The sequence below is a fragment of the Helianthus annuus genome, chromosome 8 (genome assembly GCF_002127325.2).
Source record: "Helianthus annuus cultivar XRQ/B chromosome 8, HanXRQr2.0-SUNRISE, whole genome shotgun sequence".
Lineage (NCBI taxonomy): Eukaryota > Viridiplantae > Streptophyta > Magnoliopsida > Asterales > Asteraceae > Helianthus > Helianthus annuus.
Window position 1 is genome coordinate 73,018,880 of NC_035440.2, and position 72,089 is coordinate 73,090,968.

Sequence of the window (72,089 nt, forward strand, 5' to 3'; positions counted from 1 at the left end):
TTTATGCATAATCTGTAATATATATGATATGGAACCTGTTTTGATAATCATAAAACATGATAATAAGTATATAAACATGTTTGCGCTCGTTTGAATCGATCATTTACTATATAGAACCGGTTCGGAGCCGAAAGTCGCAAAAGTTTGACTTTTGCTTTGACTTCAGTTCTGACCCGTTTTAGTGAGGTATAAATATACCTTAGGACTCTCTTAGGACCAGGTCACATGTTGGTATAAGCCTCTGTGGTCGGTTCATGAGTTATCCGAGTCTTTTACGCAATTCCGTCATTCGCCTAAAAGTTGACCGTAACGGCCTTTTAAAATGAAAACAAGTATTTCAGACACGTGAACGGACCAAAACCTTGCTAGTTAAATTATAAGCATGTCCCTAAAGTTTCACGTCAATCCGAGGTCTAGAATGAGAGTTATGCTAAAAGGCGCACTTTTAAGAAAGTTTTGTAATTAACGGCGCAATTAGCATAACGCCCATCTAACCCAAGTTTTCGTCACCAAAACTTTTACCCACTGTGGTAAAATAATATTTTGGGAATTTTAAAGATTTTTAATAATTTTTACCTTGCTCATAACCTGCGGTTATGGCTACGGTTCGGTAAATACCGAATATGCCCTTTTTGGCCAAAACGGGAGTTCTACAAGGTCTTTTGACCCGATTCTAGTTGCCACTGGTTTTAAATAATAAATAAAGTATTTTAAGCTTTATAAGCTGTTCGGGAAACTCAGATTCCCTGTAGAACTCGAAAATCCCTTTTAAAGTCTTTAAAATGACCGAAAAGCCCCTACGGGGCATAATACTAACTTAAACTCGTTACGGGCGTCACGGAAGGTATCCTACTGATACCACAACCCATTTAAGGCATATTGACTTAGGAAATAAGCGTACGACTCTCATGGTTAACCATTTCGCCTATTGCGCGCACGGTTCGGCCTATGAAACTAGTTTTCATACATTAGCCGATACGGGTCAAATTATGTTATTTGAACCCCAAAATCCAGAGTATGAACTACAAACCCATATAAAACAAGTCACTGAACTTGTTGGGTCCAAATCATGCTCCATTCTCGGTTTTCGCCTTTTCGTGCGAATTAACCATATCTATATATCGGAATCAACCGGTTTAAGCTACGGCTAATATAAGGACCGTTAGGATTCTAAGAGGTTAATTAAAACCTTCGTTCCAGATTAGGAGCCCCAGTAAAAGCTATCGGTGACTTGATCTAAATTAAGGATTAATACTTGCAAAGGTAAATACTTTAACTTATTTCCCCTATATGGGCTTGGGTTACGGTATATTAATACCGCTTGATTGAGCATTATATAATTCCATCGCTGAGGTGGTTAATTGATTAAATATGATCGGCTCATTTAAACAGTTTTGTTGCTTATAAGCCTTTGGGGGGTTTAATGACCGTTGTCCCGGATATCCTTGGCATCATTTTACGAAATGGCCACGACCATCGACATCCCGGTGTAGGCGTACACCCGGTATAAGGTGTCGACATTAAAACTAAAAGACGTAGCCGTTGGTTTTTATACTACGGTTTTACGCAAACGTGGTGTGTCTATAAATCTTTAACCCGGCACGACCCGGGCTACTGAACGCATAAAAGAACATGTAAAACGTTCACAAGATCATTATGAATTTTCCCAAGTTATAAAAGAGTTTGTGCCTTGTGCATTCAAATCAATTTTAATAAACATTTTTAAATGTGTCAGTTGAATGTATTTACCAGTGTAAACTGACGTATTTTCCCCAAAAAGATTAAGTGCAGGTACCTAAACGTAATTGGCTGGTATTAGCTCCCTAGCGTCGGGATAAGTCTCGCAAGCTTGATTGCAGTATCTAATGGAACAATACTTTATCTTTATTTACGATCCACTGTGGATATTCAACTTCTGTAATACATTGATATTATCATCAGAGGTTGAAGTTTATATATTTATCTTATGCTTCCGCTGTGCATTATATAATTGTGTGGTTTGACTATATTGTTGCCAACATCGTCACGGTAATCCCCCACCGGGCCCACCGGTGAGACACGTGGAAATCGGGGTGTGACACTAGGGCTGGGCTCGCTACACCCAGATAGATCTACCGCTCCTGTCCCTCGGTCCTACCATGAGGATTAATGGCCTCAAGTTTCCGCCTACCCATTCACATGATCTAAAAAGTAACCCTCCTTACGCTAACCATACCATGTATAAAGTAATCATAAACATTGTAACATGTATTTCACCCCCGCAGTTTAGAAAACTGAAAACAGTTAAGAGAAAAGGGGGACATGAACTCACAGTCAGTGCGTCGCTATACCAAGTACTCCGAATGTCAGGCAGCTGTGCAACGACCTGCATGTGCTAATTCTATTAGACGGATGGCCGTGCCTTAGCTTTATAGTTTAAGTTTTTGGGAAATAGTTACGCAACTATTTCGTGTTTATATTTTGCATGTACTTGGTAGTTAATCTCCTTCCCAAGGATGGGGGATTTAATACATGTGTATTTGTATTATATCATTAAGTCCCGCTTAATATATTTTTACTTCTACTTCCAAAATATAAATATTTTTCTCAAAAATATTATATTTTCACTTCACATAATACTTCCAAAATAATGCGTTAACAAAATACGCGTTCATGAATATTTCCGTATAATGCGTAAGTTACGTTTTAACGATTAAGTGGTAATAATAATTACCGGTGTAACTTATATGTTTGTCGTGTAAGCGTTTGTATTATTTTGGAGTTGTTATCGTTCGAAATATTATTTTTACTCTAAAAATAATATTTATGTATTTTCACAAAATAATCATAAACAGTGTGGTGAAAAATATATTTACTAAGTATATATTTATCACGTTTAGTTTTGTGAAAATCCCACCTCCGAATGTTTGTAAATAAAGTCGTGGCGAAATATATTTTGAAAACATATCAAAAATAATTCTAACACTTGTAAATAATTCTAAGTGTTATATTTTAGAAAAATTTCGCCAGAGTTTCCTCTGTAACTGGAGGTGGCCACGCTTTCAAGCGTATCATTTTCTTTTACAAAATCATTTCAACACTTCTTGATTCAATCAAACAATTTCCGACACATCAAACTAGTCGACAAGTATGTAAATCGCATAATCGCATGAACTTGTAGTTTTTCCGAAAACTATAGTGTAGATCCGTTATATTTGGTGGATCTTTTTATAAAATAGTTTAATCCCGTAAAAACCTCGTTTTTAGAATAAATCATCCTTTACAACTTCCCGTCATCTTTCTCAAAGATTGTTATTTTGTCGAAACTTTTCATTTCACAAGTGTTTATACACTTGAGGGTTGTAAAATCATATTTGTTAGTGTGTCATCCGACTTTTATAAAACATGATTTTCTCGACACTTGGTTCTATGAAAATACCACTTGTACATACGTAGATCCGCTAGTTTTAAATACTATTTTACAAGTAAAAATACTTTTACACATGTTCATGTTTCTCGTGTGGTAGAGTTTCACCTTTTAACCCTTGTACCGTCCGAAACAAGCTTATGTCAAGATCCATAATCTTAACAAAGTCGGGTTAAACGATGATCCGAGCTACCACAACGTAGATCGGGCCTAAATAATCACCACTCTCAAATACTACAACTTTTACACAAGTATTAAGCTTTTAACCATCAATCTTCATGTTTTAGTAGACTTTAAAGATTCAAAATGCAAGTTTCCGAGTTTTAACCGTTACAAATCTTATTAACTGATCCGAGTATGAGTTTTAAGTGTTATACCTCTAGCTCGAGGCTAGGGAAGAATCTAGGCGAAAATGTGGTGGATAAAAGCAAGATAACGAGGTCCTTCCACTTCCGTTAGCTCCAAGACTCCTTATGCGTGACCCGAAAGGCTTGTGTATGCTTGGAATGGATGGATCAAAACTCGAAAATGGGTGTGTAGGGGGTGGGGTGTTCGGCCGAGAGCTATGTAGAGGGAGAGAGAGTTGTGTTTTGGTGAAATGTGAAGTGTATAATCTAATGTGTTTAGGCTAGGTATTTATAGACAAATCAAGTTCCTTAATCCATTGGTTAATGTGCCTACTAGATTTTAAGCACAAGCCATTAAAATAATCAAAATGGTACTACACTTGGTCACAATGTGACCGATCGGCCCAGGGGGGGGTCTTAGTTCGATTTCAAGCATATGGTTAGTGCTTAGTTACTTTAAACCAAGTTAGTTTTAGGGTTAACTCGGTTAGTCACATGTTGTGCTTTAACGCGGGTGTTAGGGTATTCAGGGACCCTAACTGGCTCAGCAAAAGACCAATAATATTATTGTCAATATTTTCATGTTCCGGGTATAGTCCGGTTGTTCGTTTGGATAGAAATCCGTTAAAGAGCTTAAGTAAGCTTTTAAGCGTCGTAAATAATATTTTTAGTGACACCACTTATTCTATAAAGTGTCAGGAATATTTTCCTCATGTTTTGGCACTTTATTAGTTAGCCAGAAGCTAGTATGTAAATAAAAGTGTTGTGTTTCGTGCTTAGAGTACGTTTTAGGCACATCCTGTCATTATATCTTATTCCTAGAGATGCAGTTCTACAACCCTTGTATCTCTACACTCACTATGGGTGTAGTAAAATATTTCTGGCTCATACAGGCCCTTAGAGGCAGTGTCTGCCTGATGCTGGCTTTATCAGCATGTTCAATAGGTTATCCGTTCTAATGCTACTGTGCTTTAGTGCATCATGTTTGTCACTAAGGTTCAACTTGTAAATAATGTAGTGACGGAAATCAAAGTATGATGCAGGAATGTACAAGTACTAGAAATCAAGTAGCAGTTCGTCAGCAATTTCTGTTAAGCACAGTAATTAAGCAGCAATTAATTATTAATTAAATCGTACGGATACCTGGTTTAGTGAGGGTTGTCACATTCTCCCCCCGTTAGAAAAATTTCGTCCCGAAATTTTAAGCTCTGCTTGTAGAAGCAGGGTTCTCAGGAAATAGGTGGGGGTATTTCTCTTTCATTCGGTCCTCACGCTCCCAGGTGAATTCAGGACCATGTCTAGCATTCCAACGAACTTTGACGAGCTTGACACTGCTCCAGCGGGTCTTGTTAACTTTCCAATCTGTGACCTCGACAGGTTCTTCAACGAAGTGGAGCGTGTCGTCAACATGAATTTCGTCGGTAGGAATGGCAACTGTATCTTGCGTTGGACTTCTCTTCAGATTGGATACATGAAATGTATCGTGAACACCATTCAGTTTGGCAGGTAGGTCCAACTTGTATGCTACTAACCTGATTCTCTCCAAGATCTTGAACGGTCCAATATACCTCGGATTCAACTTTCCATGCTTCCCAAAGCGTGCCACACCCTTCCAGGGTGATACCTTCAACAAAACCATCTCACCAACCTCGAACTCTAGAGGTTTCCTGCTTCGATCCGCGTAGGCTTTCTGCCGGTCATGAGCCGCACTGATGCGGTCCCGTATCTGTGCGATCTTATCTGTGGTTTCCTGTACCACTTCAGGACCAACCAACTGTCTATCACCTGCGTCAGCCCAACAAAGCGGTGATCTGCACTTGCGCCCATACAAAGCTTCGAATGGCGCGGCACCAATACTGGTGTGGTAGCTGTTGTTGTATGAAAACTCAACCAGAGGCAAATGCTTATCCCAGCTACCGCCCAAATCCATCACACATGCTCTCAGCATATCTTCTAGTGTCTGTATCGTCCGCTCGCTTTGGCCGTCGGTCTGCGGGTGAAAAGCAGTGCTCAGATTCAACTTTGAGCCAAAAGCTTCCTGGAAGGATTGCCATATCCTCGATACGAACCTTCCGTCTCTATCAGAGATAATCGAGAGAGGTACTCCATGGCGTGTAACAATCTCTTTCATGTAAATTTCGGCCAGTTTGCTCGTATTATCCTTCTCTCGGATAGGTAGGAAGTGTGCTGACTTCGTTAAGCGATCCATTATTACCCAAATAGTGTCATGCCCTCTTGGCGTTCTTGGCAACTTCGTAATAAAATCCATAGAGATTTGTTCCCACTTCCACTTGGGAATCTCTGGTTGCTGCAGAAGTCCCGAAGGCTTCTGGTATTCCGCCTTAACTTTGGCTGGCGCAAGTTAAACATTTGCTCACATAAACAGCCACATCGCCTTTCATCCTAGGCCACCAATAATAATCTTTAAGATCCTGGTACATCTTATCCGCTCCAGGGTGGATAGAGTACCGCGACTTGTGAGCTTCATCGAAAATAACCTTCCTTAAACCACCAAACAGAGGAACCCAAATCCTTTTCTCAAAACACAACGTTTCTTCCCTGTTTGGTACCAATAACTTCTCCATCCCACGGAGATACTCTTCCTCAAGGTTTCTTTCTTTGAGAGCTTCCTTCTGCGCGGCACGAATGCGCAGAGGAAAGTCGGTTCGAATAACCATTTCCAAAGCCCTAACCCTTATGGGCTTGATCCTCTCTTTTCGACTTAGGGCATCGGCGACCACATTCGCCTTCCCTGGATGATACTTAATCTCGCAGTCGTAATCATTCAACAGTTCTACCCATCGTCTTTGCCTCATGTTCAACTCCTTCTGGTTGAATATATGTTGGAGGCTCTTGTGATCTGTGAATATTGTGCACTTCGTACCATAAAGGTAGTGTCTCCAGATCTTTAAAGCAAAAACTACTGCGCCTAGCTCCAAATCGTGTGTGGTATAGTTCTTTTCGTGTACCTTCAGTTGGCGTGACGCGTAGGCAATAACCTTTTGACGTTGCATCAACACACAACCCAATCCTTGACGCGATGCGTCGCAGTATACCACAAAATCATCTGTACCTTCCGGTAGAGCTAAGATTGGCGCGTTGCAAAGCTTATCCTTCAATATCTGAAATGCTTCCTCCTGTTTGATTCCCCAATCAAACTTCTTGTCCTTCTACGTGAGGAGCGTCAATGGTTGAGCGATCTTTGAAAAGTTCTCAATGAACCTTCGATAATAGCCAGCCAAACCCAGGAATTGCCGAATCTCGGTTGGCGTTTTTGGCGTTTCCCAATCCTTGATCGCCTCGATCTTGGTTGGATCCACGTGGATTCCATCTCCGTTTACCACGTGCCCAAGGAATTGCACCTCTCGTAGCCAAAACTCACACTTAGAGAATTTGGCGTATAGCTGTTCCTTCTTTAGTAGCTCCAGAATGGCTCTTAAATGCTGCTCGTGCTCAGCCTTCGTCTTTGAATAAATCAAAATATCATCGATGAATACAATCACGAACTTGTCCAAGTACGGCTTACAAACTCGATTCATCAAATCCATGAATACTGCAGGTGCGTTTGTTAGACCAAACGGCATAACAAGAAACTCGTAATGTCCATATCGGGTTATGAAGGCTGTCTTTGGGATACTCTCTTCCTGTATCCGTAGCTGATGGTATCCAGATCGAAGATCGATCTTTGAATAAAAGCTTGAACCTTGTAGTTGGTCAAACAGATCATCGATTCTTGGCAGGGGATTCCTATTCTTGATCGTCAGCTTGTTCAACTCTCTATAGTCAATACACATACGGAAACTACCGTCCTTCTTCTTGACAAACAAAACTGGAGCTCCAAGGCGAGAAGCTCGGTCGGATAAATCCCTTGTCTAACAACTCTTGAAGTTGTGTTGACAGTTCCTGCATCTCGGACGGGGCAAGTCTGTAAGGTGCCTTAGCCACAGGCGCGGCGCCTGGAACTAAGTCTATGCGGAACTCCACTTGTCTTGGAGGCGGCAATCCAGGCAAGTCTTCTGGAAAGACTTCTGGATATTCCCTCACGACAGGGATGTCTTCGATCTTTGGCTCAGCAGCCTTCTTATCTACAATGTGTGCCAGAAAGGCAGCACATCCCTTCTGCAAACACTTTCTTGCCTTCAGGCAGCTAATAATCCTCAACGGCGTCTCACGCTTCTCTCCATGAACAACAATGGTCTCACCATCATTGGTTGGGATACGAACGACCTTCTCATGACAAACTATCTCGGCCTTGTTACTCGATAACCAATCCATCCCTACTACCACGTCGAAGCTTCCCAACTGGACTGGTAGTAGATCTAGAGCGAACTCGCGCTCTCCCAACTCGATTACGCAACCTCGAATCACCTCATTAGCTTCTACTAACTTCCCATTCGCTAATTCGATCGAGTACGGAATATCTATCCTACTAGCGGCTAAACCAAGCATATTCTTAAATTCTAACGACACGAAGCTATAATCGGCGCCAGTATCAAATAAAACGGATGCATAGCGTTGGTTTACAAGGAACGTACCAGTGACAACATTGGGATCCTGGCGCTCTTCCCTTGCTTCTATGTTGAAAACCCTTCCGCGGGCTTGGTTTAATTCCGGGCAATTCCTTTTGTAGTGCCCAATGTCGCCGCAGTTAAAGCATCCGGGTCTCTGCCCATTTCCACCAACGTTTCCGGCTTGATTGTTTCCCTGATTTCGATTCATGGCGCCCGCTTGGTTTGCATGATTGACCCGATTTCCATCACCTCCATGGTTTCCTTAGGGGCGGTTCCCATTACCACCACGATTATTCCTATTCCCAGATCCTCCTTGGCCTCCCCGGCCAGCACTAGCCCAGCAAAAATCCTTCGTATGACCAGTCTTCCCACATGATTCACAAACTCTTAGCCTGCAACGACTAGAGTGATGTCGTTGGCATGAGTTGCACTTGGGTTGTGCACCCATATATCCCTTTCCTTTCTTGCTACCACCAGCTGTATCCTGAGCTGGCGCGTTCTGCTCTCCTTTCTTAACCACCACCCCGGTGCCCTGCTTGAAGTTCGAAAACTATTGTTTGTTACCACCTGACGACTCCACATGAGTCTCTTTCTTCTTGGGCTCAGCTTCATCAAACTTGTTCAAACGAATTGCCTCCTCGGTGAGAGCCACACTCAAATCAATGGCTTCAGTGATAGTTGCAGGTTTGGAGGAGGTCACCATGCTGATGATTTGAGGAGCTAATCCCCAAATGAAGCGTTCAATTCTCTTGAACTCAGGTGTGACCATGTAGGGTACCACATGCGACAAGTCGTGGAATCTTTGGACGTACTCAGCTATCTTTGAACCTTCCATTTTTAGATGCCAGAACTCGGTCTCCAATCTCTGAATTTCAGCGCGGGAACAGTACTTCTTGCGCATGAGTTCCTTCAATTCGGTCCATGTCAGTGCGTAAGCAGCAGCTTCGCCAAGTGTTTGGACTTGTAGATTCCACCAGGATAGGGCTCCATCCAAAAATAGCCCTGAGATATAAGTGACTTGTTGATCCAGCGCGCATTTGCTCATGCGAAGAACGGATTCTGTTTTCTCAGCCCGGCGGACAAAAGCGACAGCACCTCCTGTGCCATCAAAGTTCACGGGCTTGCAATCCAAGAACTGTTTGTAAGTGCACCCTGCACGTACATTATAACATATGATTGGCATTAGCACTCTTGCTAAGGGAATCCATTTAGGTCATGGTATGTCTTCATGACTTAGGGTTACCATGAGGTGGATTGTTGTTGTTGCCAGTGTTGCCAGAGTTGCTTCCACTCATTCCTCCTTGAGAGGCAGCATATTGAGCAATAGCAGCAGCAATGACTTGCTGTAGTTCCTCCTGAGTCGTAGGCATTTGCTGTGGTTGACGTCTTGGCGGCATCTTCTAAACATGTGTTTACGTCGGTCAGGCCATAGTAACGCGTACGTATATAGTAATAGTAATAGCACATAACATCTCATGTTATCAATACTTCACAAATACTAATCACACAACATCCCATGTCACAAATATTATACACACAACATCCCATGTCATAATAATGTAAATAAGCAATCAAGCGAATCAAATATGATGAGAATACTGCGATTCCCATATATATCGAGACCACAACGTAAGTGTATCAGTACATCACTGTGTCATACAATCATCAATCAACTAGGGGCTACATCACCCCTGTCCAAAAGCTATATAAAATCAGTGTCAAATACATCAAATACATCAAGTATGTGTCAAAAGTCAGTATCATCATGTAGTCTCCAAAATTCTATGCAACTAAAAGCAATCGCGGTCCTCTCACCAACGTCTACACAAGCAGTACTGATGAGCTCTATACAGATGGCGGTGGAGGAGGGGGAAAGTAAGTGTAAAGCAAGCGACGTAGCTGAAGCCAGTCCTCCTCCATAGCCTGCTGAGTGCGAATGACGGAAGCAATCTGCTGCTCCAGTGTAAAGAGACGAGCAGCATAATCTGGGGGTAATGATCGATATGGCTGAAGAGGAGAGTGTATCTGACCATGGCATGAACATGGTGGCAACTGAGCTCTCTCGAGCTCCTGAAGACGCTGCGTGTGTGACTCGTGCTGATGAACGAAGGACATCAAAACATCCTCTATAGTGTGTCCCACATTAAACGGATGGTAAGGATCAGTGGGTGGCATGACTGGTGGTGTCGACCAAAGCAAAGGCTCACTGGTGGGGTCAAATGGTGCCACATGAGACGGTGAAGTAGAGTGTGGAACAGATGACATCTGGGGCATGAAGGGAATAGACATCGGTACGTGCCCAAAAGGATGGGCTGAAGAGCCCTCTCCAGGCCTCGCTGAAGGTACAAACTGAGGAACCTGAAAAGTGAAATCAACAGGTCGTGTAACAGGGATCTGAGGGGGCAAAGGTGGAACGTCCTCATCAGCAGGTATCTAACCGTGCTGTGCCTGCTCATCCGGTGGATCCATGTGGTCTGCAAATAATGCGTGCTCAGGCTCAAGTGGAATGGGATCAAATGGGGGAGCAACAATAGGATCAACTGGTGCAATGTGCTCAACAGGGATATCAACAATAGGTGGGGGAACAACAGGATCGACAGCAACAACGACATGATCGCCCTCCAAATGATCATCAACGGGCGGGTTAGCTAGAACAGGCTCAACTGGGATGCCAGCATGTACGGGGTCATGCTCGGGCATAGGATCTAGAGCAGCTTCCTGCTCAGGAGCCAAGGCAGGCTCAGGGTCATCAAAAGCCATCTCGAAATCAAAATCGGGATCAATAGGATCAACTGGATCAGCGGGATCCTCCATGGGCTGGTCCATCGGGATAAACTCAATATCATGATCCGGGTCGAATCCCAGAGGAAAAATGGGATCAGAATCCTCTATGTCGTCATGCTCAAATGCAAAGCTCGGAATAGGTGCAGCAGAGGATGCCTGGTCAGGATCCGAATCGTGTGCAAAGTGCTGTGCGCTCACCTCGTGAGAAGGTGCGGAAGCCACAGACTCAAAGGAGTCTGGGACCGGTGAATGTGCGGGTGAGTCCTCGGCAGGGGCATCAGCGATCATCAGAAGATCGCCAGCAGGAAGTAGGGCTGCGTCCGGGATCTCATCCTCTATAGGCTCATCCTCAAACAGATCGATATCGCCGTCAGCCTCGGCGTCAAGTAGTAAGTCATATGCGGGATAAACAGCTAAAGGTATAGGAGCCGGAATCACAACTAGAGGTAAGTACTCAGTAGGGGGGCCATCCGCAGGCTCATCAGCACCCTCGGGTAGTGCGAAGGGTTGGAAATCGTCGTCGTCCGTGCTGGTGGAATCAGATGTATGCACCTCATGCTCCGAAGATGGGAGGCCATCAGATACGATAGGTAGGGGTCCGGTGGTGTCCGAGTCACCTGTGCCTGGTGAGTCCATGTGTCTGTAACACAAACACAAATATGCACAAATAATCAGCCATACAATCAGGTAATCACATAAGTCACCAAGTAAAAATCACATAATTCTCCTAGTCCCACTAGCCTCCCAGCCTCCCAGACTGCTTTTCCTAGTCCCACTAGCCAATTTTCCCAGCCTCCCAGACTGCTCTTCCTAGTCCCACTAGCCTCCCAGTCTCTCAGACTGACTCCCTAGTCCCACTAGTCAATTCTCCCAGCCTCCCAGACTGACTCCCTAGTCCCACTAGTCAATTCTCCCAGCCTCCAAGACTGACTCCCTAGTCCCACGAGACAACTACCTCGATCCATTAGATCGAGCCTCGGCCTCCTAGACCGAGCCTCAGTCTCCCAGACCGAGCCTCAGCCTCCCAGACTGAGCCTAAAAATAATAAATAAAATGCGCTCAACATTTGTTTATAAAAACGTTTTGGATCTGGACTTAAGTGGTATGCAGTAAAAATGTTTTCGTGAGAGCCCTAGTGATCATAGTCTAGACTCGAGAAGGAATCCTAGTTCGCTATGATCAGAGCTCTGATACCAAGTTGTCACACCCTGGCTTTGCGGAAGCGTGGTTAATTTGGTGTGACTTCTTAATACCATAGCTTAATCATAACCATGCTATATGAATTTAAAATATGCAAGATCATCCATTAAAATAAAAATACCATAACATTGTCTTAACGGGTTAACACCCTATCAACCATAAACTTGACCAAACATTACAAACACCAAACATAACATAAACATGGTTTAAGGACTGTGACTTGTCCAGGAAAGAGTCACATTCCCCAAACCCTGGATGACCTCGGTGACTAATGCAGCGGAAAACATGCCATACCGTGCCAGATCTTTAATTCCCTGAAATACATGTAAGTTGAAAAATCAACAATAATGTTGAGCGAGTTCATGTGTAAGTGAGTAAATAAACCTTTGTAGTTATCAAAATCCTGGTATGTAGCAAATAAGGAAAAAAGAGATCACCAATGGTTTGCAAGGCCATTGATATGTGTGAAATGCAAGTAGGAAGACTCAAACCTAGCGGATTTATGCGTCGGGCACTAAGTCACCCCGAGGTCCGTTATGCTGGACCTGGGGCTGGGCTCGCTACACCCAGATAGATCTACCGCTCCTGTCCCTCGGTCCTACCATGAGGATTAATGGCCTCAAGTTTCCGCCTACCCATTCACATGATCTAAAAAGTAACCCTCCTTACGCTAACCATACCATGTATAAAGTAATCATAAACATTGTAACATGTATTTCACCCCCGCAGTTTAGAAAACTGAAAACAGTTAAGAGAAAAGGGGGACATGAACTCACAGTCAGTGCGTCGCTAGACCAAGTACTCCGAATGTCAGGCAGCTGTGCAACGACCTACATGTGCTAATTCTATTAGACGGATGGCCGTGCCTTAGCTTTATAGTTTAAGTTTTTGGGAAATAGTTGGGCAACTATTTCGTGTTTATATTTTGCATGTACTTGGTAGTTAATCTCCTTCCCAAGGATGGGGGATTTAATACATGTGTATTTGTATTATATCATTAAGTCCCACTTAATATATTTTTACTTCTACTTCCAAAATATAAATATTTTTCTCAAAAATATTATATTTTCACTTCACATAATACTTCCAAAATAATGCGTTGACAAAATACGCGTTCATGAATATTTCCGTATAATGCGTAAGTTACGTTTTAACGATTAAGTGGTAATAATAATTACCGGTGTAACTTATATGTTTGTCGTGTAAGCGTTTGTATTATTTTGGAGCTGTTATCGTTCGAAATATTATTTTTACTCTAAAAATAATATTTATGTATTTTCACAAAATAATCATAAACAGTGTGGTGAAAAATATATTTACTAAGTATATATTTATCACGTTTAGTTTTGTGAAAATCCCACCTCCGAATGTTTGTAAATAAAGTCGTGGCGAAATATATTTTGAAAACATATCAAAAATAATTCTAACACTTGTAAATAATTCTAAGTGTTATATTTTAGAAAAATTTCGCCAGAGTTTCCTCTGTAACTGGAGGTGGCCACGCTTTCAAGCGTATCATTTTCTTTTACAAAATCATTTCAACACTTCTTGATTCAATCAAACAATTTCCGACACATCAAACTAGTCGACAAGTATGTAAATCGCATAATCGCATGAACTTGTAGTTTTTCCGAAAACTATAGTGTAGATCCGTTATATTTGGTGGATCTTTTTATAAAATAGTTTAATCCTGTAAAAACCTCGTTTTTAGAATAAATCATCCTTTACAACTTCCCGTCATCTTTCTCAAAGATTGTTATTTTGTCGAAACTTTTCATTTCACAAGTGTTTATACACTTGAGGTTTGTAAAATCATATTTGTTAGTGTGTCATCCGACTTTTATAAAACATGATTTTCTCGACACTTGGTTCTACGAAAATACCACTTGTACATACGTAGATCCGCTAGTTTTAAATACTATTTTACAAGTAAAAATACTTTTACACATGTTCATGTTTCTCGTGTGGTAGAGTTTCACCTTTTAACCCTTGTACCGTCCGAAACAAGCTTATGTCAAGATCCATGATCTTAACAAAGTCGGGTTAAACGATGATCCGAGCTACCACAACGTAGATCGGGCCTAAATAATCACCACTCTCAAATACTACAACTTTTACACAAGTATTAAGCTTTTAACCATCAATCTTCATGTTTTAGTATACTTTAAAGATTCAAAATGCAAGTTTCCGAGTTTTAACCGTTACAAATCTTATTAACCACTTTAGAATGATCTGAGTATGAGTTTTAAGTGTTATACCTCTAGCTCGAGGCTAGGGAAGAATCTAGGCGAAAATGTGGTGGATAAAAGCAAGATAACGAGGTCCTTCCACTTCCGTTAGCTCCAAGACTCCTTATGCGTGACCCGAAAGGCTTGTGTATGCTTGGAATGGATGGATCAAAACTCGAAAATGGGTGTGTAGGGGGTGGGGTGTTCGGCCGAGAGCTATGTAGAGGGAGAGAGAGTTGTGTTTTGGTGAAATGTGAAGTTTATAATCTAATGTGTTTAGGCTAGGTATTTATAGACAAATCAAGTTCCTTAATCCATTGGTTAATGTGTCTACTAGATTTTAAGCACAAGCCATTAAAATAATCAAAATGGTACTACACTTGGTCACAATGTGACCGATCGGCCCAAGGGGGGGGGGGTCTTAGTTCGATTTCAAGCATATGGTTAGTGCTTAGTTACTTTAAACCAAGTTAGTTTTAGGGTTAACTCGGTTAGTCACATGTTGTGCTTTAACGCGGGTGTTAGGGTATTCAGGGACCCTAACTGGCTCAGCAAAAGACCAATAATATTATTGTCAATATTTTCATGTTCCGGGTATAGTCCGGTTGTTCGTTTGGATAGAAATCCGTTAAAGAGCTTAAGTAAGCTTTTAAGCGTCGTAAATAATATTTTTAGTGACACCACTTATTCTATAAAGTGTCAGGAATATTTTCCTCATGTTTTGGCACTTTATTAGTTAGCCAGAAGCTAGTATGTAAATAAAAGTGCTGTGTTTCGTGCTTAGAGTACGTTTTAGGCACATCCAGTCATTATATCTTATTCCTAGAGATGCAGTTCTACAACCCTTGTATCCCTACACTCACTATGGGTGTAGTAAAATATTTCTGGCTCATTAGAGGCAGTGTCTGCCTGATGCTGGCTTTATCAGCATGTTCAATAGGTTATCCGTTCTAATGCTACTGTGCTTTAGTGCATCATGTTTGTCACTAAGGTTCAACTTGTAAATAATGTAGTGACGGAAATCAAAGTATGATGCAGGAATGTACAAGTACTAGAAATCAAGTAGCAGTTCGTCAGCAATTTCAGTTAAGCACAGTAATTAAGCAGCAATTAATTATTAATTAAATCGTACGGATACCTGGTTTAGTGAGGGTTATCACATTATTGCCATATACCTGTGCATCGTATGTTGCTTAATGTCATATCATTATTGCATGAGGACTTTATTTGATGCATTAAATACAGTTAGTACAGTTATCAGACAAATCAGGAAAGTGCTGACGGAGTTCAGTAAATAGAAAGACGTCGTATTGAGACCTAAAATAGGCCAGAAATTAAGTATTACACTATTATAGTGTGTAGGAAAGTAAGGATCATAAAACTGCCTTCCTAGAGATAGTTTAAGTGCCGGAAAGTGCCTAAAACTCACCTAAATCAGCATTTAAACAATCTAATGTCATGTAGAAATATGATTAAATGATCCTAAATGCTTTCCTAAGTGTCAGGAATCAAAACTCTCATAAAAGGTAACATAAAACACACAAAATTGCGTAATTTAGCACCTTAACGAAACAGTAACCAAACGAACAACCGGACACTACCCGAAACACCAAATTTTTACTAGAAGCACTGTTTTAACATTACCAAGCTAGTTATGGTCCCCGGACATCATAACACCTCATAAAATATCTAGTAACTAAATCCTAACTACATACTTGATTTTTAACCTAAGTAACTAACTTAGTTACAAACCTAGTCTACATACCCCCCCCCCCAACCTATGAAATCGGCCAACATGGCCCCCACCAATAGATTTTCTTTGAATTAAAAATTGGATTATTTTGGCTCTTTAATGACATATTATCCATGAGTTAAAATGTTAAAATGGACTATAAGTGAACATGCAAAACCATAACTCTCATTCTACACACACTAAAACACACACAACTCTCTCCTTCTCCCTCTTGTGTTCTTGTCTGAACCCAACAACACCACCATCACCATCATTCATCCATCCTACATCCATTCCAAGCATATACAAGTGTGATATAAGGTGCATAAGGAAGCTAGGAGCTTTCGAAAGATCAAAGACCTCTTTCATTTGCTTTTGTCCATCTCTTATCTTCTCTTGATCATCCCTAGCCTTGAGCTAGTGGTAAGAACTTTGATCTTGCTATTTTACATCTATTTCAAGTGGTTAAAAGATATTACATAATGATATCATGAAGAACACTAAGAATCACAAGAATAAAACTTGAACATAAGCTTGAATAATGAAGAAACTAAGTTGTTTATGTGTTGATTTGCTTGTTGATTGTTGTTTATTCATGTAGTTGATGTAGATCATCATATGATCTTGCTAGATCATGATTAAAAACATAATCTAGCAAGATGAGAGGATGAAAGTGTTGTAGGATCATAGATCATCCTCATAAGAAACATGAACTTGAAAGAACATGTGGTTTTCTTGAAAAATAATGATCAAAGTAAGTTGTAATACTTGTAGACCTAAAACTTCATGGATGGTTTTTCAAAGGAACCAAGTTAAAAACACAAGATTTACTTGATCTTGGTTCTTACATAAACAAACCTTATTTTGGTGGTTAATAAAGTGTAGAAACACTTATGTAACAAGAAAGATCCATGAAGAAACATTTTTTAGAAAACATGAATATAAGTTGTAAACATCTACTTTCTTTAAAAATGAAGATTTTAAAGAATCAATCACACTTTAAAGGGTAACAAGTCTTACTAGATACACTAGTAAGTTACTACAAATTTTTGTGAAATTTCAAGTTCATGAAGTAGTAGATTATACTTGTTTTTGGCAAAATTGGTAAGTAAAGATTGTTTATTGTTGATTGTGAATTGATTGTGTTGATTTTACAAAAGAAAGTGATATACCTTCAAGGTATGGAAACCTCCATTTTTAGGGGAAACTATGGCAAATTTTTTCTAAAAATTAAACACTTAGAAAAATATTTCTAAACAAATATTTACAAGTGTATTTTAAACCATAAATTTTTACATAAACTTTGCCATAATTTTTTGTTACAAAAATATAAATAATGGAGGTTGGTTTTTATAAATAAAAGTGACTAAATATGTATTTAGGGAATATATATTTAGAAGTCACCATGTGTGTGATTATTTGTATAGTTTGTGTATTAGTTATATTATTTTAGGACATGAAATAATATAACTCATCAAAATACCAAAAATTACAATCCAAAATGTTACCAAAATTCCAAGAATATGAATATACAAGTTATACACAAAATATTGATGAAACCGAACCAAGGAATATAACTTACAAAATACTCCGGAAATAATATTCATATGTATATTTTGGCAAATAATATTTTGGACACCAAGTGAATAAAAATATGATTTTTACAATTACTACAATAATATATCATATTTTTGACAAAAGAAAAATATATTATTTTTGGCAAGTATAAATATATATTTTTCTGGAAATTTTTAGAAGATATATTATTTTTTAAAGAAATATATATTTTCTCAACAAACATGAAATACAATATTTTTGGGGTTAAAGATATATTTTCTCAAATAAATATAAAATATATCATTTTTGGAGAAAAATAAGTTTAAATATATTTTCCAAGTTAGACTTGAAAATGTATTATTTTGGAACTTATATGAAAATACAAATATTTTTGCCAAAGGAAAAATATAAATAATTTTTCTATGTATTATTTATTGAAATATATATTTGGAAATATATATTGGTGAACTTTTATTAAAGATAATATTCCGGAATAATTTATATGAAATTAAGTATAAGAATACTTATTAAATACAATAAAGACACGTATTCTCGTACGTATAAATACACATCGGAATACGACCCCAAATACATGGCAAAAATATACAAGTATAAGATACCCCCATCCTTGAGAAGGAAATAGAAGTATAAATACTTGAAAAGTATTAAGTTAAAATATATTGTCTTAACAATTATTCCAAAATTTAGTAAATATAATTTAAGTTAAAATATTTATTATTTTAACAAATAATTATATAACTTGAAATAATATTGAAGACAAAAAGAACGTAATTCAAAGACACTAATTAATACTAAGTCAAGGCACGACCCGCTCGTCTAATAGATCATAGTACGTTGTAGGTAGTCGTGTACGCTAGGCGAAGCTTGAGTTACTGTGATTTGAAGACGCAAGACTGTGAGTTCATGTTCCCCCTTTTCTTTAACTATTTTCGGTTTTATAACTTCGGGGGTGAAGTACATGTTACAATCTGTTTACAAACGTTTATACGTGGTATGGTTAGCTAAGGAAGGGTACTGCTAGATCATGTGAGTGGTGGGTACGACGCTTAAGACTATCAATCCTCTTTGTAGGACCGAGGGACATGAGTGATAGACCTATTTGGGTGTAGCGAGCCCACACCCGTGTGGACTAGGGTGGCCCACGAGGTGACTATGTCTTATTGCCGGAGACAAATTTGCTAGGTTTGAGTCTTCCTGCATCACGTCACACATATTAATGGCCTTGCAAACCATTAATGATCTGTTTTTCCTTGTTACTTTCATACCGGGGTTTTACAAATATACATACATTTTTATAACGATTTCAAAGGTTTATTCAAACACTCATGTCACACCCCGGCCGCGGTAAAACAACGAAAGCCGCGGCGGAAACGCCGGGGAGGTGAGTCGCGACAGAATTATTGTTTCAACAACCATGGCAAACAAAGTTTTGTATTATTAAAATTAAAGTTAAATTGTCTTTGATTTCAACTAAAACTACATAATAACTGTCTTTTAAGTCACTAAGGCCCGAGTCCGCCTAAGTGAAGCACAAGCAACATCATGCATTAGCACCTGAAACACATGTAAAAATAGGTACGCCAGCATAAAAATGCCTGTAAGATACATAGGTTTTGTTTATGCAGATTCATGACTTGTATTTGAAAGAAGTGTTTAATAAAGTGTAGTCATGAACCTTATAAAATGTTTTCCTTTGTAAAACCATGTGAAAATCAATGAAAATCAAATGATGATGAAATGATAATGCATGGTTAAATAAATAACCAAGTAGAAGTGAATTTGTATAAAATATGTAATTTGTAAAACAATGTCATGTTTATGTATGAAATGTTTCATGTCTTGCCCAAGTGGTTTATATAACGCAACGATGTATAATACGATAAAAGCACTTATATATAGGAAGTACCAGCGGCGTATCCACCATGCTTTTATCATATAACACATAGCCCCGTTATATAAGTCACTTATCAATAACTAACCGAAATGTCATGTTCAAAGTCAAAATGTTCATGTATAAACCATGTATAATGTCATGTGTAATATGTATCATGTATAACCAATGAAATGCATAGCAAGTAGGAAATCGTCTACTTAACTATGTAATGATGTCAAATGTGAAAACAAATGTCATGTATGGTGAATAACTAGAAGTTACTCAACCCCATAGAAAATGTACAAAACAATGTTTTTTAATAAACCTAAGTTTAAATCAAATGTTATGCTTTGCAAAAAAAACAATGCTTTATGATTACAAACATTTATGCAGTAATGTAAATCGCATACATTCAAGCCTTGCGACTGTGGCGACAAACCCTTAAATGAATTAAAGGTTCATCTAAAGTTATGTAGTCGGATTCTGTCATTCCCAACTTCCAAACAAACCTAGGAAGTCGGAAACGGGAGTTGTCAATACCTATGGTACCATTACATAAGTCCGAGCGGCGTGATCAATGTTAATGAATGTATTATTGTCCCGATTTAACATACCAAATGTCATAACCAATATAGCATGTGAAAACCATGTACTAGGAATGCTAAGTAAACATGCCTAGTAGAAATGTTCATGTAAAACAATGTGCTAGCATGCTTAGTAAACATACATAGCAGAAATGTCATGTAAAACAATGTGTTCCATATGCTATGTAAACATATGCAACAAATGTGTAACAAATCAATGTGCTAGCATGCTTAACATACAAAGCAAAACATAGTGAAAGCGTGTACTAAATACGTACTAGGTGAAACTAGCATGTTTATGTCATAAAAGCATGAAATGCACAAAAGTAACACATATGTACATGTGTATCACCCCAAAATATTTGAAAACAGTAAAAGAGGGGAACTATGTACTCACTTGGGATTGCTAATTAGTCTTGAGAATATGACCAATTTAAGCTCCAAGTATCACGGAATCAACCGGCACCTAGTATAGGTAACTATGTTAATAAACGGTTCCTAAATCGGGAGATAGGATAGAATGAGGTTCTATAAATCAAATGAGTAATTAAACTCATATGGTATGATTTAATAGGCCCTACATTCTGATTGGAAAGTCTACCTAAGTGCTTTTGACCCGTTTCGACACATTATGGTAACATAAGCTACTATAAGGCGTCGTTAGCGTAAAACTATGTTCGGATGGTAATCTATGTGCTATGTCAAGTCTTACATGCCCAATTATCCCTAAACATGTTACTAAATCAGATTACAAGTCAAAAATATGTTCACATAGTCAATATACGGATTTATGCTTCAAAAGGGCATTTTGGTCATTTCCTATGGGCATACAAGCTAACAAGCATATGACTAACCAAATCCTATGTGATCATAATGTATAACCTCAGTGGTTATTCCCTATGCAACTATGATCACTAACTAAACTTGGTCGGATCCTAAAGATCGACCAAACGGGTCAGGTTCGGAAGTGTAAGCGGTTGTTTAGACCGCTTAACTTACGACCCTAAACAAGCACTAAACTAGTGTCGAGTTAAACATGTCAAAACATGTTTAACCTACTGATTTGGTATCAAAACAAAGTGTTTTGATACCCTAAAGTAGTTCCATTGCAAAATGCGTGCTAAAACGCATTTTGACCGAAACTTTGACTCGACACTACAACTAGTTAACGTGGTAATCAGCGGCTATAATCACGAAGGATTATAACTATCGTGATTACAATCACGTTTCAAAGTTCAATTGAACTTTGACTTGACCAATTGATGGTCAAAACCGAAAGTCAAACTATTGGCCAAACGTTTGACTTTCTACACTAGATAAGGAAAAAGCAATAAAAAGAATGAAAGAAGCTCACTTAGGGTCCTTGCTATCTTTTCAACAAAGAAGACAAAGTCCCAATTCAGCTTAGAGAGCTTCCAAGTAGATGTAGAGGAGAAGAAATGAGAATGAGCAAAGAATGAAGTGAATTGGATGGCTATTTATACTTGTGGTGATGCACTAGGATCATCACAAGTGTTTTGTTTAGCCATTAAGCAATGAAATCTGGCCATACAAGTGTTAGGGACAGCTGGTATTACTTGGAGAGCACATAAACTTGTCCATCACACAAGGAATTTACACTAACAGCCCCTGAAGTTGCAACAAAATGCTAAAATTGAGTTTCTGGACGTTGGGCTGCTCAGGCGCCCCGCGTAAGAGTTGGGGGTGGGCTTACGCGCCCCGCCTGAGCTCCCCAGATCAGCAACTTTGAAAATTTACAGTTTAGGTCCCTGCATGCAATCGAGTCCATTTCAGGCCCTTTTGACCCAAAATATGCTTGGAACACTCTCGGATGTCGGCTCTCGGATGTCGGCTCGTTTGGGCGTACGGTCAATGAAGTTTAGAGGTCAATGAAGTTTAGCCATTTTCAAGGCTCTACAAGGTCATTTTCAAGGCTCTACAAGGTCAATGAAGTTTAGAGGACTCAAAATATGCTTGGAACACTCTCGGATGTCGGCTCGTTTGGGCGTACGGTCGCGTTGTTCGTTAAATTACGACGAAACTCAAACGGACGTAAAAACGAACCAAATTAAGCAACGAATGGAATTTTTTTGCATGCCGATCACTAAAATAAAAATATTTTAGTGTGTACAAAAATTTTGGATGTCCAGATGTGTCCAGAACGTAAGATATGCGGGAAAATGCAAACTTACGCCGTTTTTGACACTTTTAGTCCCTGTAAGATCATGTAAGCATGTTTTCGCACACCGAACCTATCAAAGCTTATTTCTAAGACATGTTTAGGTTATATATGGTATGTTTAACTTATGATCAAATTCCGGACTGTACGTTGCCTTACGAAACGGCAGACTTTTGCTAGTTGACGCAATTAGTCCCTGAGAGCGAATAAACTTGTTTTTGCCATACCAAAGCCTTTAAAACTTATTTCTAAGTTATGTAAAGGTTATTTAAGGTATGTTAAGTTTATGATGATGTCCTTTTGTCGCGTTAAACTGACTGCATTTACGCATCAGTTCGCGTATAACTTTCCAGAAAGCGATATAGAGTTCAAAATCGATCAAAAATCAACATGGGCACAAAACCAAACATAAATGACAAACATTGGGATCAAAACACATTGTTTTATTAATATTGTATTGTTCAGAGTTTGTAAAATGATATCACAAGCACAGATGTCACAGTCTCCCCTACTTCAGGAAATTTCGTCCCGAAATTTATTTAGAGGATACTTGTGAGAATAGATGCGGATATTTCGCTTTCATCTGATCTTCACGTTCCCAAGTAAACTCTGGGCCACGTTAGATTCCCAGCGAACTTTGACCAACTTAATCCGCTTGCCCTTCAACTGCTTAAATGTACGGTCCACTATTTCCACAAGTTTCTCAAAAACGTGTTATCAACACGAATTTCATCAAGTGGTATGTGGAGGTTCTCATCAGCTAAACACTTCCTGAGATTGGACACGTGGAATGTTGGATGAACATTTCCAAGTTCAGGAGGTAGTTCAAGTCTGTAGGCTACTTTTCCGACTCTTTCAACGATCTTAAATGGTCCAACATAACGAGGTGCAAGTTTTCCTTTCTTCCCAAATCTAATCACACCTTTCCAAGGGGATACCTTGAGTAGGACGTGATCACCAACTTGGAATTCCAAGGGCTTGCGTCTTCGATCCGCGTAACACTTCTGACAGCTTCTAGCTGTCTGAAGGTTTTCACGAATCTTCTTGACCTTATCTGTAGTCTCTAGAATGAGTTCAGGTCTAGTAAGCTGAGCTTCACCTATCTCATTCCAGCAGACCGGTGAACGACATTTTCGACCGTATAAAGCTTCGAAAGGAGCCATATTGATGCTAGAGTGATAACTGTTGTTGTAGGAGAATTCGATCAATGGAAGATGCGAATCCCAACTACCACCAAAATCAATCACACAAGCTCTAAGCATATCCTCCAGTGTCTGGATTGTTCTCTCAGATTGACCATCTGTCTGCGGATGGTACGCTGAGCTCAAATGAAGTTGAGTACCCATGGCAGATTGCATGGTTCTCCAAAAGCGAGACGAGAATCGAGCATCTCTGTCAGATATAATGTTCAAAGGAACACCATGTCGAGATACAATCTCATCAACATAGATTTTGGCAAGCTTGTCAGCAGATAGATCCTCACGGATCGGCAAGAAATGTGCTAACTTTGTTAGATGATCAACAACAACCCAAATGGCGTCATGACCTTTCTTAGTGCGCGGTAACTTGGTAATGAGATCCATAGAAATGTTTTCCCATTACCAAACCGGAATCTCTGGTTGCTCCAATAATCCAGAGGGATGTTGGTGTTCTGCCTTAACCTTAAGACAAGTAAGGCATTTGGAAACATATAAGGCAATGTCTTTCTTCATACCCGGCCACCAATACTGGGTTCGAAGATCCGTATACATTTTGTCTGCATCAGGATGAATAGAATAACGAGACTTGTGAGCTTCATCCATTAGCAAGGTGCGAAGATTGTCTATACTTGGGACCCACAAACGGCCCATGTAATAGAAAATCCCAAAATCTCTCGGTTCAAGCTCAAGATTAATATGACACGGTAACTCTTTACCCATCAAGTCTTGTGTAACACAAGTATGTTGAGCCTGAATTATGCGAGTTTGAATGTCAGATCGAACCTGAACAGAGTGAAGCTTGACACGTTCCTTACGACTCAATGCGTCAGCCACGACATTCGCCTTACCAGGATGGTAGCGAATTTCACATTCGTAGTCGTTTAGGAGTTCAACCCAACGTCGTTGCCTCATGTTTAGTTCTTTCTGATTGAAGATGTGCTGGAGACTCTTGTGGTCAGTAAACACTACACACTTTGTACCATACAGGTAGTGTCTCCAGATTTTGAGAGCAAAGACTACTGCACCTAACTCAAGATCATGAGTGGTGTAGTTTTTCTCGTGCACTTTCAGCTGTCTTGATGCATAGGCTATAACTTTGTTTCTTTGCATAAGAACGCAACCAAGACCTAAATTAGATGCGTCACAGTACACAACAAAATCGTCGTTACCCTCGGGTAAAGATAGAATAGGTGCATCACAAAGTTTCTGCTTCAAGGTCTGAAAAGCTTCTTTCTGTTTGGATCCCCACTCAAAAGGTTTGCTTTTCTGAGTTAAAGCAGTGAGAGGAACCGCAATCTTGGAGAAGTTTTCTATGAAACGGCGGTAATAACCTGCTAGACCAAGAAATGAACGAACCTCGGTAGGAGTAGTAGGAGTATCCCAATCCTTAATCGCACTGATTTTGGCGGGATCTACATGTATACCTTGTTCGTTGACGATGTGCCCCAAAAATTGAACTTCCTTAAGCCAGAATTCGCACTTGGAGAATTTGGCGAAAAGTTGTTCTTTCTTTAGGAGCTCCATTGTAAGACGAAGATGTTGTTCATGATCAGCTCGAGTCTTAGAATAGATCAAAATATCATCAATGAAAACAACGATGAACTTGTCCAAATCAGGCTTGCAAACCCTATTCATCAAGTCCATGAAAACAGCAGGAGCATTTGTTAAACCGAAAGGCATGATAGTGAACTCATAATGACCATAACGCGTACGAAAAGTTGTCTTGGGAATATCTTCTTTGAGAACTCGAAGTTGATGATACCCAGAACGTAGATCAATCTTTGAAAAGAAAGTAGCACCCTGTAGCTGATCAAAGAGATCATCAATGCGAGGTAGGGGATATCGATTCTTGATGGTAAGCTTGTTAAGCTCACAGTAATCGATACACATCCTAAAAGATCCATCTTTCTTTTTCATGAATAGGACAGGAGCGCCCCAAGGGGAAAAGCTTGGACGGATGAATCCTTTGTCAGATAGCTCCTGAAGCTGCTTAGACAACTCTTGCATCTCAGACGGTGCAAGACGATAAGGTGACTTAGCAATGGGATTTGCACCAGGCACAAGATCAATGCGGAACTCAACTTGGCGTACAGGGGGTAAACCAGGTAATTCCTCAGGAAATACCTCTGGATAATCCCGAACAACAGGGATATCTTGGACTGTCTTACCCTTGCCTTTACCCTCTACGACATGTGCTAAGAAAGCAACATACTTCTTGCGTAGATATTTGCGGGCTTGGGTACAAGACATAAGCTTAAGACCACAGACGGGTTTCTCCCCACGAACTTCTAAGATCTCACCAGTCGATAGCGGTATACGGACCAACTTCTCAAAACATACCACCTCAGCATGGTACTTCGATAACCAATCCATTCCTACTATAACATCGAAGCTCTCGAGTTGCATCAGTGTGAGGTCGATAGGGAAAAGTTGGTTATTGAGATTCAACCAGCAATTTCGAAGAACAGAGTCGAGTACAACAGGTTCACCACTAGCTACTTCTACTGTCAAGGGCTTTCCTAGTTTTGTTCTAGTCATCGCAAGTAGAGGCTCAAATGCTAAGGACACAAAGCTCTTATCGGCACCCGAATCAAATAGAACAGAAGCAGGATGGTTGTTAACAAGGAACGTACCGTTCACCACTTCGTTATCCACACGCGCCTCGTTTGCATTCAAATTAAAAGCTCTACCACGAGCCGGTGCCTGATTTGCGTTTGCCAACCTCGGGCGATTGTTCCTGTAGTGGGTCAGATCCCCACAGTTGAAACATGAACCAGGCGGAAAATGAGGTCGTGCATGATTCTGGGCAGGGTTTTGTACTACTGGGTTTTGAGCTGCCTGATTCTGATTAGGAGCAAAACGGCAGGTGTTTGCAAGATGACCAGACTTGCCATAATTCGTGCAGATACGGCATTGCATCTGTGGCTGGTGGTGACTGTTACATCTGTTGCACAGAGGTGCGTTACCAGCATACTGCCTCTTGGCAGCAGGTTGTGCAGCCTGATTCTGTGCTGCCTGATTAGGAGCAGCCTGGTTAGTCTGAGCAGTGACAGCAAAATTCTTGGAAGCCTTACGCTTCTCGATTTCTTTGAAGACCCAGCAGTCTTCTTGCCCTTACTCTCCTTGGTGCTATCAGACTGTTTCTGCTTTTTGTCACCCTTCCTGTGGAGTTTACCCTTCTTGATTTGGGATTCAGTAAGGGTAGCAGCTAGCTCAATGGCCTGTCGGACGGTAGTAGGGTGACTGCCAGTGACAATATCCTGAATAGGATCTGGCAATCCGTCTATGTACCTTTCAATAGCCTTATCCAAAGGCGTGACCATAGTCGGACAGAGCAAGCTTAACTCCTCATATCTGTCAGTGTAAGCCCGGTGTTCACCACTGACTTGCTTCAGATCATTGAACTCATCTTCAAGTGCCCTCTGCTCGTGACGAGGACAAAATTCTCTCATCATGAGAGCCCTGAGTTCCTCCCATGTCTGACCCAAAGCAACATCAGCACCTCTATCTCTCATTACCCCATTCCACCAGGTAAGAGCCCTCTTCTGGAATACACTCAAAGCAAACTCGACCTTACGACTGTTCGGACACTGAACATGGAGAAATGTGCTCTCAAGACTCTCAAACCACTGGAGAAGCCCTGTTGCTCCTTCAGTACCACTAAACTTGAGCGGTTTAGCCGAGTTAAACTGTTTAAAGTTGCACGGAGCAGGTGCATTAACATTGTTATTGGTGGCTTGGTTTATTTGAGTTATGAGACCAGGTAGCATAGCAGCCATCTGCTGTGCTATAATAGCTACCAGTTCGGCATCAGGTTGAGGAACATTACGTCGAGGAGGCATTCTAAAAGAGGAAACATGAGAGAAAATGAGTGAGATGATGTGATGAAAATGAGATAATAAAATCGACAAAAAGCAAGGATGGTGGTCGTTTGTTCGTTGCCACAAAGCAAAGAAACAACACACGGTGACAAATCAAAGTAAATGAGTCATAATAATGTATCGCGAAGACATGCTCGCCTATAAGTGAACACTCACCCCAAGAGTTCCCAGGTAAGAGTGACTGGTTCGATACTGCGGATTTGTACGAACACTCTAGCCTTAGACAGAAAACTCAGGGTACAGGCATTCACTCTTCCAGTTTGCACGTGTTCACATTATTTAGACCCAAAACTTTGACGAGATTTTGAAAATTTGGAAGGCACACAGCCAAAAGAAATCATCTAAGGATAGATGATTGATTTCGAAATCATTTTGGAATATTGTGTTCAAGTTTTGGTAATCACCTAAGGATAGGTGACGGGTATTGTTTTAAAATCTAAACACAAGTAAACTTGTGTTAGGGTCCTAGCAAGTTATAGTCTAGGTCAAAGCATTGCTAATAACCTAATTCCCTATAACCATTGGCTCTGATACCAACTCTTCTGTCACACCCCGGTCGCGGTAAAACAACGAAAGCCGCGGCGGAAACGCCGGGGAGGTGAGTCGCGACAGAATTATTGTTTCAACAACCATGGCAAATAAAGTTTTATATTATTAAAATTAAAGTTACATTGTCTTTGAGTTCAACTAAAACTACATAATAACTGTCTTTTAAGTCACTAAGGCCCGAGTCCGCCTAAGTGAAGCACAAGCAACATCATGCATTAGCACCTGAAACACATGTAAAAATAGGTACTGCAGATTCATGACTTGTATTTGAAAGAAGTGTTTAATAAATTGTAGTCATGAACCTTATAAAATGTTTTCCTTTGTAAAACCATGTGAAAATCAATGAAAATCAAATGATGATGAAATGATAATGCATGGTTAAATAAATAACCAAGTAGAAGTGTATTTGTATAAAATATGTAATTTGTAAAACAATGTCATGTTTATGTATGAAATGTTTCATGTCTTGCCCAAGTGGTTTATATAACGCAACGATGTATAATACGATAAAAGCACTTACATATAGGAAGTACCAGCGGCGTATCCACCATGCTTTTATCATATAAACACATAGCCCCGTTATATAAGTCACTTATCAATAACTAACTGAAATGTCATGTTCAAAGTCAAAATGTTCATGTATAAACCATGTATAATGTCATGTGTAATATGTATCATGTATAACCAATGAAATGCATAGCAAGTAGGAAATCATCTACTTAACTATGTAATGATGTCAAATGTGAAAACAAATGTCATGTATGGTGAATAACTAGAAGTTACTCAACCCCATAGAAAATGTACAAAACAATGTTTTTTAATAAACCTAAGTTTAAATCAAATGTTATGCTTTGCAAAAAAACAATGATTTATGATTACAAACATTTATGCAGTAATGTAAATCGCATACATTCAAGCCTTGCGACTGTGGCGACAAACCCTTAAACGAATTAAAGGTTCATCTAAAGTTATGTAGTCGGATTCTGTCATTCCCATCTTCCAAACAAACCTAGGAAGTCGGAAACGGGAGTTGTCAATTCCTATGGTACCATTACATAAGTCCGAGCGGCGTGATCAATGTTAATGAATGTATTATTGTCCCGATTTAACATACCAAATGTCATAACCAATGTAGCATGTGAAAACCATGTACTAGGAATGCTAAGTAAACATGCCTAGTAGAAATGTTCATGTAAAACAATGTGCTAGCATGCTTAGTAAACATACATAGCAGAAATGTCATGTAAAACAATGTGTTCCATATGCTATGTAAACATATGCAACAAATGTGTAACAAATCAATGTGCTAGCATGCTTAATATACAGAGCAAAACATAGTGAAAGCGTGTACTAAATATGTACTAGGTGAAACTAGCATGTTTATGTCATAAAAGCATGAAATGCACAAAAGTAACACATATGTACATGTGTATCACCCCAAAATATTTGAAAACGGTAAAAGAGGGGAACTATATACTCACTTGGGATTGCTAATTAGTCTTGAGAATAAGACCAATTTAAGCTCCAAGTATCACGGAATCAACCGGCACCTAGTATAAGTAACTATGTTAATAAACGGTTCCTAAATCGGGAGATAGGATAGAATGAGGTTCTATAAATCAAATGAGTAATTAAACTCATATGGTATGATTTAATAGGCCCTACATTCTGATTGGAAAGACTACCTAAGTGCTTTTGACCCGTTTCGACACATTATGGTAACATAAGCTACTATAAGGCGTCGTTCACGTAAAACTATGTTCGGATGGTAATCTATGTGCTATGTCAAGTCTTACATGCCCAATTATCCCTAAACATGTTACTAAATCAGATTACAAGTCAAAAATATGTTCACATAGTCAATATACGGATTTATGCTTCAAAAGGGCATTTTGGTCATTTCCTATGGGCATACAAGCTAACAAGCATATGACTAACCAAATCCTATGTGATCATAATGTATAACCTCAGTGGTTATTCCCTATGCAACTATGATCACTAACTAAACTTGGTCGGATCCTAAAGATCGACCAAACGGGTCGGGTTCGGAAGTGTAAGCGGTTGTTTAGACCGTTTAACTTACGACCCTAAACAAGCACTAAACTAATAGTGTCGAGTTAAACATGTCAAAACATGTTTAACCTACTCATTTGGTATCAAAACAAAGTGTTTTGATACCCTAAAGTAGTTCCGTTGCAAAATGCTGTTAAAACGCATTTTGACCGAAACTTTGACTCGACACTACAACTAGTTAACGTGGTAATCAGCGGCTATAATCACGAAGGATTATAACTATCGTGATTACAATCACGTTTCAAAGTTCAATTGAACTTTGACTTGACCAATTGATGGCCAAAACCGAAAGTCAAACTGTTGGCCAAACGTTTGACTTTCTACACTACATAAGGAAAAAGCAATAAAAAGAATGAAAGAAACTCACTTAGGGTCCTTGCTATCTTTTCAACAAAGAAGACAAAGTCACAATTCAGCTTAGAGAGCTTCCAAGCAGATGTAGAGGAGAAGAAATGAGAATGAGCAAAGAATGAAGTGAATTGGATGGCTATTTATACTTGTGGTGATGCACTAGGATCATCACAAGTGTTTTGTTTAGCCATTAAGCAATGAAATCTGGCCATACAAGTGTTAGGGACAGCTGGTATTACTTGGAGAGCACATAAACTTGCCCATCACACAAGGAATTTACACTAACAGCCCCTGAAGTTGCAACAGAATGCTAAAATTGAGTTTATGGTCACTGGGCTGCTCAGGCGCCCCGCGTAAGAGTTGGGGGTGGGCTTACGCGCCCCGCCAGAGCTCCCCAGATCAGCAACTTTGAAAATTTACAGTTTAGGTCCCTGCATGCAATCGAGTCCATTTCAGGCCTTTTTGACCCCCGTTAAGCCATTTTCAAGGCTCTACAAGGTCAATGAAGTTTAGAGGACTCAAAATATGCTTGGAACACTCTCGGATGTCGGCTCGTTTGGGCGTACGGTCGCATTGTTCGTTAAATTACGACGAAACTCAAACGGACATAAAAACGAACCAAATTAAGCGACGAATGGAATTTTTTTGCATGCTGATCACTAAAATAAAAATATTTTAGTGTGTACAAAAATTTTGGATGTCCAGATGTGTCTAGAACGTAAGATATGCGCGAAAATGCAAACTTACGCCGTTTTTGACACTTTTAGTCCCTGTAAGATCATGTAAGCATGTTTTCGCACACCGAACCTATCAAAGCTTATTTCAAAGCCATGTTTACGTTATATATGGTATGTTTAACTTATGATCAAATTCCGGACTGTACGTTGCCTTACAAAACGGCAGACTTTTGCAAGTTGACGCAATTAGTCCCTGAGAGCGAATAAACTTGTTTTTGCCATACCAAAGCCTTTAAGGTATGTTAAGTTTATGATGATGTCCTGGAGTGTTTGTCATGTTAAACTGACTGCGTTTACGCATCAGTTCGCGTATAACTTTCCAGAAAGCGATATAGAGTTCAAAATCGATCAAAAATCAACATGGGCACAAAACCAAACATAAATGACAAACATTGGGACCAAAAACATTGTTTTATTAATATTGTATTATTCAGAGTTTGTAAAATGATATCACAAGCACAGATGTCACAACTCATGAACTCACTCAACTTTTGTTGATGTTTTCAAACTACATGTATTTCAGGGAAGTAAATGTGGATCTGGCGAGTGTTCGAAGTTCCAAGTGTTGTTTGAGAATAAGAGATGTCATCCATGGTCTTAGGGTTTGGTTAGTGTGTCTTATCCTAGACGAGACACATCTTCCAAAATTGGGTTTTATTTAATGTCTTTTGTCGAGTCCTTGTGAACTCTAAAAACAAGTTGCATGGTTTGTACTCGAATTTGAATTCTATGTTTTTAAAACAATGTTGTTGTTATGTTTTTAAAAGTTAATTAATGGATGAACATCTTCAGTTTTATCATATAGTTGTTATTATGATTGAATGCAATGATATTAAGCAAGTCACACATAATCACGCTTCCGCAAAAGTCAGGGTGTTACAGTTTGGTATCAGAGCTTCGATTGTAGCGAACTAGGATTCCTTCTCGAGTCTAGACTACAATCATTAGGGCTCTCACGAAAATATTTTTACAACATGTTTTCATTGCATACACGAAACGCCCAGATCCAGGGAATAAACATTTTTACAAATAAAAAGACCAGAACCACAATGCACAGTCACTTGGTTGGTTTGGTCTGGGAGACTAGCTGGTTTAGTCTGGGAGACTAGGTGGTCTAGTCTGGGAGACTAGGAAGGATAGAAAAGATTTGTGAGGAATGATAAGAGTACATGATTACATGATTACATTGTCTTTGTTTGCATGCTAAATGTTAGTGGTTAAATATGTGCATACATTGTGATTGTTTTGTTACAGACACTATGTCATCATCCGAGAGTGGATTGTCCGACGACCATGACCCCATGGATACTGACTCTAGTGCGAGTGAGCCAGAGACCTTTACCTCAGATACTGAGAGCGACCCAGAGATGATGTCAGACGACGACGACGACTTTCAACCGTTTACGTTGCCTGATTTTGGAGTTGATTTACCGCTTGCTGATGGTATCCCAGACGAGGATCCTTTCATTGTTCCCATTCCAGTTCACGATCATCTTATCATCAGTCACCCCGATGGTCAGCATATCGTGGCACCGATCCTCGCTCCCGTTCCCCTCATGGTTATTCCACCTGAGGATTTTCCTTTTGATGATCTTTCTGACGATGATTTTGATCTGTTTGTTGATGCCTCCTGATGACGCTCATGGTGATGGAGAGCTAGATGAGGACATTGTTGCTAGTCCACTTCCTGTGATCCCTGTTGTTGAGATCTCCTCTGACTCAAGTTTACACTCTGTCCCAGATTCCTTTGAGTCTGTGTTATCTTCCGCCTTACAGGCAGTTGGATTGCGACGTTATGCCACTGATTCTGATGACGATACGACCATGTCAGCTGCACCGTCCCCTCCACATGACTTTGAGCATCGAATTGAGCCCGATTTTGTCCCTGTTGATCAGCCTGTTGATGCACCCGCTGATCCTGAGCCGATACCTGCTCCTGAGCCTTTACCTAATCACGACCCTATTCCATTTTGCTTACCTAACATTGCACCTCTCATACTTGACCCAGTTCCTACACCCGCTGACCTTCCTGTTATTGAGCCAGTCACTCCTCTACTTGCACCCGCACCCGCTGATGTTGCTCCTTTTCACCCAGTAGAGTCTGATATACACCGTGTTGACCTACCTATTGTTTTCTTACAGGATATACCGCACCATGTCCAGGGAAGGCACTTCTGGACAGCAGCCTAGCCATGAGCCTCATGGTTTGGCAGCTTTTCCCCATATACCTCAGTCTGCACCCTTTGCTCATTTTACTTCTTCACCACTTGATGAGCCATTTCGATGGTTCCCACCGTATACTATGCCGATTTCTAATCCCTACCATCCCTCGCACTTTGCTGTTTATACACGGGATAAGTTACTTCTATCACTTCAGCTTCAGTTCGAGATTGTGAGTTGTAGGATTTTGGAGCTTGAGATGACATTGCGTCCTTTACCATGTCCTTGTCAGCTAGCTTTTGTTCCCCCTCGTTCATCACCATCTCCATTTTCGCATCTTCTTGCACCTCTCACTCCGTTCCCTGAGTTTGATACTCGATTTCTTACCGTTGAGTAGCAGATCAGTTATCTGTTGCGTCATGTTTATCAGCTTGAGGAGAAGCTTGTGCATGTGCGCAGCTTGCTTTTTGTTCCTCCACCTCCTCCTCCACCACCATCAGCATAGTTGGTTTTTGGTTTTATGTAGGTAGCATTGCTTTTGATGAGAGCACCATTATTGAGCCTAGCTAGTGAAGCCTTTTGGGGACCACCTTTTGATTGTATGATTTTTCTAGACTGATAGACTTGTTGGACAATGGTAGTGTGACCCTGTGTTCCTTTTTAATACGGTGCATTTTGTAAAACATGTAACAATACTTGTGGTCGATGATTAATGAAAGCTCAATCGCCATGTTCTCATTAAATACGTTGTTAAAATTTCATGTTTATCATTTGATTGTGATGCTAAATGACATGCTTGCTATATGCTATTATATACGTACTATATAGTTATTATACGAATTAAGACCTGACCTATACAATCTTCTTTTAGAAGATGCCTCCTCGAAGGAACACTCAGTTGCCCACAACAGAGGCAGAACTGCAAGAACGGATTTCACAGGCAATTGCACAACATGAGGCCTTGCGCTCTGAACACAGCGGAGGTACCTCAGGAAACAACCCACCTCACGGTAATGTTTAAGTCACCAAAGACACATTACAATACGTTTGGACATTCCATGTGCATTTGCTAATGCTTTCTGTGAATGATGTTGCATGTACAGGCTGTACTTACAAGCAGTTCCTTGACTGCAAGCCTCTGAACTTTGACGGCACCGGAGGTGCTGTAGCTTTCGTAAGATGGGCTGAGAAGACCGATTCTGTGCTGCGGATGAGCAAGTGTGCACCGAAGCATCAAGTCACTTACATTTCAGGACTATTCCTAGATGGAGCTCTGTCATGGTGGAACCTTCAGGTTCAGACTCTAGGTGAGGCTGCAGCGTATGGTATCACTTGGGATGAGATGAAAGAGCTGATGCGCAAGAAATATTGTTCAAGGGCTGAGATTCAGAAGTTGGAAACCGAGTTTTTGGAATCTAAAAATGGATGGACCTAAGATTGCTGAGTATGTACAGAGATTCCATGACCTGTCTCGTGTTGTCCCCTACATGGTAGAGCCAGAATTCAAGCGAGTTGAACGCTTCATTTGGGTATTGGCGCCCCAAATAATGAGCATGGTGACTACTTCGAAGCCTCCAACGTCACTGAAGCCATTGACTTGAGCGTGGCACTAACCGAAGAAGCAATTACATTGAACAAGTTTTCAACCTCTGAGGGAAAGAAGAAGGAGACTCATGTCGAGTCATCAGGAGAAAACAAGAGGAAGTTCTCGAATTTCAAGAAGGGTACCCAAGGAAACAACAACAGTGGTAACAAGAAAAGAGATGCGAACCCACCAGCCGAGGTCAGGACTGGTGCTGCTACTGCTGAAGGCAAGGGGAAAGGATACCTGGGCACCGTGCCCAAGTGTGATGTGTGCCAGTTCCATCATGTCGGCCAGTGTAGGTTTAGGAAGTGTGAAAACTGTGGAAAGAATGGTCATTCGAAGGAAACGTGCTGGGCTGGTAATGGTCGTGGGAATGGTGGCCAGAGAGGTAATGGTAATGGAAATAGCAATGGAAACCATGGTGGAAACGGTTATGGAAACCGCAATCAAGGAGGAAATGGCGGTAATGGAAATCGTGGTGGTTCTGGAAATCAAGCTGGTAACGGAAACCGTGGAGCCAACAACAATCAGGGCGGTACTGGAAACAGACAAGGTTGCTTCAGCTGTGGAGATGTTGGGCATTTCAAGCGGGATTGCCCGAAGAATAATCAAGCCCAAGGAAGAGTTTTCAACATTGGAGCTAGGGAAGCTCGTCAAGATCCGAACGTAGTCACTGGTACGTTCCCTATCAACCAACACTTTGCATCTGTGCTATTTGATACTGGTGCCGATTATAGCTTCATATCCCTAGGATTTAAGAATATACTTGGGTTAGTTGCAAGTAAGTTAGATTTTCCATACTCCATAGAACTAGCTAGTGGAAAGCTAGTAGAAGCAAGCGAAGTAATTAGAGGTTGTGTGATAGAGCTTGGAGAGCGCGAGTTTACACTCGATCTTCTGCCAGTTGAGTTGGGAAGCTTTGACGTGGTAGTTGGAATGGATTGGTTGTCGAGTAACCGAGCTGAGATCGTATGTCATGAGAAGATAATTCGCATCCCGATGGCGAATGAAGAAACAATAGTAGTGCTCGGAGAAAAGCATGATACGCCTCTACGGATTATTAGTTGCTTGAAGGCACGAAAGTTTATGCGGAAAGGATGTGTTGCCTTTTTGGCTCACGTGGTTGATAAAGAAGCCGAAGAGCCGAAGCTAGAAGATATCCCTGTGGTAAGGGAATATCCTTATGTCTTCCCCGAAGACTTGCCAGGATTGCCGCCGCAACGACAAGTCGAGTTCCATATTCACTTGGTTCCAGGCGCCGCGCCTGTCGCCAAGGCACCTTATCGACTTGCTTCTTATGAGATGCAAGAGTTGTCGACTCAGCTACAGGAGCTTTTGGACAAGGGATTCATTAGACCACGCTTCTCGACTTGGGAAGCTCCAGTTTTATTTGTCAAGAAGAAGGACGGTAGTTTTCGCATGTGCAATGACTACCGAGAGCTGAACAAGTTAACCATCAAGAATCGGTATCCCTTGCCGAGGATTGATGATTTGTTCAATCAACTTCAAGGTTCGAGTTACTACTCCAAAATCGATCTTCGATCAGGCTATCACCAGCTGCGGATTCAAGAAGAAAGTATACCCAAGACTGCCTTTAGAACTCTTTATGGACATTACGAGTTTCTAGTGATGCCGTTTGGTTTGACAAATGCGCCAGCAGTGTTTATGGATTTGATGAACCGAGTTGATAAGCCATATCTCGATAAATTCGTGATTGTATTTATCGATGATATTTTGATCTATTCACAGATGAAGGAAGAGCATGAACAACACCTTAGAGCCATTTTAGAGCTGCTCAAGAAGGAGAAATTGTATGCTAAGTTCTCGAAGTGCGAGTTCTGGTTGCGTGAGGTACAGTTCCTTGGTCACGTGGTAAACAAGGATGGAATCCATGTGGATACCACCAAGATCGAGGCGATCAAGAATTGGGAAACTCCGAAGACGCCAACTGAGATCCGACGATATCTAGGCTTAGCAGGGTACTATAGTAGATTCATTGAGGATTTTTCTAAAATCGCTCAACCGCTGACCTCCCTTACTCAAAAGGACAAGAAGTACGAGTGGGGAGATAAGCAAGAAGAAGCTTTTCAGCTGCTAAAGAACAAGCTTTGCGATGCACCTATTTTATCCCTACCCGAAGGCACCGACGACTTCGTGGTATACTGTGACGCCTCGCGTCAGGGATTGGGTTGCGTGCTGATGCAGCGACAGAAGGTTATCGCTTATGCTTCATGCCAGTTAAAGGTTTATGAGAAAAACTACACCACACATGATTTGGAATTAGGCGTAGTGGTGTTTGCTTTGAAGATATGGTGACATTATTTGTATGGCACCCGATGCACGATCTTCACAAATCACAAGAGCCTACAGCATATATTTGATCAAAAAGAGCTTAACATGAGACAGTGACGATGGGTTGAGCTATTAAATGATTATGGTTGCGAAATTAAATATCATCCAGGAAAGGCGAATGTGGTAGCAGACGCCCTAAGTCGAAAAGAGATGATTAAGACCATAAGGGTTAGTGCTTTGGAGATGATTATACAGACAGACCTCTCGTTGCGTATTCGTGCTGCGCAGAGGGAAGCTCTTAAGAAAGAGAATCTTAAGGATGAATATCTCCATGGGATGGAGAAAAAGTTAGTACCCAACAAGGAAGGAACCTTGTGTTTTATGGGACGAATTTGGGTTCCCCTCTTTGGTGGTCTTAGAGATGTGATCTTTGATGAAGCTCATAAATCGAGGTACACGATCCACCCAGGATCGGACAAGATGTACCAAGATTTGAAAGACTATTATTGGTGGCCAAGACTGAAGGGCGATGTTGCTACTTATGTTGGAAAATGTTTGACTTGCGCCAAAGTAAAGGCCGAGTATCAAAAGCCTTCAGGTCTTCTGCAGCAACCTGAGATACCCATGTGGAAGTGGGAACAGATCTCAATGGATTTCGTAACGAAGTTGCCAAAGACTCCCAGAGGTCATGATACGATTTGGGTAATCGTAGACCGTCTGACAAAATCTGCGCACTTTTTGCCGATCAGAGAGAAGGATAACACTGGTAAGCTAGCTGAGTTGTACCTAAGAGAGATAATTGCACGTCACAGAGTGCCTATCTCAATTAAATCTGATAGAGATGGGAGATTTGTGTCAAGGATTTGGCAATCTTTCCAAGAAGCGTTTGGTTCTCAGTTAAATCTGAGCACAATATTTCATCCACAAACGGACGGTCAAAGTGAGAGAACAATTCAGACGCTTGAAGATATGCTACGTGCTTGCGTAATGGACTTGGGTGGCAGTAGGGACACTCACCTGCCTTTGGTTGAGTTCTCCTATAACAACAGCTACCATACAAGCATCCAAGCTGCACCGTTCGAGGCTCTCTATGGACGAAAGTGTCGATCACCGTTATGCTGGGCAGATGCAGGTGATTGACAACTGGTTGGTCCCGAACTGTTCCAAAAAACGACATATAAGATCATGCAGATCCGAGAGCGCATCAAGGCGACTCGTGATGATAAAAGAGCTATGCGGACCAAAGAAGGAAACCTTTGGAATTCGAAGTGGGTGATATGGTTTTGTTGAAAGTCTCACCTTGGAAAGGTGTGGCACGCTTTAGGAAGCGTGGTAAGTTAAACCCACGATATATCGGACCGTTCAAAATCCTGGAAAGGGTTGGTCCTGTAGCTTACAAGTTGGAGCTACCAGCAGAATTTAATGGTGTTCATGATACATTTCATGTAACTAATCTGAAGAAGAGTCCAACACAAGAGACCGTGGTTATTCCTGCTGACGAAGTTCACGTTGACGACACACTCCACTTTACCGAAGAGCCTGTTGAGGTTACAGATTGGAAGGTTAACAAGACTCAGAGGAGTAGTGTTAAGCTTGTCAAGGTTCGGTGGAACGCACGTCACGGCCCAGAGTTTACTTGGGAGCGTGAAGACCGAATGAAAGCTAAATACCCGCATTTATTCCCTAACTCCCCTGCTGCTAGTACTAAGGCTTAAAATTTCAGGACGAAATTTTCTTAACAGGGGGAGAATGTGACAACTGTCAAAATCCCAGGTATCCGTACAACTATTAAACCATGATTAGTACTTAATGACTGTGCTGAATTACAATTAACTGCTTACTGATTATTGCCATATACATGTGCATCATATGTTGCTTAATATCATATCATTATTGCATGAGGACTTTATTTGATCCATTAAATACAGTTAGGAAAGTTATCAGACAAAACGGGAAAGTGCTGGCGGGGTTCAGTAAATAGACAGACGACGTATTAAGACCTAGAATGGGCCAGAAATTAAGTATTACACTAGTATAGTGTGTAGGAAAGTAAGGATCATAAAACTGCCTTCCTAGAGATAGTTTAAGTGCCGGAAAGTGCCTAAAACTCACCTAATGTGCTGAATTCAGCATAAATCAGCATTTAAACAATCTAATGTCATGCAGAAATATGATTAAATGATCCTCAATGCTTTCCTAAGTGTCAGGAATCAAAACTCTCATAAAAGGTAACATAAAACACATTGTGACAACCCTCATAATTTCATGTATCCGTACAATTTATTAATGATAATTAAAGTGCTTGATGACTGTGCTAAATCATTTAACTGCTCTCAGATTTCTGTGTTATACTTACATGTGCTTGTTAACATACTAGTTGTGTACAGAAAAGTTACTAAATAGTCCGTTATGCTTTCCTGAGTGTTGAAAATTAAAAATGTTACAAAAATATATATATAGGACACGTTACGGATTAATTAAGCACTTTAATGGAACAACACCGAACCGAACAACTGGACTTTACCCGGAACACAAAAATATTGTCAAACACATTGTTTTTATTTTTCTGAGCTAGTTAGGGTCCCCGAACACCCTAACACACTATATATTTAATAACACACCATAATGCACTAACTAAACACTTGATTTCTAACTAGATTAGTAACTAAACAATTGAAACCCAACTAGACCAACCCCCCCCCCCTAAAACCGGTTGTATAAGTAGCCCCCACCCTTGATTTCTTTGAATTAAAAATGAGATTATGTCTAGTACTTTACAAGCACATTACACAAAGGGTTAAGGAGTGTTGGAAGGATCTCTTTATAAACCTCTAATCCCTCATTCATCATCATCTACACACCAACAACACCCTCATACTCTCCTCTCTCCCTCTTGGTCACGGCCGCAAACCACCATCACCTACCATCACCTTCAATCTTGTTTCATCCATTCTACGAGCATACATAGGTGTTAGAAGGCATACAACGAAGCTCGATGTGTTCGGAAGTTGAAGGACCACTCTCATCTTCTTTTATCCACCACATTTCTTCACTTGAACTTCCCTAGTCTTGAACTAGTGGTAAGAACTTACATCCGTTCATTTTCCATGTTATTTAAGTGGTTAATGATGTAGCATAGTCAAAATATTAAGAACACTAATGAACCTTATGAAGAAGACATGAACATAAACTTGTTAGATGAAGAAATCATGATATTCATGTGTTGTGATGCTTGTTGGTTATTGTTTACTCATGTTGTTGATATGGACCATCATATGGTCTTGCTAGATCATGATTAAAAACATGATCTAGCAAGATGAGAAAGTAAAAATGTTGTAGGATGATGGAATCATCCACACATAAACTATGAACTTGAATGAATAAATGTTTTCTTGAAAAATAAAGATCAAAGTAGGTTGTAATCATAAAGATCTGAAGATCTATGAGTGGTTTTTCGAAAGAACCAAGTGAAAAATATAAGTTTCATTAAAACTTGGATCTTACATAAACTAATCACATTTTTGGTGGATAAACAAGTGTAGAAACACTTTTATGACAAGAAAACTTCATGAAGAAATATTTTTAGAAAATAAGATTGGAAGTTGTAAACACACAAACTCTTTAAAAATAAAGTTTTTAAAGAACTAATCACATTTTAAAAGGTAACAAGACTTACTATGGACACTAGTAAGTTACTACATATTTTTATAAATTTTCAAGTTCATGAGTTTATAGTTTATGCTTGTTTTTGGCAAGCTCGGAAAGTAGAGGTTGTATATTATTGATTGAGAATTGTTTGAATGAATTTTTGAAAAGAAAATGATATGCTAGTAAGCATGGACACCTCCATTTACAAAAGAAACTTTGGCGAAATTTTTCTAAAATTCCAACACTTAGAAAAAGATTTTTCTAGCAAGTGTTTACAAACATATTTTTAACCTTGTTTTCAAAATAAACTTCGCCATGATTCTTATTACAAAATACTAAGTGTCGGAGGATGATTTTCGTAAATAAAATTTGATAAATATATATTTAGAATATATATATCTTATATTAGAACACTTGTGTGGATACTCGTTTATTTGTGATATAGTTATATTATTTTAGGGTAAAATAATGTAACTTAGCGATATAACTTGACAGTTGAATTGTGTGGTATGTGGTAGAAGTAATGAGTAAATAAACCGTACGTAGGATACGTGTTATGCATGAGAAACTAATTGTTATATGTACCTTATTAGGACGTGCTTGATTTCCTGATTTATTTGAGTAATTAATCTAACCGAGCAAACCAAGGTGAGTTCACACACTTTCTAAGGCATGGGATTCCCGGTGGTTGGGAATGGGTTAAAGAATTAAAAAGGAATCTGCATATCCTCCTTGGGTAGGATATGTACGGCCATCCTCCTTGGGTAGGATGCCAATATTAATCCTGCGTATTCTCCTTGGGTAGAATACATACGTTCGTCCTCCTTGGGTAGGACAACAACCTTAAAACTTACTAGACAAAACTCTATCATGAAGTCCCTCAATTTATATCGACTTAATCGCCGAGGCCAATGGCGAGCGGTTCATTAGTTAATAGCGCTATTAGGTTTAACAAACCTCACACCGTGCCAGTCGGACGGGCGTGTACTAATGGACTATGGCAAACTGTCAGTGATGATAGACACTGATGTAGGGCACAAATTATTTGCGTTAGTAGTCGATATGGTACGGTCTAGTGGTTCACATGGGGAAGCCCCCACTGATCATGGATATGGTTTGGGTTATAAAGAATGAACTGGTTAATTATACTTTCAACTACGGGGTAACCCCCACGGCAATTACGCCAATGAAAGACAAACCACGTTTTCGGAAACAACTTAAAACAAAACAACCAAACGTGAACTCACTCAACTTTGTTGTTGACTCGTTGTTACATGCCTTACAGGTCGTTAAATGCTTACGGAGCTTGCACGAGGAGGCGGTTGTTATGGAATATGGATCGTTATGTTTCATGTTAAACATTTAATCCTTATGAACTTATTAAACCTACGTTTTGGACTTTAAACTTATGAACTATGAACTTATGTTTTGGACTTATGTTTTATGCTTCCGCTGTTAACTTAAAGTCAGTTACCTTCTTTAGGTCACCACTTATGTTGTGGTTGGTTTTATTTACTTAATTACGTTATTCAATATGATTGGTGGCTCGATCCTGGTCATGTCACGCCTCCAAGCGGTGATACTCCGCATGGTGGATTTTGGGGGTGTGACACACACAAAATTGTGTAATTTAGCACCTTAACGAACCAGTAACCAACCGAACAACCGGACACTACCCGAAACACCAATTTTTTACTAGAAGCACTGTTTTAACATTACCAAGCTAGTTATGGTCCCCGGACATCATAACACCTCATAAAATATCTAGTAACTAAATCCTAACTACATACTTGATTTTTAACCTAAGTAACTAACTTAGTTACAAACCTAGTCTACATACCCCCCCCCACACCTATGAAATCGACCAACATGGCCCCTACCAATAGGTTTTCTTTGAATTAAAATTGGATTATGTTGGCTCTTTAATGAAATATATCCATGAGTTAAAATGTTAAAATGGACTATAAGTAAACATGCAAGACCATAACTCTCATTCTACACACACTAAAACACACACAACTCTCTCCTTCTCCCACTTGTGTTCTCGGCCGAACCCAACAACACCACCATCACCGTCATTCATCCATCCTACATCCATTCCAAGCATATACAAGTGTGATATAAGGTGCATAAGGAAGCTAGGAGCTTTCGAAAGATCAAGGACCTCTTTCATTTGCTTTTGTCCATCTCTTATCTTCTCTTGATCATCCCTAGCCTTGAGCTAGTGGTAAGAACTTTGATCTTGCTATTTTACATCTATTTCAAGTGGTTAAAAGATATTACATAATGATATCATGAAGAACACTAAGAATCACAAGAATAAAACTTGAACATAAGCTTGAATAATGAAGAAACTAAGTTGTTTATGTGTTGATTTTCTTGTTGATTGTTGTTTATTCATGTAGTTGATGTAGATCATCATATGATCTTGCTAGATCATGATTAAAAACATAATCTAGCAAGATGAGAGGATGAAAGTGTTGTAGGATCATAGATCATCCTCATAAGAAACATGAACTTGAAAGAACATGTGGTTTTCTTGAAGAAATAATGATCAAAGTAAGTTGTAATACTTGTAGACCTAAAACTTCATGGATGGTTTTTCAAAGGAACCAAGTTAAAAACACAAGATTTACTTGATCTTGGTTCTTACATAAACAAACCTTATTTTGGTGGTTAATAAAGTGTAGAAACACTTATGTAACAAGAAAGATCCATGAAGAAACATTTTTTAGAAAACATGAATATAAGTTGTAAACATCTACTTTCTTTAAAAATGAAGATTTTAAAGAATCAATCACACTTTAAAGGGTAACAAGACTTACTAGATACACTAGTAAGTTACTACAAATTTTTGTGAAATTTCAAGTTCATGAAGTAGTAGATTATACATGTTTTTGGCAAAATTGGTAAGTAAAGATTGTTTATTGTTGATTGTGAATTGATTGTGTTGATTTTACAAAAGAAAATGATATACCTTCAAGGTATGGAAACCTCCATTTTTAGGGGAAACTATGGAAAAATTTTTCTAAAAATTAAACACTTAGAAAAATATTTCTAAACAAATATTTACAAGTGTTTTTTAAACCATATATTTTTACATAAACTTTGCCATAATTTTTGGTTACAAAAATATAAATATTGGAGGTTGGTTTTTATAAATAAAAGTGACTAAATATGTATTTAGGGAATATATATTTACACCATGTGTGTGATTATTTGTATACTTTATGTATTAGTTATATTATTTTAGGACATGAAATAATATAACTCATCAAAATACCAAAAATTACAATCCAAAATGTTACCAAAATTCCAAGAATATGAATATACAAGTTATACACAAAATATTATTGAAACCGAACCAAGGAATATAACTTAAAAAATACTCCGGAAATAATATTCATATGTATATTTTGGCAAATAATATCTAGGACACCAAGTGAATAAAATTATGATTTTTACAATTACTACAAGAATATATCATATTTTTGACAAGAGAAAAATATATTATTTTTGGCAAGTATAAATATATATTTTTCTGGAAATTTTTAGAAGATATATTATTTTTGAAAGAAATATATATTTTCTCAACAAACATGAAATACGATATTTTTGGGGTTACAGATATATTTTCTCAAATAAATATAAAATACATCATTTTTGGAGAAAAATAAGTTTAAATATATTTTCCAAGTTAGACTTGAAAATGTATTATTTTGGAACTTATATGAAAATACAAATATTTTTTGCCAAAGGAAAATTATAAATAATTTTTCTATGTAATATTTATTGAAATATATATTTGGAAATATACATTGGTGAACTTTTATTAAAGATAATATTCCGGAATAATTAATACGAAATTAAGTATAAGAATACTTAATGAATACAATAAAGACACGTATTCTCGTACGTATAAATACACACCGGAATACGACCCCAAATACATGGCAAAAATACACAAGTATAAGATACCCCCATCCTTGGGAAGGAAATACAAGTATAAATACTTGAAAATTACTAAGTTAAAATATATTGTTTTAACAATTATTCCAAAATTTAGTAAACATAATTTAAGTTAAAATATTTATTATTTTAACAAATAATTATATAACTTGGAATAATATTGAAGTCACAAAGAACGTAACTCAAAGACACTAATTAATACCAAGTCAAGGCACGACCCGCTCGTCTAATAGATCATAGTACGTTGTAGGTAGCCGTGTACGCTAGGCGAAGCTTGAGTTACTGTGATTCGAAGACGCAAGAATGTGAGTTCATGTTCCCCTTTTCTTTAACTGTTTTCGGTTTTATAACTTCCGGGGGTGAAGTACATGTTACAATCTGTTTACAAACGTTTATACGTGGTATGGTTAGCTAAGGAAGGGTACTGCTATATCATGTGAGTGGTGGGTACGACGCTTAAGACCATCAATCCTCATTGTAGGACCGAGGGACATGAGTGATAGATCTATTTGGGTGTAGTGAGCCCACACCCGTGTGGACCAGGGTGGCCCACGAGGTGACTATGTCTTATTGCCGGAGACAAATTTGCTAGGTTTGAGTCTTCCTGCATCACATCACACATATTAATGGCCTTGCAAACCATTAATGATCTGGTTTTCTTTGTTGCTTTCATACCGGGGTTTTACAAATATACAAACATTTTTATAACGATTTCAAAGGTTTATTCAAACATTCATGAACTCGCTCAACTTTTGTTGATGTTTTCAAACTACATGTATTTCAGGTAAGTAAATGTGGATCTGGCGGGCATTCGGAAGTTCCAAGTGTTGTTTGAGAATAAGAGATGTCATCCATGGTCTTAGGGTTTGGTTAGTATGTCTTATCCTGGACGAGACACATCTTCCAAAATCGGGTTTTATTTAATATCTTTTGTCGAGTCCTTGTGAACTCTAAAAACAAGTTGCATGGTTTGTACTCGAATTTGAATTATATGTTTTTAAAACAATGTTGTTGTTATGTTTTTAAAACTTAATTAATGGATGAACATCTTCGGTTTTATCATATAGTTGTTGTTATGATTGAATGCAATGATATTAAGCAAGTCATACATAATCACGCTTCCGCAAAAGTCAGGGTGTGACATTTAAACTAAACACCTACATGATTTACATTAAACAAAACTGTGAACTTGCCAACTTTATGTTGACACACTTTTCTGCAAGCTTGTAGGTCGGTAGATACATCATGCTTGTGAACTTGCAAGCTGAGGAGCAAGTGTATCATGGGATGTGTTAACTAATTAAACAATGAATGTTATGCTTTTTAAATAGTTTGTTTTCTTATGATCAAACATTTACAATTGCTTCCGCTGGACGTAAACATTGTTGAGACGTTTATTATTGAAATGCACTATTCGTGTTGGACATGATGTTTGTGTTTTTTATTAATTACTATTAGTTCGACATGATTGGTGGCTAGATCCTGGTACGTCACATGCCTCGCGGTGAAATCCTCATGTGGTATTTTGGGGGTGTGACAGTTTCGTATCAGAGCCATTGGTTATAGTAAACTAGGTTTTAAAACGTTTTTATAAAACCAGACTATAACCGAATGAACTCTGAAAGCGACCGTGACACTATGCTCCAGATTGCAAGGTTTGTCTTTTGTTATCATATACGTTATACATCTAACATACACATATGTTGGGATTGAACCCTAACAAAGGAACAGATAATGTAAAGCCAAAACCGGATCACATTAGTGGACTATCAATAAGCAGCAGTTTACTCTTTGCTTTCCCCTTGACAGTGGTATTCTAACAGCTGACGGATCTTAAGTGCTGCTCAACTACAACAACTAATGAATCAAACGCTGATGATACTCTAAAAGACTGCTGAAGACAAACACTGTTGCTCTATCTACTGTTGTGTTCTAAGTACTGCTGAAGACTCAAGCACTGCCCACTCAAAGACTGATCACCTTTGAAGAAAGCACTGAAGTTCAACATCAGTGCTCAGGCTACAACAGTGGAATGTGAAGCAGTAGTTATCTCAAGTTTGCATTATACTGATTATCAGATGTTGTATATCAGTAGTTTGTATAGAACAGTGTTTATTGGTTGTTAGGTCGTTAGATGTCACTATCATGGTGACGTCAGCCAAGATGCTTCAGTGGTTTGGACTGCCTATAAATGTAACAGTACCCTGCACTGTTACATTTGATTGACTGAGTAGATTCTTCTTCTCCAGTCTAATCCTTTCATCTTGTGCAACCAACCTTGGGGTATCTGGCTGAGGGGGAGCTTAGTTTCTGTAAACATGCTGTAATTATTTGCTTTGTATTTTCAATCATTCAACTCAATGAAAAGCACTTGTTTATCAAACTATTTTCTTCCTTGATTGTGTTTATACAGTTTGTATCCATTTCCGCTGCACTTTACATTGTTACATATTCATTGATTCATACAAACAAACACAGTCATGAGAGCCTCGGATCCTAACAACATATGCATTGCATTGCATATAGTTACACACACAACATTACAGCACAATTACATGTATTACTTACTTACATTATGATGAGTCGTTAGTATGACATTATCTCTAGACCTTTTTGTGATCGCTATCACTCTTACAACACCCACTTTTGATACTCGAATCTGAGGATCTTTAGACACAAGTTAGGGGGAACTAAGATGAACAAGCAAATCATATTATCATTACGGGTGGACACGTAATAATCATTTGGGGTGCATGTGAGTCCCAATGAGACCTAGCGTGTGTAAAGGATTCTGACCCATTAACCGACATAATTGGGGATTTAACTATCCCTAGCAGCCATGGTGATGTTTGACTCCTACTTGATCATGATCTTTCCTCTCCTTTCCAAACCATTTTTAACCTAGATGATATTGGGTGTTGCTTGAACACTTATCTAACCGTCTAGAGATTGACCGGGAATGTTTTGTGTTAGTGCAAAATGTTTCTGAGTTAGTTATCGAAGCATCGAATGTTTGGTCTATACTCTTTCTACGTTTCTTGTTTACATATATTCAACGGGTTAGCACCCCAGATCAAGGGTATAGATATCCCTCCTAGTCTCGACAAATTACCGTGGATCATTTGTTTGGCACACAAGGTTACTGATCAAGAAGTTGAACTTGGTACACTACCAGAGCGTGGTGTCATGATAGCCCCGATTACCGACAATAAGCGCAGGTGGAATAACTCACACATGGCCTCTAGCTCCAGCCAGCAATAGGAGAGGGCCGACAACAACAACAACAACTTCAATCAATCTTCTTCTACTAATCAGAACCAAGGATCTAGTCAGAATCAGGGCTCGTACGTTGGCAAGCAACCGAAGTGTAACAAGTGTAACTACCATCATCATGAGCAGTGCACTCGAACATGTAAGAGGTGTCACAAAGTGGGCCATATGGAGAAAGATTACAGAGCTCCGTTCCCGAAGCAACAGCAACGGTGTAACACCCCGTGTTCGAGGGTCAAAGTCAAAGTTAAGAATGAAGTCAAAGGAAGAAAAGATTGCTAATTGCGATCTGTCACTCCTTGCTCAACTCTTGTTTTGACTTCTTTGACTTGTAGATAATCTATTTATTTTATCGTAATAGTTGTATTATGTGGAGTACTTGTTAATGATCGAGGTTTAATCGCTATTTATTGCATGTTTTATCGCTTTATCGCTTATCGCATCGCAATCGCATTCGCAACTCAAATTATGCGTTCTGGATATTGTTTTACGTGTGTGTGCTATTTATGTGTTACTTGTGCATGTTTAATTATGTTTATGTTTGTGGTGATTAATCAAAACATAATCGCAACTCTATCGCAATCGAATAGCAAACGTTTACGCCAGTTATTCATGATGATTGTATGTTAGATATAGTATTTGTGTGTTTATTAATAATCTATCGCATCGCTCGCTCGAAACGCATCGCAACGCTCAACACGCTAATCGAAACGACAAAACTCAACACGCCGGACACCAGGATCGAGTGGCCATTCGATCGGATTGCCATCCGTCGAATTGTCACCCGGTCGAATCGCCTTCCGATCGGTGACCCATCCGACCCTTGCACACTTTCCTCTTTTGAAAACCCTATAAATACCCTCCTGTCACATCATTTGTGATGTGACAGCTCTCCCACTCGACCAGCGCACTCAGGACCTTCTTTCTCTCGATTTCTCGCAATTCTTGTAAGCTTCCAACCTAAATCTTGTACTTTTATGATCTACACAGACTTGTTCACCATTCTCTCCTTTGAATCTTAACTTTTAACCGTGAAATCAGTGGATTTGAGGTGTTCTAGGTTGATGTCATCATGGAGTTCTTATGAAATTCAAGTGTTGGCCTCATTCCGCTAAGAACAACTTAGATCTAGAAGATTTCCACAAGATTAATCAATGTTTTCGCTTAGATCTACACATATTCATGGTTAAAAAGATTGAAAGATGGTTTTCTAACTTTCTTTCAACTCTTTTACACTCAATGCACTCAAAACCGATAGATTCGAAGCTCGTTCTGATCTTCTACTCCTTCTTAGTGATGTGTCGGTTCGAGATTTGATTTCCATCAGAGAGACTACCGATCTCGGGTTAAACATGAAAAACCATCTCGAATAGTTAACTGGTCGGACTAGGGTGATTCCCGTACGATCAGGTCACTTGGGTCAAGATGGGGTTTCTGTTGTTTAGCACGTCATCACACCGTCTCGATCAAAACTGCAAAAACTTTCAAAACAATCAAGGGTTAAAGACGATCAGGTCGTTGGGACGGATTGTCATCCGATCGGGTTGCCGTCCGATCGGGTTGTCGTCCGATCGGATTGCCATCCGATCAAACAGCCATCCGATCAGCTTAGACTTAGTCCCACACATAAACTTTTATTTTCAACCCTTCAAAGATCTGTACGTCGAACAGATTGCCGTCCGATCGGATTGCCATCCGATCGAACGACCATCCGACCATGTGACATTTGGAACTTCAACACTTAAACAATTTTCAACATGTTCAATGCATAATCAGTAACCAACGGATTGCCACCCGATCGGATTGTAATCCGATCGGATGACAGTCCTGCTGTGAACTTGTTCTCACTAAGTGTCCTACTGTCACGGCCCCCGACCCGGTTTGACCCGTTTCCAGAGCCGCGGGACAGGAATCCCGTGGTATTTTAATTTAGGCGACAGCGGAAGTCTTTTTAAAACAGGATCTTTCAATAATTTAAACTGCCCATTTCATAACTTAGGGATAAATTCCCGAAATTTACAATAATGTGATTTCTCAGGGAAATCTTTATTTTCAAAACATGTTCATTTCTTTATTTACATTGAGCCACTTTTCTAAGTTGGGAGTGCTCCACGACACTTTTCATTGCTCATACCATATCACCTGAAACATGTTTGAAAAAGGTTTTGTCAGCGGGGAAATACTGAGTGAATCATTCAGTTTACTGAAAACGACACATTTGTTATAATCTACAGTATTAAGGGGAATTACAATGTTTCTGATATCAAACCAACTACCCACAGTATTTGTCACTCGACCATCCATTGGCTAGCCCATTTGTCCAATGGTGTCTGTGACTGTGGTCAGATCACCCCTTGGCCACCCGTTTGTCCAAGTGTGACGGGAAATAAGTAATGTATACAAAACCCCACATACCGGCTGTAATTTGGTGATTACATAGACTTAATCACTGTAATTATAACTTTAAAAATAACTTGGAGTTTTGTAAAACAGTTGACTCACAAACTGTGAGAAAAGAGTTTATAAAAGAGGAATGACTCACATTGCAGATTTACGAGCAGAGTATAAGCTTTACTGATTAGCCTTTTAACCTAATTTAAATAACAATGCACACACAAACGGGATTAGTAACTAATTCGGCAGTTACGTCAATTCACGAGATTAAACCCTCACAACTATTATCAAGTGCGATACTTAACAATTCAATGGATTCACAACGAATGACAGAGCATAGTCCGAATTCGAACAGCACTCAAACATTCAAGTTGAAATCACAATGAATAACAAAGTACAAGCTCAATTTGAGCAGCACTCGGACAATCGTTGGATAGTTATAATCGATCGGACGTTGAATCGTAATAGCGATCGAGTTATTACCCTGATTGCGGCAGCACCTCGTGATCGTGTGTGTGTTTATTGTGATATAATGGCCTGAACTCGACGTACACAGAGACAATTTACGTCGTTTCAACTCCCCTGTGCAAGTCCCAATGTCGGCTATTTATAGCCAAAATTTGGCCTTGCTTACGGACCGTAAGCCTGATCCCTTACGGTCCGTAAGGGATACCTATTTGTCCTAGACTTGCCTTGCACGGGAGTAGCTTGCATGAATCAACAATTTTAGCCAATCAGAGCTAAACATCGTTTTGTTTAGATAACTATTCAACTAGGGTTTACCCCCCTCGAGTTTTAGGGGCCCTGATCCTGATTCTGATTGTTCTGAAAATTTTAGGGCTAGTGCAGAATTACTTGGGTGTCTCAATTAGGGTTCTCTTATTGACTAATTATTGTCCTAACTATTGATTTTAGTGGCAGTTGTTACATCCTCCCCACCTTTAGAAAAATCTCGTCCTCGAGATTTACTGAAATAGATGAGGATACTTTCGCTTCATTTCTGATTCCAGTTCCCAAGTGTATTATGGTCCTCTCCTGGATTCCCATTTGACTTTTACTAGCACTAGTCGTTTGTGTTTGAGAAACTTAATCTTCCGATCTTCTATTTGTAGGGGTTTCTCTACGAATTTCAGCTTTTCATTTACCTCTATATCTTGAAGAGGTACTACCAGGGATTCGTCTGATAAACATTTCTTGAGATTGGATACATGAAACACATCATATATTCCAGCTAACTCTTCTGGTAGTTGTAAACGATAAGCTACTGGTCCTATTCGTTGGATCACTGGGAATGGTCCAACATATCTGGGACTCAGTTTTCCTTTCTTACCGAATCGTACTACTCCTTTCCAAGGAGATACTTTTAATAGTACTTTGTCTCCGACTTGGAATTCTAACGGCTTGCGGCGATTGTCTGCATAGCTCTTCTGACGATCTCTAGCAGTCTTCAGTCTTTCCTTGATTTGCGATACCTTGTCAGTAGTTTCTTGCACAATCTTTGGACCCGATAATTGACTTTCTCCTATTTCTGCCCAACATACGGGAGTTCTGCACTTGCGTCCATACAGTGCTTTGAATGGAGCAGCTTCGATGCTTGAATGATAACTATTGTTATAGGAGAATTCAATTAATGGTAAATGGCTATCCCAATTACCACCAAAGTCAATTACACATGCTTGGAGCATGTCTTCCAGGGTTTGTATCGTTCTTTCACTTTGTCCGTCCGTTTGAGGATGATATGCGGTACTTAAATTGAGTCGAGTTCCCATTGCTTCTTGGAAACTTGTCCAGAAACGGGAAGTAAAACGACTATCTCTATCCGATACAATGGAGAGTGGGACTCCATGTAAGGATACTACTTCATCTACATACAACTTGGCTAACCTTTCCATGCTAAAGGTTTCCTTCATTGGTAGAAAATGAGCTGATTTGATTAATCGATCCACAATTACCCAAATAGCATCATTACCTTTTCTGGTTTTGGGTAACTTAGTAACAAAATCCATTGTTATGAGTTCCCATTTCCATAAAGGCATTTCTAACTGTTGTAGTAGTCCTGAAGGTTTCTGATGTTCGGCTTTGTGTGAACAGGTTAGACACTTAGACGTATTCGGCTATATCCTTTTTCATTTCTATCCACCAAAAATTATTTCTTAAATCCTGGTACATCTTATTATTTCCTGGATGTACAGTATACCTAGATTTATGAGATTCTTCTAAAATCTTATTTCTTAATTCTCCTTGCTTAGGTACCCAAATTCGTTTCTTGTGGAATCTCCAAATTCCATTTTTCCTTGTTCTAATTCCTTTAGGTAACCTTTCATTCCTTCGGCATCATCCTTGATTGCCGTTCCCTGAATTTTCTTCGTTTGTTCCATTAAATCTAATTGTAGATTTAATCTAAGAGCACGGACTCGCTTTTGCTTTTCATGATATTTACGATTTAAGGCGTCTGCGACTACGTTTGCCTTTCCTTCGTGATACTGAATATCACAGTCGTAATCACTTAAGATTTCCATCCACCTTCTTTGCCTCATATTTAACTCTTTTTGCCCAAATATATACCTTAAACTCTTATGGTCCGTATAGATAGTAAACTTACTTCCATACAGATAATGTCTCCAAATCTTAAGAGCAAAAATTATAGCTCCTAGTTCTAGGTCATGAGTCATATAATTTTCTTCGTGCTTTTTCAATTGCCTAGAGGCATACGCAATTACCTTTTTGCGTTGCATCAACACACATCCATATCCTAATTTTGAAGCATCAAAGTATACTTCAAAATCCTCAGTTCCTTCGGGTAAAGCTAAAATTGGAGCATTTGTCAATTTGTGCTTTAGAATCCTAAAAGCTTCCTCTTGTCTAGATCCCCATTCAAACTTAACGGCTTTACAGGTTAACTTAGTTAAAGGTACAGCTATCCTAGAGAAATCTTTAATAAATCGTCTATAATATCCAGCTAATCCTAGAAAACTTCTAACTTCCATAGCCGTTCGTGGAGCTTTCCAATTCGTGATTGCTTCTATTTTAGCAGGATCTACGTGAATTCCTTCGTGATTCACCATATGACCTAAAAATTGCACTTCTTGTAGCCAGAATTCGCACTTCGAGAATTTGGCATAAAGCTTTTCCTTTCTTAATAATGTTAAGAGTGCATGCAAGTGTTCACAATGTTCCTCCTGACTTTTGGAATAAATGAGTATATCGTCAATGAACACGATTACAAATTTATCCAAGTATGGTTTACAGATTCTATTCATCATGTCCATAAATGCAGCTGGAGCATTTGTTAATCCAAAGGGCATGACTGTAAACTCATAATGACCATACCTAGTTCTGAAAGCGGTTTTAGGTATGTCCTCCTCTTGTACTTTCAATTGGTGATATCCAGATCTTAAATCTATCTTAGAGAAATACCTAGCTCCTTGCAATTGATCAAAAAGATCATCAATCCTAGGTAATGGGTATCGGTTCTTAATTGTAACTTTATTCAATTCCCTATAATCGATACACATTCTCATTGATCCATCTTTCTTTTTCACAAACAACACTGGTGCACCCCAAGGGGATGAACTAGGTTGTATAAATCCTTTGCTTAGTAATTCATCTAATTGCTTTTTCAATTCTAGCATTTCAGTAGGTGCTAATCGATAAGGTGTCTTAGCTATTGGTGCAGTACCTGGAATTAAATGAATTCTAAACTCTACTTCCCTATCAGGTGGTAAACCAGGTAATTCTTCTGGAAAAACATCTGGGTATTCTGAAACTATAGGATGTCCTGTAGTTCCTTACTTTTAGTGTTAATGATTACAGAAATCATATACACAATTTCTTGTTTCCTTGAATAACTAGCCAATTTCATTACTGAAATGAATTTCAGTGGCTTTCGAGGTCTATCTCCTGTAATTAGAATTACTTCTCCTGTGGGGGTACGGATTTCTACAGAATTCTTATCACACAGGATTCGAGCATGGTTGGCTATTAACCAATCCATTCCTAATACCACATCGAATCCGGCTAAATTCATAGGTAACAGGTTTGCAGAAAACTTATGACCTAACAATTCTATCTTTACTTCTTTCAAAACCTTGTCTATGTTGACAGAATTTCCATCTGCCGTTTCAACAGTAAAGATCTGCCTAAGGGTATTTAGTGGTAAGTTAAGAGCTAGACAGAAGGCAGTATTAATGAAACTTTGGTTTGCACCAGAATCAAATAATACTTTTGCATAGACGTTATGCACTAAGAACGTACCCGCTATCACGTCTGGAATGAGTTCGGCTTCTTGAGTGGTCAGCTGGAATGCTCGTGCATTTTTCTTAGTAGTTCCTTCAGTCGTTTTAGCTCTACTGTCTGCTGGTTTAGCTAACTTAGGACATTCAGATTGGAAGTGTCCCGTTTCTCTGCAGTTATAACAGATTCTTGTTTTCCTTCTGCAGTCTTCTTCCCGATGTCCTTTCGCCTTGCAGAAGTTGCAAAATATATTGCACTGTCCATAGTGTTTCTTTTTGCAATTTCTGCAGAAAGGAGGTGACGAGGATTGCCCTGTTCCCCTCTTTTTGAACTTATTGTTACTATTACCCATGCGAAATCCTTGGGTAATCTTCTGAGCCAATTCCTTCTTGCGATTTTCTTCTCTGGTGCGGACTAGTTCATCGGTTAAGGTATTAGCTAATTCCACAGCATCGTCAATCGTGCGTGGTCTCGCAGCTTTAACGATGTTACGGATTTCTCCAATTAATCCCCAAATATAACGGGAAATAAGTACCGGTTCTGGCGAAGCCAGGGAAGGTACCACTCTCGCATATTCGAAGAATGTCGAAGTATATTCTCGACAGTCTACACCTAACATACGATGGAACTTATTTGCCATTTGTTCCTTCTCGTATTCGGGACAGAATTTTCTTTCGACAAGACTCTTAAATTCTTCCCAATTCATTGCATAGGCCACCCTTCTTCCTTTTGCTTGTAGCACCGTGTTCCACCATTCTAACGCCCCTTCTTTGAACAAGTTTGATGCATACATCACTTGATCTTCTTCAGCACATTTACTTATTGCAATTACTGCCTCGGTTTTCTCTAACCAACGCAGTGTTGCAGTTGCCCCTTCATTACCTGCAAATTCTGCGGGTTTACAGGCAAGAAATTCTTTGTAAGTGCAACCAGACGTTGCAGCTTTCATTTTCTTAGGGAGTGGGGCCTGTTGCGGATCATGATCGTCATGGTTGCCGCCTCCATTTATGTTGTTACTGCCGTTATCTTCCGGAATACGTTTACTAGGAATTAATTGTGGTTCGGCAGGTTTCTGAATAGCAGCCACGATTTCTGGAATAGCATTGGCTATCCCTTGAGCAATAAAGTGTTTAATATCTTGTCTAGTTCTATATTGATCTTCCTGATTTTGCTCGGACTGATTTACTTCATTAACTAGTTCACTATTAGCGTTTTCCATCTGCTAATTAGTATTAATAGAAATTATTAGTGCCTATTTATTGATAACAAAATCACAGATAAACACATAGATCAGTATAATATGCAAGCATAGCCAAAATTGTCGATGCCTCGACTTCTGTTTTGTTTTATATATTATACCTGCTTCAATACACACTTTTTATCTTACAGTGTTTTATTGCCCATTTTTCAGAATCAGTTTTACTATTTTAGTTATAATACAAACAAACTTCCCCAAACCCCTCCTATCTTTTGGTTCACTGGCAGTTTCAGTAACGACGCTCCCTCTCATCGTACTTCCAAGAAATCTGCTCCCCCATTTCCCGGATCCTATTCCCGGTGCCTATCAGTTCTTCACCAAACTGACGTAGTTCAGCTAAATTTTCATAGCTCATTGGCGGATTAGGGATAGGTTCTGGATCAAACTGTGGGAGAAAACTATAGGGACTATTAACTATATTTTGGAATTGCCAGTCATTGGTCCACCATTCCTCCATTTGGCCTAATGGTCGGGTGTGAACTAGTGGGTCTGGAATAGCTGGTCCTAGGTTTATTGGGAATTGGGCTGTAGCAGGATAAGAGAAGAGATTATCATTGATAGGCTCTAAAACATCACAATTAGCCAGTAGGCGGTCTATTTCGTCCTGGAATGTGATTTCCTCAGACTGTTTAGAGCTTTCTCCGATCTCTATTCCTTTTTGCTTTAGGTCTATCCCTATTTCTGCTGGCTTGGAACTTTCTCCGATTTCTAGTTCTTTCCCCTTGCTCACACTCACAGGATTTTCTATTTTAGGGACTCTCCTAGGTTTCCTTCGGCGCACCTTTCGCCACCCTACATATCTTCTCTTCTTTTTAGGTTTTGCTTTTTCCAGCGGTGGAGCTTGGAATTCTAGCGGTTCCTCTATGTCAGCAATGTAACCAGTGAAGTTGTGGGAGACTTCAATTGGCACAGGATAGAGGTTGAGGTTCTGAAATGCTTCCGACATCTCATTCATGTTGTACGGCATATATGCAAAATGCACAAAATGTTAAGTTAAAACTTTGAAACAAAGCTTAACAAATAAACATTTTTATTGCACACCAATTTGTACAACATAACAGCAAACAGAACACACTCAGATCTATTTATTTATTTACTAGGAAGTAAATATTTCTAGATTTAAAGTTTAAAGATTTGTATTTTCTGCTACAGTAGCGAGCAGATACAGATTTGCCCATTTTTCATCTAAATTATTTTCCCCTGGTGGATTACTGCTAATTTCCTGAATTTCTGGGTTAAACCTCACTCTCTTGGTTTGGGGTTTCTTTTTCTCTTGACCTTTTCTAATGATTGAATTCCTTTTCTCCGGTGTAAGTGGGTTTTCATAATTTGCCTTACGGACAAAGATTCCCTCTTCTAAATTGGTGGGAGATTTGGAGGAAGAGGTTCCTGTTCTTTAGGTGTACTATCTAATTTGCGGTAGATAGCAGAAATCTTTTGTTTACCCATACTGTAATTTTAACAATTAATCAGTTAATAAGCATATATTCACAGAATGACAAATAAAATTTTCCTAATTAAAATAGTGAGCTTAATCAGTAAGCTTAAAACAGTGGCTCTGATACCACCTTTTCCTGTCACGGCCCCCGACCCGGCTTGACCCGTTTCCGGAGCCGCGGGACAGGAATCCCGTGGTATTTTAATTTAGGCAACAGCGGAAGTCTATTTAAAACAGGATCTTTCAATAATTTAAACTGCCCGTTTCATAACTTAGGGATAAATTCCCGAAATTTACAATAATGTGATTTCTCAAGGAAATCTTTATTTTCAAAACATGTTCATTTCTTTATTTACATTGAGCCACTTTTCTAAGCTGGGAGTGCTCCACGGCACTTTTCTTTGCTCATACCATATCACCTGAAACATGTTTGAAAAAGGTTTTGTCAGCGGGGAAATACTGAGTGAATCATTCAGTTTACTGAAAACGACACATTTGTTATAATCTACAGTATTAAGGGGAATTACAATGTTTCTGATATCAAACCAACTACCCACAGTATTTGTCACTCGACCATCCATTGGCTAGCCCATTTGTCCAATGGTGTCTGTGACTGTGGTCAGATCACCCCTTGGCCACCCGTTTGTCCAAGTGTGACGGGAAATAAGTAATGTATACAAAACCGCACATACCGGCTGTAATTTGGTGATTACATAGACTTAATCACTGTAATTATAACTTTAAAAATAACTTGGAGTTTTGTAAAACAGTTGACTCACAAACTGTGAGAAAAGAGTTTATAAAAGAGGAATGACTCACATTGCAGATTTACGAGCAGAGTATAAGCTTTACTGATTAGCCTTTTAACCTAATTTAAATAACAATGCACACACAAACGGGATTAGTAACTAATTCGGCAGTTACGTCAATTCACGAGATTAAACCCTCACAACTATTATCAAGTGCGATACTTAACAATTCAATGGATTCACAACGAATGACAGAGCATAGTCCGAATTCGAACAGCACTCAAACATTCAAGTTGAAATCACAATGAATAACAAAGTACAAGCTCAATTTGAGCAGCACTCGGACAATCGTTGGATAGTTATAATCGATCGGACGTTGAATCGTAATAGCGATCGAGTTATTACCCTGATTGCGGCAGCACCTCGTGATCGTGTGTGTGTTTATTGTGATATAATGGCCTGAACTCGACGTACATAGAGACAATTTACGTCGTTTCAACTCCCCTGTGCAAGTCCTAATGTCGGCTATTTATAGCCAAAATTTGGCCTTGCTTACGGACCGTAAGCCTGATCCCTTATGGTCCGTAAGGGATACCTATTTGTCCTAGACTTGCCATGCACGGGAGTAGCTTGCATGAATCAACAATTTTGGCCAATCAGAGCTAAACATCGTTTTGTTTAGATAACTATTCAACTAGGGTTTACCCCCCTCGAGTTTTAGGGGCCCTGATCCTGATTCTGATTGTTCTGAAAATTTTAGGGCTAGTGCAGAATTACTTGGGTGTCTCAATTAGGGTTCTCTTATTGACTAATTATTGTCCTAACTATTGATTTTAGTGGCAGTTGTTACACCTACCAATCGGATCGCTACCCGATCGAACGACCGTTCGATCGACGACATGAAGGGTAGAGATACTTCTCTGTTTTCAAAATGCTACAACGAAAACCTCAAAGCCATCATACACAAACACATCCTTACCAAACAAGATGCCAATCCAATCGAATGGCCATCTGATCGGATGAGCATCCGAATGGATTGACATCCGATCAACTGGCCATCCGATCGGATTTCCATCCGATCGGATTACCATCCGACACTTGGTACGTTGCACCGTTTTACGTGCCGCTTATCGTTTATGCTATCGTTAACTGTTCAGGCTAACCTCTCTTAGCGCTCCCTTCAATCCAAAAGGGTGCTTACTTGTTAAACACAATCTGTGAGTATACTCGAACCCTTTTTGCTTTGCGCACTTTTGGGTGTTACATATGTTACCTATTCTAAATCACAATCTACACACAACGCAAACACTATTTATACGCTGACCGTTATTGCATGCTACGTGTTTTTAAATGAATGCTTGAATGTTATGTTAACACAGTGACTGTTGCTTGACACCTTAGCAACGATAGTACTATAGTTTGGACTCAGCACCTGTCGTGGACAGGGGTTATTAAGGGCTTTACTTCACGTATCCCAGTGGGGATATGTGTTGCGCATTCTACAACTCGCAGTCACGTCTGTGCATATTTCTCTGTCGATAACCTACTTTCCTTCACTTGTACATGTTACATGCTGGTTACGCATAAACCATTTCGAACTCTATTATTGTTATCAAACTTGTATGCTCACCTTTACACTATGTGTATTGACCTCTATTTTAACGTATGTGATAGGTGTTTGAATGCTTCGGATGCTGTGCTTACCTGCTTTAGTGGAATTAACTAGGGAGGAGTCTAGAAACAAACCAAAAACAATTTATTTATTTTGAATCTGAGTTGTTAGAATAGAACTATTTGTCTTTGAATTGTCTGTAATAACTATGCTACTTGTTATGTCATGGTATGGGACATGATGCTTAAATAATTGGTAATCATAGTTGTTATGGAAACTCCTGGACAATCTGTTTCGCTCAGTGCCATGCCCCCGATGTTTCCGTCATCGGTTGGGGTGTGACAAACGGTAACAACAGCAACAGAGGCAACAGCCACGGCAGCATCAAGGTAATAGGGGTGATTTCAATGTGGAAGGGAGGGTCACTTCAAAAAGGATTGCCCACAGTTAAACCAGAACGCCAACAACAATGGAAACAACAACAACGTCGGGAATCACAACAACAATAACAGTGGTAACAACGGTGGAAATGGTGCTCGCGGGTGAGCATTCACTATTGGCGCGGGTGACGCCGGGAACGATAACAACGTTGTGACCGGTATGTTTTCTGTGAGCAACCTCTTCACTTTTGTCTATGCGATTTTGGTGCCGATTGGACTTACGTGCCCTTGAAATCCAGTAGACTGTTAGGATCGACCCCGACACCTCTCGAAACAAAGCACATCGTGGGATTTGGCTGATGGTAAGCCGATTGAAGCATCCTATGTTCATGTTCAGTCAAAACTCGATCTTCTAAGTCAAGTGTTTGAAATTGGCCTCCTTCCCGTTACACTTGGTGGCCTTGGTGTAGACACCGGTATGGACTGATCGTCCAAACACTGGAGCTGAAATTCTCTGCAAAGAGAAGATCGTTCGTATTCCGCTCTCTAGTGGAGATTTCCTATCCGGCTGTTCTAACTAGATCGAAGACATTCAGGTCATTCGTGACTTTTCTGACGTTTTTCCAAAGGAACTTCTAGGACTACCTCCACATTGACAGGTGGAATTTCAAACCGAACTTACCCCTGGAGCTCCGATTGCCCGTGCTCCTTATCGTCTTGCATCGGGAGAGTTGCAAGAACTGTCCAACCAACTTCAAGAACTGTTGGATAGAGGATTTATCCAACCTAGTCCTTCGCCGTGGGGAGCCCCAGTTTATTTGTGAAAAAGAAAGACGGGTCTTACCGCATGTACATCGTTTACCGCGAACTCAACAAGGTGACGGTCAAGAACCGTTATCCTCTTCTCGTATTGTCGACCTGTTTGATCAGTTGCAAGAGTCAAGTTACTACTCGAATATCGATTTACGATCTGGCTATCATCAGATGAGACTCCGAGAGGAAGATGTTCCCAAAACAGCTTTCCGAACGCGGTACGGCTATTACGAGTTTTTGGTCATGCCATTCGAGTTAACCAACACGCCAGCGGTCTTCATGGATCTCATGAACCGTGTATGCAAACCGTATATTGACGACTTCGTCATTGTGTTCGTTGATGACATCTTGATTTATTCTAAGAGCAAGGAGGAACACGAACAACACTTACGTCTTATTTTGGAACTCCTGAGGAAGAAGAAACTCTGCGCAAAGTTCTCTAAGTGTAGTGCACCGATATTGTGTTTACCCGAGGGTACGGATGCCTTCGTGGGGTACTGTGATGCTTCTATTCAGGGTCACGGTTGTGTTTTGATGCAACACGAGAAAGTGGTAGCCTATGCTTCTTGACAGTTGAAAGCTCACGAGAAGAATTACATGACTCACGATTTGGGATTGGGAGTTGTAATCTTTGCACTTAAAATCTGGAGGCATTACTTGTACGGTACTAAAGGCACTATTTATACCGATCACAAGAGCCTTCAACATATCTTCGACCAGAAAGAGTTGAACATGTGACAACGTCGTTGGGTTGAACTCTTGAATGACTACGATTGTGCAATCAAGTATCGTCCAGGTAAAGCTAATGTGGTAGCTGACGCCCTTAGTCGGAAGGAAACCAAACCTAAACGTGTTCGAGCTTTACAGCTTACTATTCATTCTAACCTTCCTGATCAGATTCGTTCTGCCCAAACCCCAAGAATTAAAGAACGAGAACCTTCAAGCTGAATCCATTCGAGGTATGGAGAAACAACTCGTAACCAAGTCTGACGCTATTTGCTATTTTATGGAGTGAGTATGGGTCCCTTTGCACGTAAACCTAAGAGAGCTTGTGTTACACGAAGCGCACAAGTCTCGCTACTCTATTCATTCGGGTTTTGATAAGATGTATCAGGATCTGAAGGTCTTGTACTGGTGGCCGAACATGAAAGCTAATATAGCGACATATGTGAGCAAATGCTTAACTTACACGAAACTCAATGTGGAGTACCAAAAACTATTTGGTTTGCTTCAGCAACCAGAACTGCCTATGTGGAAATGGGAATGGACTTCCATAGATGTCATCACCGGTCTACCTAAAACTCAAAACAAAAACGATACCATTTGGGTGATCATTGACCGTCTGACCAAATCTGCACACTTCCTTGCGATCAAGGAAACTAACAAGTTTGCACGATTTGCTAGCATCTACTTGAAGGTAGTAGTTTCTAGGAACGGGGTGCCGACCTCCATCATCTCTGATCGCGACCCGCGTTTCGCGTCCGATTTGTGGCAAGTTATGCACAAATCCTTTGGCTCACGTCTAGACATGAACACAGCTTATCATCCTCAAACGGATTGTCGAAGTGAATGGACCATCCAGATGCTTGAAGATATGCTACGAGCATGTGTGATCGATTTTGGTAATGGTTGGGAAAGACATTTTCCTTGGTAAAGTTTCCTACAACAATAGTTACCACTCTAGCATCGAGGCAGCTCCCTTCGAGGCATTGTACAGACGAAAATGCTGATCTCCCCTTTGTTGGGCTGAGGTTGGTGACAGCTAAATCACGGGTCCAGAACTCGAACTCAAAACTTCTGAGAAGATTGTTCAAATCAAAAATCGTATGGCGGCAGCCCGTGATTGCTAGAAAAGCTACGCTGACAAGCATAGGAAACCTTGGAATTCACCGTGGGCGATCGTGTTCTATTGAAAGTCTCACCCTAGAAGGGTGTGGTTCATTTTGGGAAATGAGGAAAGCTCAATCCATGTTAGGTTGGGCCATTCAAGATTTTATAAAGAGTCGGTGAGGTGGCTTACAGACTCAAGTTGTCTAATGAACTTGTTAATGTACGCAACGTCTTTCACGTCTCTACCTTAAAGAAGTGTATGTCTGATGAAACGCTTGTAGTCCCTTTCCAAGAACTGAAAATCGATGACAGCTTTCAATTTATCGAGGGACATGTATAAATCATGGACCGGGAAGTCAAGGTCCGTAAACACAATCGAATCCCTATTGTAAGAGTTCGTTGGAACTCGAAGCGTGGACCGGAGTTCACGTGGGAACGCGAGGATCAGATAATGCTCAAGTATCCTCACTTATTCAAGACTGTTGAACCAAACACTAATACCACTAGCGAATTTCGTGACGAAATTCCTTTTCAAGTTGGGGATGATGTGGTACCCGAGTAAAACCCACAGTCATCTTAACTTATCTTTTCACTCCTCCGTGACTGCTTATCAAATTTCGGGATGAAATTTCTTTCAAGTTGGGGATGATGTGACAACCCGCAACTTCAGGTTACTACTTTAACCTAACCACAGTTAACTTAGTCATACATTCATAGCACTGCATCTAACCAGGGTTTGTTAAATGAGTCTCCGTTGGTAATTCGGGGAATTACCGGAACACACACACAATTAACTCTCGAATGTTGGTGACTAACACAGATAATAATTATAAGCGAACGGTTTGTACGAAACTTGCGTTGCATGACAAATACGTGAAGTACATGCTTTGATTGTAAATTACTAGCTGTTGTGTGCTTTATGTGAAAATTAGATAATTAAGGGTGTGATATGAATATTAGGAAGGTTATAATAAAACACAAAACCCTAAACATCCTTCACAATTTCCGGCACTTGCAACTCTCTAATCATCTCTCAATCATTTCTGGCTGCACAAGTTCACACAATCAGCAATCCTTGATCTCTTAACTCCTTCAAGAACAAACCCTAGAATGAATCTAAAGTAATGCTTTATGTTGTACGTTGTTATTACTGTCCTTTTGATTTCTTGCAAACCCTAGGCATCAAAACAATCACCTGTGATTAATTGATAATGCCTGATGAATGTGTGAATGTTTGTATATGAATGTGTAAACTATTATCAAATATGATTGCTGCTATTGACATGCTTAAACTACAAAAAAATGTGTTGATTCGTGGAATTGTGGATTAGGGTTTTGATTGTAGGAAGAAATTGAAATGGTTTATTGTTTTGTATTTTTGTATCTGCAACTGATCTGACCTCCAAGTTTGCATATAATCCCTCCTGATTTCCGAATTTAAGTAGGAAACGTATAGGATATCTGAGTTATATAATAGTCATGTTTAATGATTCCAAGTTTATCAGTTAAAACGAATGGCCCAGACTTATATGTAAAGAGTTCCGAGTTTAGATGCTTGTTGTGTTGTCTGCATTGTAATGATCCGAGGTTGATAATTAATATAGTTCCGAGTTTATTACCTCTTATGTTGTCCGGATTTATCAATAAGTAAAGCAAAGGAGTCCGAATATATGTATGTACCTAGGTCCGAATTTAATGAATATATATATATATATACATATGATGCATGTTCAAGTTTCCCTAAGTTGTGATGTCCAAACTTATTAAGTCCTGGGTCAGGGTATATTAATATGAATCTAGGCAGGATATATTTGGATTCAAGAAGTTCAGGGTTTAGTAAATCATATAGTTTCCGAGTTTTCTTTTATATGTTAGGTCGCATAATATATGCAATGAGGCCAATCAAATAGAGTTCCGAATTTATGTTTTTGTCCGGGTTTTGGATTGTTGATGGTTCCAAATTTGTAGGAATTAAAGGAAGTCATGAACCTAATAAATTACTCAGAACCTGCTTAATGTCTACTAGGTTAATGCCCGTGCGATGCGCGGCTTCATCCAAAACCATATTATTTACTTTGAAATATAATATTTTGTACAAACGCATACATTGGAAGAAGAAAAACAAAAAACTATTCAAATGCCGGAAAAAACTTCCTTGTAGACTACATTTGTTGTTTTACTCGTTACATTCCCATCTTTGTCTAGTATAAGCAACTTCACACCAGCTCTGCTTTTAACTCTTGATAACGCAACATAAAGCTGACCATGTGAGAAAACTGATATTTCAAATACAATCCAACCCTTGATAGAGATTGTCCTTAACTTTTATTTATAGTCATTGCAAAACATACATTTAAGGGGAATTGTCGTCATTGAAACTTGATAGGAATTCTTATAGTGACGTTCGGTTGAACCATATATCAAATTTAATAAATCAAAAAATCACAAAAAGAAAGAAAACCGGATACAATGCAATACACTAACTGTGATTCTAGGCCTAATTTCCTATACTGTGATAGCAGTCCTTTTTACATGCTATGGAAGAGGTCTATGACACTTTATCATTTCTTACTTCTAATTTACCAAGCTTAATCCATGTATTCATAAATGATGTATTCTCAGAAGACAAAAGAGGCAAACTACTTGTAAATATCTTTCCAACTACTAATAGATTGACAATTAAAACCTCTATTGAAAACTACCATACCTGTTGTGCATCATGAGAACTTCCAACTCTTTGGCATTGTGCACCACAAACTTCTTAAAACCATATGGAAGAATAAGACGGGTCTTTTTGTCTGACCCGTAACCGATATCAACCTTTAAATAACATTGCAAATATATTTCTAGCCATATGGAACAAAACACAATATGTCAGCCGTGTGGTCAACCCTTAAATAACATTGCAAATGCATAGACGACATAATCGTATAAATAAGAAAAGAAAAAAGTACCTTGACACATATTTTCCAGTAACTTTGGGGCCTCTTGAATTTCTTGACCCGCTTCTTAATTATCTTTTTATCAAGCTTAGGCACTCTCCCCTAATTACTACAAAACAAACCAAAAAAGTTTATTTACATCCATTACTACTACTACTACTACTACTAATAGTCGATAAAACGGATATTCTTAAACGTTACAGAAGTGAACAGGGACCATAATTGGAAAAACAAAACTTGGAATTGTTTACAAAAGATAGTAAAAGGGAATCTCTTTTAAAGCATACCATCGCACCTATGCTAGATGAATTAGGCATGACCAGGCTAATATGCTCTTCTTCTGGTGCTTTTAAGCTTTTTACACCCAAAAGAAATAACAATATTGTTCCTACCATCCACCAAACTAGCAACATCTATGAAGAACTGGACCATGAGAGAACGTAAATGGAAAGATTCATGACAACCATTTATATCCATGATGTTTGAATTTATGCAAAAAAGATACATAAATAAACTACATTTAAACTAAAGAATACCCAACTTGTTAAAAACCGGCATCAAATCCTTCAATGTATTTACTATTTCATCATCCGTAGCCTCTTTCATGTAGTTCCACACCTAAAATTTAAAAAAAAATAGGAAAGGCTAAAATTATAAAAAATTAGTTAATATCGATGAACAAATTTGTTTGTTTTTTCGGGTGTTCGGGTTTTGCTGAGTCGGATTCGGATTCGGTCTAACCGTATTTGTGTGTGTGTATGAGTATGTGCGTGTGTGTTATCTTGCATATATTTATGCACGTTTAACTATAGAAATATACTTACTTAAGGAAATTGATTTTGATAAACATCGAAGTGGACTCAAGCATTCACGCTCCAACCATTTTGCTTGCTTTGCTAGTTTCCTTTATAGTTGACACACATAAGAAACATGTATAATAAGTTTATACCCTCAGTACAATATTACTAACTGAAAAATGCCATCAACTTCAACCGCGTTAATGAATAAATGACTGAAAATCTCTGTTGCTCTTTAAATTCTAAACATATTTTTCTTTAAATTCCATCACATCAACAGCTAACCAAATTGCATCCAACAAATTTTGAATATCTACATGTAGAAGTAGAAGTAGAAGCAATGAATGTTAAAAAAATATTTTTTATATTTTTAAAATGATATAATCAGTTTCATACCTTTGCTCAACTGAGAGACAAAAAGAGCTTGACTCTAGATCCACAATAACCCAGTTCAAGATATGGAAAGACAATATAATCATAATCCAAATCACCTTTTGATACGAAGTTGATCTAAGAATAAGCCAAAACAGGTTATCTTAACCCTGTGTTATTCTGTACCAAAAAGCTGGCTACCAAAAACAAAAATCAGAAAAAAAAATAGTTTCTAATGAAATTAGCCATATATTAGAGCACGTGTTATGACTATGCCTCAATCGTTGCATACCTTTAGCACCTTTAGAGCTTGATGGATTTAAACCTTTTTGTGAACTTTAAGCTTTGTTAACCTATAAACAACCAGCAGCAACAGGATAAGATGAATTTAAAGATATAGCTCATAGCTAGAGATGGCAAAACGGGAAGGTCAGTCGGGTCGGGTAACATGCCCAAATGTTTCCAGTCAAAACGTGTAACCTTTTGCCCATATTACCATTTCGACCCGTTTAATAGTTCAAGTATAGCAAAAAAAACATAATACCAAAATGCAGAGACTTGAGACAAAATATTGGAAAAATGAACAAAACTTACCAAAACTTTCCATCCATTATCTTCTTCACTCGATTGACTTTTTATTTCTCATTTGACTTTTTCTTCTTGACATCACTAACATCGGCACATCATCTATTTTAACATTTTACTCTATTTTAACATCAAAATCCAAAACTTTAAACTTTAATATAAAGAACAGTCCAAAAAACATTTTATGTTATTCGATATTTTATATTATCCTATGTTCAGCAACTATGTATTTGTCATGAGCTTACAATGAAGGAACACATTACATAGTACTATAGTAGTGGTCCTCTGGATCTATATGAATCCAACGGAACACATAACATTCTCTTAGATAAATTTAAAACCTCAAAATTTCTTGCCAAAAGGAAAGCGAAAAAGTGTTAAAAAAAACAATCAAATGTGAGAAAACTGAAACTCTGGTTCAAGTTGCTGGAATATCCGGAAAGTGCATTTAACACAATACTGTTCCGAACAGTTACAAATAAACATAGCAAAACTCAAAAATAAATGAATTGCATGATGTGCTCACCTTTGTCTTGCGAATTTTTGCCTTCTTGTTTGATTGTTCCAATCCGTTGCTTCCCAATGATCAATATACACATACCCCAGTAAGCTTAGTTTATCATGCCTCAATATTAAATTGTACATAAATGTAATCACATTCCAACATGTTTTCATGGTATTTCATATACATATCTTCAAAACCTAATGCATATGATTAGTTCCACAAATCAAACCTTTTACAATAATCATGATTGTTTCATTGGAGAATTTAATCAAACAACTTATGTGCATAAAATTTAAGAACCATTATCAAATGTGAATCTTTTTCAATAAACCTAATCTTTCCAATTCATTCACATCATATCATGAAAATATCAATAATGATCTATACATGTATCTATTAAAAATAATGTCACAACTTTTTTTTTCATTACATTTGCTAAAACTAATTGGCTTTCTTAATCCCGAGTAAATACTTTCTTGAATCCCCTGGAACATCAGGTATAACTAATTATTCATGTATTTTGGAACAAATACTCCACTCAACTATGTAATATCGTAAAAATTCTTTTTGACCAGTTAATGAAGAGGGTATACCTGCAAACTTCAAGCAAAACCCTAAATAACATCCAGATCCAGTCGTCACCCAAGCACACCTTCATTCTTCTTTTGCGTTCAAATCAAAAAACACCACCAATAATAAAAAAACCCTACCTTGATTAAAAAAATGCTGAATCATAGTGTGACAAAGATGAAACCGAATCAGACCTAATCAAACAAAACCGAGCCATCAAATTAGATTGTTTGTCACAAAAGATGAGATAAAACCCAAAACAATGCTTCAAGCACAAAAAAAACTCGATAATTTGATTTCCTACAAAATTAGCCCTAATTAAAATCTATAATCGATCATGAAATACTCAAATTAGAGAGTACCGTATATGATTTGTCTTCAAATCCGTTGATTCTTGATCAAAATTATTGGCTCTTGTTTAGTCGCCGTGTTCGCCAGAGAACAGAAGAGAGAGAGAGTTTGAATTTGGGTTTTGAGAGGAGAGAGAGAGAGTATAGCGTAAATGAGAAGCAAGATTCAATCCTCAACTATGAGATGTGCCAAGTGTATGATGACATGGCTGCTTATTTGGCATCAACCATAGGGTGACATGTGTCCCCCAATGATTTGCTTTATTAGATATATAGATTTGATGTTGTGTCCGAATTAATAAGAAATAAGGTGAGTTTACATTTAGGGTTAGTGTTTAATCAATGGGCTTGGCCCATACTATGTCAGTTATTCGAATTTATTATATGATCAAGTATAATAATAATGCTAACTAAATGTATTATAAACCAAGTAGGGGTTCGGGTTAAACATATACAATTATCTGCGTTTGTGACTATTACATGTTGGTTCGAACTTAGATAGTATAATATAATGAGTTTTAATTTTTATCAGCAGGTCTCCGAGTTTAATATGATAATTTCGAGTTAGTAAACATGAAGTAAAGGTCCGAACTTGGAGAGTTTATTTATATTATAATTGTTATGGGTCATTTTCTAAGCATACATATCCTGACCAATATCCTGCCTTTGTTTGTTTGTTTGTGACCAGGATGCTGGAAGAGGATATTACTGACATCTTGGGTAATATCCTGAGATTTGTTAATTAACCACGTGCAGGTTGAAGGCTAAGATTTACCAATGGTCGAAAGGACTTCTTCTCCTCAAGACTCGGACGAATTTGTTGAAGAAGAGACGTTGAGCCCGAAAGACCAGGTCTACAACGTTCAATGAGGGAATATCCGGTGGATCCCGCAAGCTTAGGATAGTTTGTTGGTTTATCTTTACTATAAATAGATGTGGCGGATCAGTTTAAGGCACACACTTTTTTCACCAAAACTTCCGTACACTTTTGCTCTCTAGCTGCTAGCAACCACTACACACAAACACTTGTATTCAAATCTCATTGTAACACTTAGTTGATCCGCACCACATCCTGCACTGTATCCTGATATTTGAAGCAATAGAAGAACAAGGCAGCTGCGATTGTCAGCTCCCGAGGTTTTATGCCGGCGATCTAGATTGATCAAGGGCTTTCCTCGTACATCTCGTGTCATTTACTTTACTTTATGCTCATTGTTTGATCAATAATACAGCTCGATATCCTGAGCCGTATTCCGAATACTGTTTTCATAAACAACTTAGCAAGCATATTTTCAACAACACTTTCTAGCACACTACCTCACTTAACTAATTTGATCATTAAATTGCTTAGGTAATTTTTGACCAAAACAATTTGGCGCCCACCGTGGGGCAAGTGGTGCTCTCTTTACTAAAAATCTTTATCAAATCGCTAATCAGTTTTCTGTCTTCAAAACTTTTTGCCACATTGTCCATAATGGCCTCAAGATCAAACATGAGTTCCTCTACTGTGTCTGCTATGACTTCTGCTACTACTGGTCCAGTGCTTCCACCACCTCCTCCAAGGATGCAATCTTCTTCGCAACCTCAGGACGTTATCCCTACCCGGACTGTTCAGGGATCTGCTCCGATTTTGGCTTCTAGTGATGAAATCCTAACCTTATTTGGGAGTGTGTAGGAACAAATGAGGCAGCAACAAGAAACAAACCAGATGCTGTTGAGGGAGATACAACTCCTGAAGTCCGGCTCGAGCAGACCTGCTGAGGATATCGTCACTCCATTACAGCCCAAAGCTTTGAACTTTAGTTCAGCCGTATATACTGAGGATAATAGGGGGAATATTGTGCCCAGCCTCCCTCAGAATCCTACTCCTGAGATACCCTCCTCGGTTAGGATGTCTACCGTGAGGAGCTCGGGATATGTTTCGGGATATGGGCAGAATCCTCCGACCGGTAACCTATCTAATAATAATAATGCTATTACCACTAACAGTGTTGGATCTTTGCAGGATACAACTGTAACGTCAGAATTATCCAGGGAGCTTCAGAAATTAAAGGATATGATATCCAGTGTACCTGGGGTGGTGCAGCCAATTCCTGAAGTATCCCAGGATAGCCACAGGATATCTCGGTTCGTGCATCCTATATGTGATGCTGAAATCCCAAAAAGATTTCAGACTCCGAACATGAAGCTTTACGACGGAACCACGGATCCTGAAGAGCATATTGCCCAGTATAGGGAAAGGATGGAGATCAACCCTATCCCTCCAGATCTCAAGGAAGCTTGCCTGTGCAAGGGTTTCGGTTCTACTCTAACAGGATCAGCCTTAAAATGGCTGTTAAATGTTCCTCTGCATTCGATTACATCATTTGCCCACTTAGTCAATTTATTTAATAGTCAATTTTCTTGCAGTCGGAGTTTTGAAAAACTAACTAGTGATCTTTATAGGATAACTCAAGGACCTCAGGAATCCTTGAGGGATTATGTGAACAAATTCAGTCGAGAATTCTTGGATATCCCACATCTTGATGTTGCAACAGCTGTGCAAGCCTTTAAGATGGGGTTGCAAAAGGACTCTTAGTTTTATCAGGATCTTGTAATGAATCCCTGCAGGAATCTTGACGAAGCTCGTAACAGGGCTCTGAGATATATTCGATTGGAGGATGACAAGAAAATGCAAGAAAAGATGAATGCATCCTCAACATACGAATCGACTAACAGGAAATCAGAATCCTCATATAAGCCATATCGCTCCAAGCCATATGGTAGAAATGACAATAAGAGAGTGAATGCTGTTGAAGACGAGGATCCTGAAGAATATCCTGAGTTATCTGAATATTGTTTTTCTGTTAATATACCTGAACTAATGTATGCTATGCAGGGTCTGGGAGATAAAGCCAGGTGGCCTCGGAAGAATCAACAAAAAGCTGATTGGAAGGATAAATCCAAATGGTGTGCCTTCCATGAGGATTTCGGACATATTACGGAGGATTGCATTGCTTTGAGGAAGGAAATAAGTTATCTTCTGAGCAAAGGATATCTAAAAGATCTCTTGGGAAGAAAAAAGAATAAAGGACAGGATACTGAAAAGGATCCTGAACGAGCAGCCTCACCTCCCCCGGATGCCA

General features: G+C 39.2%; 1 protein-coding gene and 1 long non-coding RNA gene across 2 annotated transcripts; one reads left to right on the forward strand and one right to left on the reverse strand.

Moving 5' to 3' along the window:
* Positions 1-34,859: 34,859 nt before the first annotated feature.
* Positions 34,860-35,715, forward strand: LOC110945042 (N66 matrix protein-like). Its single transcript, XM_022186682.1, has 3 exons — positions 34,860-34,928; positions 35,033-35,581; positions 35,695-35,715. Exons 1-3 carry the CDS (start codon positions 34,860-34,862, stop codon positions 35,713-35,715), a joined length of 639 nt encoding a protein of 212 aa, XP_022042374.1.
* Positions 35,716-65,469: 29,754 nt separating this feature from the next.
* Positions 65,470-66,150, reverse strand: LOC118481073. Its single transcript, XR_004864305.1, has 3 exons — positions 66,073-66,150; positions 65,798-65,894; positions 65,470-65,689 (listed from the first exon to the last, which is right to left on the reverse strand). It is a non-coding gene; the product is annotated as an uncharacterized LOC118481073 (long non-coding RNA).
* Positions 66,151-72,089: the final 5,939 nt, after the last annotated feature.

Excerpts from the sequence above, each read along its gene's own strand:
- LOC110945042 (XM_022186682.1), top strand. The coding sequence starts at position 34,860 with ATGGTAGAGCCAGAATTCAAGCGAGTTGAACGCTTCATTTGGGTATTG. Across the intron at positions 34,929-35,032 it reads CGCCCCAAATAATGAGCATG|AAGAAGGAGACTCATGTCGA; the intron begins GTGACTACTTCG and ends TCTGAGGGAAAG. Across the intron at positions 35,582-35,694 it reads ATAATCAAGCCCAAGGAAGA|CTTCATATCCCTAGGATTTA; the intron begins GTTTTCAACATT and ends TGCCGATTATAG.